General features: G+C 33.4%; 4 protein-coding genes and 2 pseudogenes across 5 annotated transcripts; 5 read left to right on the forward strand and 1 right to left on the reverse strand.

The window, feature by feature from the left end:
• Positions 1–2,355: 2,355 nt before the first annotated feature.
• Positions 2,356–6,739, forward strand: LOC140823640 (mannose-6-phosphate isomerase 2-like; annotated as a pseudogene).
• Positions 6,740–7,402: 663 nt separating this feature from the next.
• LOC140823641 (uncharacterized) lies at positions 7,403–13,344 on the forward strand. Of its 2 annotated transcripts, XM_073185086.1 has the most exons (10): positions 7,403–7,801; positions 9,088–9,132; positions 9,247–9,376; positions 9,756–9,825; positions 9,898–9,946; positions 10,175–10,272; positions 10,994–11,132; positions 11,328–11,430; positions 11,807–11,946; positions 13,260–13,344. In XM_073185086.1, the coding sequence occupies exons 1-9, from the start codon at positions 7,478–7,480 to the stop codon at positions 11,860–11,862; spliced, it is 1,014 nt and encodes a 337-aa protein (XP_073041187.1). In that variant the 5' UTR covers positions 7,403–7,477; the 3' UTR covers positions 11,863–11,946; positions 13,260–13,344. The 2 variants fall into 2 exon arrangements, with proteins under 2 accessions (XP_073041187.1, XP_073041188.1); XM_073185087.1 differs by lacking the exons at positions 11,807–11,946; positions 13,260–13,344 and having other exon boundaries at positions 11,328–11,704.
• Positions 12,389–14,657, forward strand: LOC140823642 (small ribosomal subunit protein eS7-like). Its single transcript, XM_073185088.1, has 6 exons — positions 12,389–12,597; positions 13,260–13,344; positions 13,435–13,508; positions 13,578–13,701; positions 14,000–14,182; positions 14,274–14,657. The coding sequence occupies exons 1-6, from the start codon at positions 12,404–12,406 to the stop codon at positions 14,391–14,393; spliced, it is 780 nt and encodes a 259-aa protein (XP_073041189.1). The 5' UTR covers positions 12,389–12,403; the 3' UTR covers positions 14,394–14,657.
• An 11,456-nt stretch (positions 14,658–26,113) lies between these two features.
• LOC140824801 (LOB domain-containing protein 41-like) lies at positions 26,114–26,913 on the forward strand. Its single transcript, XM_073186347.1, has 2 exons — positions 26,114–26,306; positions 26,389–26,913. Exons 1-2 carry the CDS (start codon positions 26,114–26,116, stop codon positions 26,841–26,843), a joined length of 648 nt encoding a protein of 215 aa, XP_073042448.1. The 3' UTR covers positions 26,844–26,913.
• Positions 26,914–27,856: 943 nt separating this feature from the next.
• On the forward strand, positions 27,857–36,049 carry LOC140823643 (KH domain-containing protein At4g18375-like; annotated as a pseudogene).
• A 2,819-nt stretch (positions 36,050–38,868) lies between these two features.
• Positions 38,869–40,681, reverse strand: LOC140823644 (3-ketoacyl-CoA synthase 6-like). The gene has a single exon (XM_073185089.1). It carries the CDS (start codon positions 40,634–40,636, stop codon positions 39,146–39,148), a length of 1,491 nt encoding a protein of 496 aa, XP_073041190.1. The 5' UTR covers positions 40,637–40,681; the 3' UTR covers positions 38,869–39,145.
• Positions 40,682–50,600: the final 9,919 nt, after the last annotated feature.

Here is a 50,600-nt window from a genome sequence, read left to right on the forward strand (position 1 = left end):
TTTTTAAAAAAATTTATTTTAAATAAATGATAAATTGTTTTAACTTTTATAAGCTTATAATTTGTAAGATATTTTTTTTTAAAAATAAAAACATATCAAAACATTTTGATTAATTTATTTAAAACACATTAAAGATATTAAGAACACGCCTATAAGGTTGTTTCATAGTTCAATTTGTGAGAAATCTCACTTACTCTACCGGAAACATGAATAAATTGGTATCATGTAAAAAATATTAAATTTTCACTCCAAATATACACGATTACTTTATCTTACAAATATAGATTCGTGAAATCGTTTTACATAAGACTTACTCGAAAGATATTAACATGTTTGGTATTTTAAGATATTTGTATCAATAATATAATAAAAAATACATAAGTGTGGTGATGAATATATAAATGATACATATTAGATGTTATATAATTTATGGTTATATTGGTTTTTTTTAAAGAAATTAAAATAAGATCTTATTTATCCAACTTATTTCGACATATTATAAGTTGTTTTTTTAAATGAGATGTCATATAATTTTTGGGGATTAGGGATATATTGGTTTTTTTTTTTAAAAAAAAATTAAAATAAAATCTTATTTATCCAACTTATTTCACACATCATAATTTGTTTTTTTTAATATATAAAAAAAGCTACCTAACAAAATTTCTTAGCTAATTAATCTTAAACAATTTATAAGCTAGATCAGCTGCTTGCCAAACATCTTCTAGGTTCTTTCACACGTGACTCGTGAGCATAGATGTCGTATAATACCAAAAGATTTAATATAGACTGGAATATCGAACTCATAATCGTTGATTTTAATAAGAATGATTAAATTTATATATTAGCTTGTAATGACAAAATTAACATTATCACAATAAATTTTATAATTTCAAATTTGTTGATTGAGTTCATATTTCTTATCTGTTCATGAGCCGACGATACTTGCATGATTTATTTTGTTTTACCTAATTTATATATTATATAATATGATAATTGAGCCATTAATTTTGTGAGTAAAGTCAAATATAAATTTTTAAGATTAATCGAGCGATATTAATAATTTTATTGTGATTTATACAAATAATTTATATAATTATCATATTATATAATATATAAAAATAAATAAAAATATTTATTTGATTTTGATTTCTACTTACAAGTAAAATAAGAGAATAACAGGGTTTATGATTTTTATATATTGAGTGTAATTAAGTCATTTGTATTGTTTTTATCATTATATTAAAATTATCACATATCATAAAAAGGATATTTTATCCCTATATAAAATTATTTATCACGGGCTCATGATATTATCATGGGCTTGCTAAAAAAGAACCAAACGTGAGATGAGAGAGTATTATTTATCAATCCCTCTCTTATCCTATATACCAAACTATAAAAAACTCCCATACCTTGAATAATATAATATAATAACATCGTACCGAAAATTAATCTATTTAAAATATTTATACCAAAATTTTCAATATGTCTAATTAGTATATTGATTATAACAAAATATTGCAATATACCGATATTTCATTACGGTATCGATATATATCATTTTATACTGAAAAATATACATTATATTTTTAAAAATTTTAAACTTTATTATTTAAAATATTATATATTTTTTAATTTATATATTATTTGGATATATACCAAAATTTTAAATTTCATAATATTATCGTACCAAATATTTTAATATCAATATCACATCATATCAAAAATTTCAATAAATTCGATATTTTTATTTTTATATATAAAAAATTTAATATTTTTCTCCAGCTGTATTTCGAATAAGTATTATTATATGGCGAGATGGTTTGAGAGGGTTTAAGGCAATCCATCCAAACCGTCGTCAATTTTGCCCGTCTCCGAGTCTCTTCTAGAGTGGGTACGGTACGGTATACCGTACCGAACTACGGTACCGTATACCGTACCGAAAATATCGGTATGAAATTTTTTCATACCGATATCGATACCGAAAATTCGGTATACCGCATGTGCGGTATACCGAATTTTCGGTATGAAAAAAACTCATACCGGTACCGTACCGACACCGAAAATTTTGTCGGTATACCGAAAAAATGTCGGTATACCGAAAATACCGACATTTTTTCGATATACCGACATTTTTTTGGTATATCGAACTTAAATTTAAAAAAAATAATAATAAAAAATTATTTTCGGTATTTCGGTATTTACCGAAATACCGAAAAAAAAATTATTTTATACCGATACCGATATCGGAAATTTCGGTACGGTATCATACCGTACCGAAATTTTCGGTATACCGATTTTTTCGATAAGTTCGATATTTTTTTCGGCACGATTTTTCGGTATTTCGATATTTTTTCCCACCCTAAGTCTCTTCGTCCCCTCTCTCGATCGTTGCGTTTAAAAAGCCAACCGAACCGTTGCAATGAATTCGCGTACCTTCCTCTTTCCTCCTCTTCTACGGTTACCTTTTGCTACGTTTCCATCGAGTTCCTCGTCCTTTCGATGACGAAAATCGAGTTAAACACCATGGGTGTTGAGAATTCAGGAATCGTCAAACTCAGGTGTTCTGTCAAAAATTATGATTGGGGTAAGCTTGGGAATGAATCGACTGTGGCGCGATTGTATGCCAGCAACAGTGGGGAGGAGCAGATTGAGGATGATCGTGCGTATGCTGAGTTTTGGATGGGAACCCACGAGTCCGGGCCTTCGTACGTCATGTTGGTAGAAGGGAATGGAGTGGTTACTAAGGCTGATTCGGAGGGAGAAGGTGGCAGAAAAAGGAATAGTTGCAGTTTAGTTAGTTTGAAGGATTGGATTGGCAAAAATCCTGCTGTGCTGGGGGATAAGGTCTTGCGGAAGTGGGGGCCTAATCTTCCTTTTCTTTTTAAGGTGATTCTTGAAATGTTTTGTTAGTTTGTTCCATTGTGTGCAACTGCTTTTTGGGTTCAATTTGGGGTTGATCAAGTGGTTTTTGTATATTTTTTCTACCCTTTTTTTAATATATTTTGTGGAAGTAAATTTATTGATGTTCAAGCTGGGGTAAACCAGAGGAGGAGGATCGACCCTTTAAAAATTTCAAATTTCTTCAAAATACATGACTTCAAAACTAAATTCCTATATTCTCTTGTATCACAGGCATATGCATTTTGCATGATGAAAAATAAAACTTAGTGTCTGTTTTTGTTCATTGATTGTGTGAAAGTGTTGACAAATTGTTGTGTTTTAGGTACTTTCAGTGGCAAAGGCACTGTCAATACAGGCTCATCCAGATAAGAACTTGGCCGAAGTCCTGCATAAACAACAGCCAAGAGTGTACAAGGATGATAATCATAAACCTGAGATGGTGTTGGCTTTGACCGAGTTCGAGGCTTTGTGCGGGTTTATCAGTCTTGAGGTATGTTATCATCATCAGTTTGGCTCTTTGTTTCACGTGGAAGATATATTTCTTTGAATATAGAATTTGAATTAATTGGAAATTTCTTCTTGATTAATTGTGGGTTATACAAAGATGGTGTTTGGTTACTCCGTCGTCGAAGGCTGTTTTAGCCTTCATGGGTATTTTCTCACGGAGATTCTTTGAATGTGTACATGTGGTTCCTGTTGTTTTATGAAGAAAAATCCTAAATATATAAATGGATATTACTTGCTTTGATCTACTGAAAGCTACTGCCTTGCCTATGCTAGCAATTGACATATTTCATGATTTTTTTATCCCTTTAGTTGCTTTTGTATGATACCTTTGAGGTTTGTTTTGGTTATTACCTCTTTAATCTCTGCAAGCCTTCTTGAGAAAGATATGGAAAAACAGCCCCCATTGATGTGATCAAATGCTTGACGAAAAGGCAGAAACATGCTCTTGTGAGCCTTGTGATCGTTTTTGTATCGTAGCTTCGGTTTCTACCAGACTACGTGGCCAAAATTTTCTTTTGTTGGATTCTTCTTATCAGGACAAGATCAATAACATCGATTGGTGAGTCAACGACGTCATTGGAGACTATCGCCTCTAAAGGGAATCTATATTAATGCATGTTAATCTTACTCACCTCACACGTTTTCATATGACAAGATATATTGCGTAAGATGTAACTGCAAATCGAGAAGGTTGACTTCGAACCTGTGTAAAGGAATATTTATTGGGAAATTTTCATCACCTAAGTAATTGTTGGTATTGAATGGGTTTTATAAGGGTTTTAGAAAGTAGGATTAAAAGTAATGATCAAGCGAGGTTAAGTGTGGAGCGTGGATAAAACGCAATGATTTGATGGGGTAAAAAATAAAATATTAATACTTTTTAGATTGTTTTTTAAACAATATGAAAATTGAAATTCTTTTCCTGACAGAGAATCTAAGCTTATCCATTTCTTCTCGATATAAAATTTATGCATTTAGTTTTAAACTTAGTACATTATATATTATTTGGTTTGACTTAATTAAAATTATTTTAAAAATTAAATATGCTTTTCCTGACAAAGAATTCTGAATGATCTTCATTAAGTCTTTGGTTCTATATTAATGTTTCATTCAAGCCTTTGTTTGACTTTAATGCTTCAACTAACCTTGGTTTTTATCTTGTTGCAATTAAAAATATCTATGCTTACAGATAAGCCTTCTAATTCCATATTAAGCTTACAAATCCTTGTGGACTGGATGTCCCTTCGAGGGCATCTGATAAAATAGAAAACAAATTATTTGTGGATTGGATTTTAGTTGCTTGAGGAGGGTAACCTGTCTAGCCATACTTACTGTAGCGTCATGATATGTGGATCTGAAAGTACTCAGTTATGTTTTTGCTCAAGATGATTGAAAATGTTTTGTACTTTCCCGATCACATTGACAAGTATAATTCATTTACCTGAGTGCTTTCTCGTTTTTAGGAACTTAGTATAATCCATTTACCTGAGTACTTTCTCATCTTTAGGAACTTAAGAGTGTTCTTCACAATGTACCAGAAATTATTGAACTGGTAGGCAGTGCATATGCAGAGGAAATATTACAAGCAAGTGAACAAGATGGAGAGAAGAGGTTAAAAGAAATCTTGCAATCCCTATTTACTGGACTTATGTCAGTCAGCAATATTGTGATATCTGAAGTACTATCCAAGTTGACAAGTCGACTGAATTTGAAACGGGAGGTGTGTGAAAAATTTTCTTGTGCTGTTTTTTCAATGTATTTCTATATACTTGGAAATGATATCTGGCAACATGATTATATTTTCATCTTTTGGCCTAAATTTGTGTTCATCCATAGAATTTAGTTTCTCGTAGGTGAGGGAGTTAACAGAGAAGGAGGAGGTAGTCTCACGGCTTGAGAAGCAATATCCTGGAGACATTGGTGTCATATCTGCCTTCTTGTTTAATTATGTGAAACTTAATGCCGGTGAAGCCCTATACTTGGGAGCTAATGAACCTCACTCATACATAGCTGGTGAATGTGTCGAGTGCATGGCAACATCAGACAATGTTGTCCGTGCTGGTCTTACGCCAAAGAACCGGGATGTCCAAACGCTATGTTCCATGCTCACATACAAACAGGTGATAATAATAATTGTCAAATGACAATTTATTGTACGATCTTATCACTACTCTATAATGGCCTGATTTTTATACTAGATGCAAATTTTTTGTTAGCATATGAGGACTCGGATGACTTAGCAACTTGATCATGATTCAATTTAGGCTTTTCGTGTCTGTATCTTTACAAGCGCTTAGTAAATTAAGTGTATATGTTAGTGAACAAGTACGACATTGGTGCCCTTCATGCCAAGTTGATTTGTGCTTCTGTCTTTATTATTGAGTGTACTATTCATATCTTCTCTTAGTTTCTCATTGAAGTTAAATTATTCCGGCGAGGAGCTCAATATAGAAAGTCCAGCTATCGAGCGTCCTGTCGCTACATTATTTACAGACTTTCCCAGTGGCGGAAGGAGGGGGGGGCCAGCAGGTGCTGTCAACCCCCTTCGTTTTAAGGTTTTGGCTAAACATATAGTAAAATGTTATTCCGTTCCTCTACCTTTGAAAATTCTGTAAGTTTCTTAGTTTTGCCCACATGTCGCCAATGGACATACCCCTCCTGAAGTAATATCACTGGTGTGTCTGAAGTGATTACTGTTAGCATTTAGCACTTAGTCAATCTCCAACTGTTCGTCTAAATCATTTTTCTTGCAGGATTTTCCAAAATTTCTATCTGGGCTCCCTTCAAATCCTTAAACCATGAAATATATTCCTCCTTTTGATGAATTTGAGGTCGATAGATGCATTCTTCCTCGAGAAACTTCAATCATCGTTCCTCCCTCCCCTGGTCCTTCTATTTTCATGGTAATTTCAGGTGACGGAAAAATGTCCACTGAATCATCTGAAGAACTAATTACTGAAGGTACTGTGCTGTTTACACCTGCAAACGCTGAGGTCAACATAGCAACTATTTCTGGTTTGCATTTATATCGAGCAGGAGTCAACAGTAGGTTTTTCGATGAACCGGTTATTTCTTCGTCCAACCAGCAACATGAGAAGTAAATGGGGATCTTTCTTTGTCCCATTTTGCTATATGAAACCGTTCTTCTGTATAATATGCTCGGTCGGGTCAGGTGTGTTCCGGCTTGTTGTATGAATTCTTATATAGGGGAATCTGTGTATATAAAATATGCTGTGTAATATATTTGCATATGCAGATGAACTTCGTGAGATTTCTGGTCTGTGCCGTGTTGCCGCGTTCTTGTAAGCTTTGAACTTTGTGGTCTTGTTTGTTATGTTCCTAATCGTGAAAGTTACTACTATATTTAAAATTAGGCTTAGTACATTCTATTTAAATGTCCTGCTAACCAAAAAAAAAAAACATGCTAAAATGGACATATCTCTGCATAATTAATCAAAGAAATCAAGGTTATCTTAGAATTTCCATTATATACTATAGCTTATACACTTTTCTAATTATACACACTTCACTTGGAAAATTTAACATTGTACGTAAAATCCAATCAACAGGCGCATTTTCATTCATTTCCTTCACAATTTTAAATTCACTCGTAGAATCAATCATTATTTTAATTTAAATTTTAAGGAATCATAAAAAAAAAGTTTATTATTATTAAATCATATATATATATATATACAAAAACTTGTGAGACGGATTTTTTATTTTGGTCATCCATGAAAATGGATTACTTTTTGTGTTAAGAGTATTATTTTTTATTGTGAATATTGGTAGCGTTTTCGTCTCATAGATAAAAATTCGTGAGATCGTATCACAAGAGACCTATCATATATATATATATATATATATATATATATATATATGTATATGTTGATCTATAAAAAAATGATAAAATATATTTAAATTTTACATCTAATAAATGGAACACAACGGAGCGCATACCAAATATATACATATATAAAATCTAAATGAGAAATTTTGCCACACAAACCAATCTACTTGAATAGGATTTCATTTCAGTATAATCCTAGCTCAAGGTTCCCCAACTATGGTTGCCCTCGGCGCTATCGTAATTGCCAACGGTCCAGGCATCGGGATTGCCACAATGCGCCGCGCAACCACAACGAACAGCAATAACAAAACACGGGTCCCTTATGAACTGAAGCAGGGACAGTCCCGCCATTTTCACAAGCTCCCCTCAGGTTTAAACATGGAGTTCATTTTTCAAAAGGGCTTCGATAAGAATCCACAGAGCCCACCTCTGCTATTCATCCACGGAAGCTTCCACGCGGCTTGGTGTTGGGCTGAACACTGGTTGCCCTACTTTTCTGGGAATGGTTTTGATTGCTATGCTCTCAGCTTGCTGGCTCAGGTATAACTCTCTCTCTCTCTCTCTCTCTCTCTCTCTCTCTACTTTATCTCTGTGGTTTTGATATGTTGACCTTCTCAGTGATCTAGTGCCGCAATGTGCGGTAGCAGCAACCTCCCGTTTGCTTGTTTAAGTTAAAGGGAAAAAAATGGTACTACGAGTGATTGTTTTAGGAAAAAAAGAGAAAAGAAAATCAGAATTTTTTGTGCTTTCTAAAATGAATTAAAAGTCACAAATTACATTAGGACATTTACCCGAATTTCTTTCAACTTTTTAGGGTATTGTCGACAGGATCTGGGTCATAGATTTTAAAGAAATTGATGGATCCCATATATGCATGGTTAAAATTGGGCCATTGATCTTCTCATGCAGTGTGAAATCTTCCACTTTTTAGGTAGGCGAGCTTAACTTGTATTCCATTGCAGAACATGTTAAATTAACCACCACTAGGAGCTGACACCTGCCGAAGCCCATTGTGGAACATGTTACATTAGCCATTAGCCACCCCTGCTGGTTCGGCGATTACTTGTACTCTATTGTGGAACATGTTACGCCAACCACCACTAGGAGCTGACACCCGCCTCAGCCCATTGTGGAACATGTTACATTAGCCACCCCTGCTGGTACTGCGATTACCTGTACTCCATTGTGGAAGAACATGTTACATTAGGAGCTGACACCTGCCACATCCTATTGTACGACTTTCATACGTCTATCTTTTGTGGACCTTGATTCTGTCTGTAAAATCAATATTGATCACCTTAGGGCTTAGAGACACTGAGCCATCCTAGTTTGCCTGTTGCCCTGATAATTTCTCGAAGACAACACCAATATTAGGTGCCACGCCCAAGAAGATAACTCAAATCCAAATGTCTAGTGCATTCAGTGTATATACCTTAATCCAATCCCTAACATGAATATAGACCACAGTAGTTACACTGAACAAATTCCTAGCTAGCCTTTTGGTTGTGAAGATTCTCAATGAGCATCATTAATACTTTGCGGCCCTAAGATTGGAGAAGCCAGGCCAAATCCAAATGCCTGGTGTGGGCAAGCCACTCAAACTAATTAAAAGTTGCACTATTATTTATGAACCATGACATATGTTACATTTTAGGCGAGTCTGCACGACATTTAATTGTGTGCTTTTATAAAAACTTCCATTAATCGTTAGTGCACATCACCAATTCTGAGCCCTGTTCTAATCCTAAAACAAATTGAGATTTTGACTTCCCCGATATAGCCGTGGTTTTGGATTTTGAGGCATTGTGTATTATCAAAATTTTCAGGGAGAAAGTGAGTCTCCGGCTGGTGCAGTCTCAGGTTCTCTCCAGGTATCCTTTCCTTTTCGGTGGATAGTGAACCTCTTGATTAGATGAATTTGATTGTGACATTGGACTTAATATGCTTGTTACTTTCTAAACCCAAACACTGCTTAATTGCAGTAGACACATGCAGCTGACATTGCTGATTTCATTGAAAAGGAGATTCAATTACCACCAGTGTTGGTGGGGCATTCTTTCGGTGGGCTTATTGTTCAATACTATATTGCTGGTGTAGAAAATGGTCTTGTACAAGGTAAGTAACATTTTTAGGATGGAAACTATGAAGTTTAGTTTCTTGTCATCTTTATGAAGATTGATCTAGAAACCACTACATGATTCATCTTACGGTTTGCTGACATTCCCATATCGTCTTGTTGTAGAATTCTTTATCGTCTTTCTGTGGAAGTAAAATATGTGTTGTTTTGTTTCAATAATCTTTGTTTATTCAAAACTAGCCAATAACATCAAAAAGAGTCCTATCTCAGATCATAAAACCAGCCCTTCGCGTGCTTTTATGCATGAGATGAGACACTAACATTTTTGAGCTGGTTAAGATATTTTTTATTTTAAATGGTCATTCTTTTAATGGTTTTGTTTTTGACTCTGCTTTTCCCAATCCTGCTCAATGTCAGAAAAGGGATCCTCATGGTTATCTCTGGCTGGAGCCGTTCTTGTTTGTTCAGTGCCTCCTTCAGGAAATAGGTGACTCCCTGCATTTACAGCTTTTGATTCTTTGCTTTGCCAAACTGACATATATTCTTTGCGTTTATTTAGTGGGTTGGTTTGGCGTTATTTGTTCTCCAAGCCCATTGCTGCATTTAAGGTAATTGTCTTTTTAGGAATTAAGTACTCATTTTTCACTTGTATAGTGCAAGGGCTCTGACACTGGCACCTGCAAGTTATTATACAGTTCTCCCTTCAAAACAATGTTTCAGTTATCAAGCAACTTTTGTCTGTCTTTAGTTCTTTTAAAGCTATTTGACTCGTGAGTTGTGCGTTCCTGTGAATTTTACATGATTAAACATTGTGATTAAACTTTTCCATGGAGCAGGTGACACGCAGTTTGGCAGCCAAAGCTTTTCAAACTTCTCTGCCTCTTTGTAAAGAAACTTTCTTCTCTTCGTCCATGGACGATTACCTTGTCCAACGGTTAGTACATGTAAACCTACTCACTTGTTTCTTAATATTCAATTTAACACACCTTGTATTTTAATAAAGTGTAAGCAACATGTTTTTTAATTCCCAAAATGGAAGAATATAGTTTTTTGAATATCTAAATCTTGACAGATGAATTGTGTTCTGGTTCTCGTTGAAGATGAAAAGATTTACTTTAATACTTTACGTGTGATGTTAGTAATTTTTAACTTTTAATTGGCAAAGAAACTGAACTTTAGTGATCTTGATCATGCTTTCCAAAAGCTTCAAAGATATTATATTATTGTAAATTGTACAATGCCTCGATTTGGATGCGCTAAACTGTACCAGTTAGCTTGAAGGTTTGAATTATCATGACGATCATCTGTTGCGTTTAAATTGGAATTTTTTCTAAATGGATAATAGAAATAAGGATCTCACTGTGATTCCGTTGCAATCCATGAAAGTTATTCCAGATTTAGCTGTTATCGTTGATTGGCAGAATGAGGGTTTCCTAATTGGAAACATATTTAGAAAATATAAAGATTCGATACTATCTATATACAACCACCCTCTCAAAATTATCCCTAGCTCAATGACCTCCTACTTTCTGCCTGCCCCAAACGGCCCACCTTAGATTAATTAAATAATTTAAAAGGAAAAGAAAAGGAAGCTTGCCGTTGTTTCATTTTTCTGGAAACAAAGTTTAAGATTCTTTTTAAATGACCATCTGCAGATACCAGATGCTGATGACAGAAAGTTCAAGATTGCCACTGTTTGACCTCCGGAAGCTCAATGCATCACTTCCTGTTCCTAAAGTGAAGGATTCGTCTATCAAAATTCTTGTATTGGGAGCAAAGGATGATTTCATAGTGGTAAAATAATTCATCTTCTGTATTTTTCCCGAAACTTCAAAGCAGAGTGTATGATTTAGTTGACATGATTGCATTTTCCTTGACATTATTGTACATTTTGTAACAACCCTCAACTTATATAAACCCAACTCTTCCGAAGCTTGGATATAAGGCGCTGCTATATTAATTACAATTTACAATCATATGATTTTGTAGGATGCCGAGGGACTTAGTGAAACAGGCAAGTTTTATGGTGTGTCACCGGTTTGCATTGAAGAAGTTGCCCACGACATGATGCTGGATTGTTCGTGGGTAAAAGGTGCAGAAGTTATCCTTGCATGGCTGGGTGTTTGAAATTTAGAGCATACAAAATTGCTATATAATCTTCTATACAGTCCATTCTCAACCGAAGTCAAGATGCGAATAGAATGTGAAATTTTATCTTGAACATTATTAGAATTGGAGTTCTGAGACGCTAGCGTCTCAAAAAAATTGAAAACAGAATTGACTTCTGATCTATTTAGACGATGATGCTGTAGACAATTTGGAGAAACCTTTTTTTTCAGTCCCAGAATGAGGAGCTAATTCCGGTACTCTACCGAATACATTTTCGTACCCCTGCTACTGAATCACTGGTGTGAATTGTGCCTTATATTTTGGCTTTTGCCATCTTTTGCTGATTGTTATGCTAAAAGTACTCGAATCCAGAACCTGTGTTACTGCATCAGGCAATACTCCATTTACCAACTGATGCAAGCTCAAGTCTATCTTCTGTCAGCAACAAAATCCCAAAACTGTGGACAACCACCTCAGTGGATACTTGCCCATCTAAATGGTATATTCTTGCCCACCTATTTTTTGTAGTTAAAACTGACAGATAATTATGGTTGCTTCACAAATTTACTAAAATATGTTGTTATGATAGTTTTAATCAAATAAAAATATATCAATTTTATAATTTGATATTTTAAAAATTAGATTATGACACCATAATTGGTTGGCTACTCAATCTTATTAGTGTAGTGTAGTATGTGTAATTTGCTTCTTTGGGCAAGAGATTAAGTCACATTTTATATTTAAAAGAACAAAGACAATCTTATTTTCAGACTACTTAAATATTATTATTTGTAGATTGTTCATTAAATTTTCTTAAAACTACCAAGATTATATTAATAGAAAAACATATAATGGAAACAGAATTGACCAAAATTTAACATTATACAATTTTATTAGCATTTGAGAAGAATAATAATAATTTTATAAATTGTAAAATAATAAAAAAAAAAAAGATAATGAAATATTTGCATGCATACGAATTTTATTTCAATACTGGCCCAATTTACAAGGCCCAAACATTTGGCCCTGTAAGAAAACCCTATCGCTACTCTATTTCTTCATTAGATCTCACTAAGCCGTCTTCCTCCAAAGCTACGCCCGCGCTCTTTCCTTCCCAATCGTCCGAAGGTGTTGGGAGATCGTTTGCGAGGTAGTAGCGTTATGTTTTTCGATAATTAGCGCCTTTAGTACTTGCTGAATTATTTTGTACGATGTTTTTGTATTGGAAGAATCTTAATTGTGTTAAAGTTACAGATTTTTGCTAGCGCGTAGATGAATGATGAGTGTTGTTGCATCGAATTTTATGCGCTGTTTGTTGATTATATTATTTTATTGATTTTGACGTACTAGAGATGATAATAGTAGTATTTTTTAAAAAAAAAAAATTGGTATGGCAGAAAAGTTTGAAGTGTTCTTATCGTGACTTATAAAGCAACATATTTTAGCTGGAAAAAATACATAGTTTTCAATCAAATATTCTTGTAGTTTCTTAATTAACAGTTCAGATCATCTAAAATTTACTTATTGCGCTTGTTGAACTGATTAGAGCTTGTTGTTAGTTCCATTTCAACATTATTTGTCAAGATTACACTGTTATTTCCGCCATGGTTGTTGAATACCATTAGACATTGGTGGCAGGAACAGAGGTGGTGATGTGGGGGGTGGGGGTGGGGGTATACGCATTTGTACAATTCTCTGTATGCAACAAAACACGGGGAAATAAGGAAGAAAATGCACCGTAAAAGTTGTGCTATTATACTTTCTGGCAGAGTCAGTTGTGGGGTATTTATTTCTTGTTTTGTTTGCTTGAAGTTCTTTCAAGATGTACACTGCATTGCAAAAGATTCACAAGGACAAGGATGCTGAGCCCACAGAGTTTGAGGAGACTGTTGCTCAGGTCATTACTGCTGCTATTGAACCCACTACATTTTGTTGAATTTCGGAAATGTACTCCTTGTTGAACTATGTCTTATTGATCTATCTGCAGGCTCTGTTTGATCTAGAGAACACAAATCAAGAAATTAAGAGTGACTTGAAAGACCTCTACATCAACTCTGCCTTGTAGGTGTTACAATCTTAGCTTTTTTTTTGCAGTGCATATTTATAAGCAATCCATCACACTCCCTGCAGGCAAGTTGATGTTTCTGGTGGGAAGAAGGCTGTTGTGATCCATGTTCCTTACCGATTGAGAAAAGCTTTCCGTAAGATCCAACCTAGGCTGGTGAGGGAGCTTGAGAAGAAGTTCAGTGGAAAGGTACTGCTAACATGATGCTTTGCTTATGGTCACTCAAATTAGAAAGATTGTCATGGATGGTGGTGGTTTTGTTTTCATTTGTGATAATATAAAAGACCAGGACAGAAAAGCTTGTTACAAGAAATGGAATTGCTTCCTTTTTTCATTTGCAGCTGTTGCATCTTTGTGTGACCTTGAACTTCATTTCCACTGCATGTGGTGTTCGTTCAAGTGTATTTTGTTCTCGGTGGTGAGCATTGACGCATTTTTAATTGCTCGACAACTGTTTATGTGTTGATAGTAATTTTTGGACATGCAGGAAGTGGTTCTAATTGCTACCAGGAGAATTTTGCGTCCTCCAAAGAAAGGCTCTGCCGTCCAGAGACCACGCACACGTACCCTTACGGCTGTGCATGAGGCCATGATGGAGGATGTTGTTTATCCCGCCGAGATTGTTGGAAAACGCATCAGATACAGGCTTGATGGATCAAAGATTATGAAGGTGATGATTTCTCGATATCATTTTTATCTCGGTTTTTTTTTTCTTGGCACCATTGTACATGGTTTTACAATCAATTTTCGGCTTGTTGCAGGTTTTTTTGGATCCCAAATCTAGGAATGATACTGAGAGTAAGTTGGAGACATTTGCTGGAGTATACCGGAAGCTTTCAGGGAAAGACGTTATCTTTGAGTTTCCAGTAACAGAGGCATAATCATCTATGTTTGTAGACGTTTTGTCGGGATTTCAAGTTTTGACCTGGAGACCCTTTTTTGCTGAAACTGGAGGGAATGTTTTGAACATCCGTGCTTTTGTTTTTTTTCCTCTTGTGAAAAATTGAATTGTTTACTGCAATTTCAGAAAATGTGGATCCCTAATATTTAGACGATTTTGATATTTGGTGTGTCAAGTGTTGTACCCTGCTTTTCTTGTTTGAACAAACTTTACTGTCTTGAAATATAGCAGCATTTGATGCTGATACTGCCTGTGCTCTTGTGTGTATTTTTGTTTTAACGTGGATTTGGACCCGCGGCTCTCCCAAAACTTTGGAACTTCTCCCCGATCCCCAGGGGTGTTGATATTAATAACTATTTGATGCACATTTATAAACGAATTTAAATAATAACAAAAAGCTTGCATCGAAGTTTCACAACCATGCTTCCAAATAATTTACCTCTTTATTTCCATTTACTATCTAATTATATTTTTTTATTAAGAAATATACTTCAATTATTTCTGCCTTTCTTGTGATTTAATTATATCCTATTTGTATATCAAAACAAAATCGTTCTTATGTGAGCGACGATTTTATAAAATTAGCCTATTTGGTGGGGGTTTGGTAACTACTATAATATCAACGACTTTTTAACCTTAGTTTTTTTAACATATTTTTGTCTTCTACTTGTGTCTTGAACACGAGCGTTGAGTACAAATTTATATTTTAAATGATATTTTATGGCAAAATTCTTTGGTTTTTTTTTCCTAACAAACCTATTCATACCATTAATTAAAGTTAAGCAGATAAAATAAATAATTTTTGGTATGTTGTTGAAGTCTTTTTTACAATTAAGAAATATCCCTCCTATCTTTTAAAAATAAAAAATAAAAAAACATTAAATCTATTCCTATTACTTTACTAGTAGGCAAAAACTTATGTGAGACGGTCTCGCGAATCGTATTTTGTGATACGGATATTTTATTTGGGTCATTAATGAAAAAGTATTACTTTTTATGCTAAGAGTATTAATTTTTATTGTGAATATCGGTATGGTTTACTCGTCTCACAGATAAAGATTCGTGAACGTCTCATAAGATACCTACTCCTAGTAGTATTAAGGTTGATGCATGGTTAGTAATCACTTTTATTTTCTCATGTCATATCAATATTTTTTTCTCCAAAGTATATTTACCTACCGTTATATTTTAAATAAACCAAGCATAATTAGTTATTTTTATTTAAAATAATAATGTTTCATATTAAAATTTATTATGTAAAAATATAAATCTATATTTTCGATAAAAATTTAAATTTACATGAACACATCGTGTACGTATGGTTATTAGTTTTCATTAATCTTTCCGACCTTTTTTATTAAATACTTCGTCCGAATTAAACAACATTTCTTTTCAATTTCACGATAGAATAGAAATAATCATATTATCAAATTTGTATACTTCGAATTTAGCATTAATTTTTGCACATGTGTGATTGTAAGATTGAGATAAACATATATCACCCAAAAAAATAAACATATATAACCCAAAAAAAACAATATATCAATCTTCACCAAAAAAATAAACATATATAACCCAAAAAAACTTTATCAATTTAAAAAATAATTAATACAATAGCAAGGGTCGTGATTGTAAGATTGAGATTTTTATTTTTGAAAATTTCGTATTGGGCTTTTTTTGACTAAAATTCAAGTTTAGTATCGAGGTTATATTTCTACGTTTTTCAAGAGTAGGTCTCATGTGAGACCGTCTCACGGATGCTAATATGTGAGACGACAACCCTAACTATATTCACAATTAAAAGTAATACTCTTAGCATAAAAAATATGACAAAAACTTGTGTGAGACGGTGACCTATGTCGTATTTCGTGAGATGGATATCTATTTGGATCATTCATGAAAAAGTATTACATTTTATGCTACAAGTATTACTTTTTATTGTGAATATGACTCGTCTCACCGATAAATTCCATGAGACCGTCTCACAAGAGACTTACTCAAAAAATATATTTTTTCATGGATAACCCAAATAAGAGATCCGTCCCACAAATTCGACCCGTGAGACCGTCTCATACAAGTTTTTGCCGTTTTTCAATGAATTAGCCGAGTTTGTGTGCTTGTATTCTCAGTTTTTAAATTTCTCTTCAGTGTAATTGAAATATTAAGTTAATCATTCCATTGCATTTTTGTTTTACCAAGTACAAACAAAAATATGTTGATTCATAGAACTATTACTCTCTCAAAACAGACCAGTTAATAAAAAATGAAATTTAATCACGAATTATTCAAATTTTGATTTTGGTAGTGTTTTACAAAAATATTGATAAGACATAAAAAATACTTAAGTGACATCAAAAATATCAATATATCTGATAATATGTAAGCTGTCAAACCAAAATAACAAAAAATATCGACGTGACACAAATACAAGTATTCCTCCATATCCAATATCAGAGGCGTCTATTTCAACTATTTTGAATGCTTCTGGATTAGCAATAGATAAACAAGGGAGTTCTTTAACTCTTTCTTTTATTTTTTGTATTGCTAAAGTATGACTATCAGTCCATGGTTGAGGATTTTTCTTCAACCTTTGAAATAATAATTTACAATCTTGAGCGAGATCTTTATAAAAATCTCCTATATAATTAAGACTTCCAAGAAATTATATTTGCCTTAAAGGGATCAAAAGAGGAATTAAAATATCCTTATCTAATTTCAGGATGTCTTCATTGTTGTCCTGTTGACAAAGATCTAATAGGTCTATCTCCAATTCATATAGCTCAAAGCTATTTAATTAAAGATTTACAACCCATATTGGGAAGAAAAACTCGTGATATTTTAATTCCTCTTTTGATCCCTTTAAGGCAAATATAGCATTATTATAATAATGAATCTCATATGTTGAGGATTTTTCTTCAACCTTTGAAATAATAATTTACAATCTTGAGCGAGATCTTTATAAAAATCTCCTATATAATTAAGACTTCCAAGAAATCTTTGTAATTGATTTACATCAGTGATTTTATCAGGAAATTTATCAGCAAAAACAATTGCCTTCTTGTGATTTCAATTTTCTCTTCTTCACAGGATCGATTGCTCTACGTATTTAACACGAATTAATTAATTACAACACACAGAAATTAGAGATTACCTTTGAAACGTGTTTTCGATCTTTCTCTGCACTGGATCTACGCTTCAAACCTCCAAGTCTTCTCCGGTGTTCTCTCAAACTCTTAATGTAGGATTGTGTGTGGTCACAAGTTACAATATCACATATATATATAATATATTTGTGATATCTTGTAACAAAAAGATAATGACAATATCTTTTTAATTATAATTTAAAATGGATATAATATATTATACCATATCTAGAAGATTTGATATCTCAATGTTCCATGAAATATAATAGTCCAGATAAATTTATCCCACATATACCATAAATTATAACTCATATAATTTATCCGAGTTTATATTAGAGCCACCAAAGGGACCTGGTCGGATTCAATTAATTTAAGCTCCAATAAATTAATTTGATCCAATCAACTCATGATTTATCAAAATAATTTATTAATCTTATTCTACTCCACTAAAAGGATAAGATTGCACTCTCAAATCAATTGATATTACTGAAGCACAAAATCAATAATTACATCCTCTGATTTATCGACCCAACATATCACCCCTGTCGATCAATCAGAACATCTAAACCAGGGTATCATGACCATGTAACCCATATTAGATATTCATAACTTCTCAACCCTCATCTTCTCTTTGACAGTCCCATGTGATCACATCACATAATTAATTCAACAAGAATATTGAATTACTGAGCTCAGATTTTACTGTCTTTTAGAAGAAGTTGTGAGTTTATGATCATACCTATTGACTAGGTGACAGATTCCATATTACGAATATATGTTCTTTGTTATTTCACTTTGATTCCCAAAACATCGAGATATTGACCAATGGTTTGATCTCACTCATTGATGTATCAAAGAACTTCAAGTTAGTAATCAAAGTTCATTATCCGCTCAGGATTAAGGTGTTATGTACGACAATCAAGTGATTTTGAATTAGTATGGTCAAATCAAATTCAAATCTCACGTGGTCCAGTCCAATACAACAAAATGTATCCTCAACTTTATTACCAAACCAAAGATAGGCTTCAATAAAATTGAGACGATCTTATCAAAATAATTTGTCCTTATTTATTTACCGATCGTGGACAATAAAACTTTGGATTGAATTACAAATTGAATCTTTCCGTGTTTAACGGCTTAAACACTCAATTTATAATAATACAACAATCCAATGGACATATGCATTGCTCAAAATAAATTTATTTAAACAAATAAATGAAGATTATTTTAATTTCAAAATGTCATCAACATATAAAAAGTACTCAATGGGCATCATACTATCGAACATTTTCTTCCCACTTGCCCTAGAGTAAATGAGTCATGTCTAGTACACCCATATTTTGAATATGTTCCTCAAAAGCTCTAGCAGGTAAGCTTTTGGTGAAAGGATCAGCAAGATTTTCAGCAGATGCTATCTTGCACACTGTCACGTCTCCTCGTTGAACAATATCCCTCACTAGGTGATATTTTCGTTCAATGTGTTTTCCACGCTGATGGTTTCTTGGTTCTTTTGCATTTGCCACTGCACCACTGTTATCACAATATAAAGTAATGGCATTTGATGCAGCAGGAATAACCTCAAGGCTTAGCAAAAACTTTTTCAGCCAAACGGCTTCTTTTGATGCTTCACAAGCCGCTACATACTCCGCTTCCATTGTGGAATCAGCAATACATGATTGCTTGATACTCCTCCAAACAACGGCACCACCACCCAATGTGAATACAGATCCCGATGTGGATTTACGAGAATCTCTATCAGCTTGAAAATCAGAATCAGTATAACCCACAGGTGCCAACTCTGAAGCCGAGTAAACCAACATATACCCTCTAGTTCTGCGAAGATACTTGAGAATATGCTTTACAGCAATCCAGTGCTCTGGTCCTGGGTTTGACTGATATCTACTAACAATCCCAACAGCATAACAAATATCTGGTCGAGTGCATAGCATAGCATACATAAGACTTCCTACAGCCGAAGCATAAGGAACTCTATTCATGTATTCCACTTCACTTGGATTCTTGGGATTGTGGTCCTTTGACAAGTGAATTCCATGTCTGAAAGGTGTTTGACCCTTCTTGGAATTTTGCATTGCATACCTCACCAATATTTTATCAATATATGAAGATTGAGATAAAGCAATCCGTTTGTTCTTCCTATCCCGAAGGATCTGGATTCCTAGAACATAACTTGCTTCTCCCAAGTCTTTCATGTCAAACTGTTGAGACAACCAATTTTTGGCAGATGTCATCACCCCTACATTATTCCCAATAAGTAGAATGTCATCCACATATAGCACAAGAAAAATCACCTTGTCATCTAAAATTTTCTTATAGACACAAGGCTCATCAATATTTTGATCGAAACCATAATCTTTCACAGATTGATCAAAAACGATGTTCCAAGACCTTGACGCCTGTTTAAGTCCATAAATAGACTTTTTCAGTTTGCATACTTTATGCTCTTGACCGTTGTGAATAAAACCGTCTGGTTGTACCATATAAATGGTTTCGTCAAGATTTCCATTAAGAAATGCTGTCTTGACATCCATTTGCCACACCTCATAATCAAAATGAGCTGCAATGGATAAGAGAATCCGAATAGACTTTATCATAGCCACAGGTGAGAAGGTTTCATCGTAATCGATTCCTTCTCGTTGGCTAAAACCTTTGGCTACCAATCTAGCCTTAAAGGTCTCTATTTTTCCGTCTATTCCTCTCTTTCTCTTGTAGACCCACTTACACCCTATAGGTCTCACACCTTCAGGAATGTCTACAAGAACCCAGACGGAGTTAGTGTACATGGATCTCATTTCTGATTCCATGGCACTCCTCCATTGGTCAGCGTCAACATCCTCCATAGCTTCTTTGTACGTGATGGGATCTTCCTCTTGTTCAATGGAAACCGCATCAAACGATTCTCCATAGAGCAAGTATCTAGAAGGTTGTCGAATGACCCTCCCACTACGTCTAAGCTGTGGAGGTTCTTGGTTGATTGGAATTGATTGTCGTTGTCTTAAGTTCTCTTCTTGATCATTTCCTTCATTCTCCGTTTGGACATGATAAGGTGACCGATCATTGGAACCAATGTTTTCTACCACTTCATTTGTTTGGAAACCAGTGGTTAATGGTGGTAGAAATGTGAATTCAAACTGAGTAGGTTCAGTGCGGATCTCTGGAGTAGATAATTCAATAATCTCTTCCAAAAGAACCTTACTCTTTGATTCACTCTCTTCTATGTGCTTGTCCTCTAAGAAGGTTGCATTTGTACTTACAAATACCTTCTTGTCTTGAGGACTATAGAAGTAATATCCTCTTGTTCCCTTAGGATATCCAACAAATATGCATAATTCTGATCTAGGTTCCATTTTATCCATCTTTCTCTTTAGCACATAAGCATGACATCCCCATATCCGAATATGTCTTAGATTAGGCACGCGCCCATTCCACAATTCAAGAGGTGTTTTAGAGACAGATTTAGAAGGAACCATGTTCAATAAGTATATTGCAGTTTGGATAACATATCCCCAAAAGGATGTACTGAGCTTAGAGAAACTTAGCATGGACCTAACCATTTCCAACAAAGTCCTATTTCTCCTTTCAGAGACACCATTCTGCTGAGGTGTAGCTGGTGCGCTCAATTGGGATATGATCCCATTATCTGATAAGTATGTTCTAAAGTCATTGGACAGATACTCGCCACCTCTGTCTGATCGAAGTGTTTTTATGCTCTTACCTAATTGTTTTTCCACTTCATTTCTGAATTCCTTGAACTTTTCAAAAGATTCAGATTTGTGGGACATTAGGTAAACATAACCGTATCTAGAGTAATCATCAGTGAAGGTGATGAAATACTCAAATCCTCCTCTAGCTTGTACACTAATTGGTCCACATACATCAGTGTGCACTAATTCCAAAACTTCATTGGCTCTATGTCCTTTAGATTTAAAAGACCTCTTAGTCATCTTGCCTTCCAAACAGGATTCACATACAGGCAAGGATTCCACCTTTAAATTACTTAAAGGACCATCCTTTACCAACCGTTGAATTCTATTAAGGTTGATATGACCAAGTCTCAAGTGCCACAAATAAGTTTCATTAGTGGGAGACAATTTAATTCGTTTGTTGGATTCAATGTGATGCAAAGAGCTGTCATCTTGTTTTAAGACATATAAATCGTTATTCAAATGTCCCTTGCAAATAAGGGCTTTATTCAAGGTAATATCAACCACCATTTGTGAAAAATGGACAAAATATCCTTGTCTAAACAATAAAGCAACAGAAATCAAATTTCTAGTAATCTCCGGAACATAATAACAATGTCTTAAAACCAAATGTTTATTATTCGAAAAATAAAGATAAACAATTCCAACAGCTTTTGCAGACACCACAGCCCATGTGCCAACTCTTAGAGTATGTTCCCCTTCATTGAGTTTTCTGGTTACTTGGAACCCCTGCAAAGTATTGCATATATGATTAGTGGCTCCAGAATCTACAATCCAAGTATCAGTAGAATCAACCACTAAACAAGACTCAATAAAAGATAACTCACCACTACCCTGCTTCTTGGAAGCTAGATATCCTTGGCAGTTTCTCTTCCAATGACCCTTCTCTCCACAATGGAAACATTTTCCCTTAGGCTTGCCATCTACCTTGACTTTCTTCTCATTTTGTTGTGGACCCTTCTTGTTGGGCTTCTTCCTTTTATTCCCATTTTTACCTTTCGGCTTGGAATAAGACGGCCCAACAGAAGCAACAACAAATGCATCACCAGTTTTAGTCTTAAGAACACTTTCAGCATTTTGGAGTTCCTTCATCAACTCAGTCAGGGACATGTTTAGCTTATTCATGTTATAGCTAACCTTAAACTGTGAGAACATCTCAGGGAGAGTCTCAAGTGCCATGTCAACCTGAGTCTCTGATTTGATTTCAGCCCCTAACACCTCAGCCACGTTAAACTGAGCGATCAATGCAAGCATATGATCTCTCACGGGCGTCCCAGGTTTCATGCGCATGTTCATAATGGTTCGAATGGCTGCTTGTCTTGCCTGACGTCCTTGATGCTCAAACATTTCTTGGAGGCTATCCATGATTTTTATAGCAGTGTCCATGTTCTGATGTTTCTGTTGCAGCACATTTGAGATGGATCCCAAAATGTAGCAACGGGCCATCTCATCAGAACTTATCCACTTATCATAAGCCTGCTTTTGAGCTACTGTGGACTCCGCCGTAGGCACCAATGGACAGGGTTCATTGAGCACAAACTTGTGTTTCTCCGCAGTTAAGACAATCAATAAATTACGTTTCCAATCAATGTAATTTTCTCCGACTAGTTGGTTGTTGGTTAAAATCATAGACAATGAATTTCCAGACATTTTTCTGAAATTAAAATAAATTTAAATGAGCAATGCAATAATTAAAATTTCGTGTTATGCATGAAATGCATTTGTAGATCCCAAAAACTACTACAACACAGCAATTTACCTAAAACTCCAAAATACATAATTTTTTCTTTAGGAAAAAACATGTTATTTATAGCTAGGCTGGGACCCTCCCACTAAATTCAATATGTCTGGCAACTCATGCAATATCAATTTAGAATCGCTTGATTTTGGCCATCAAAAGATATTGTAAAAATATTCTATAGGAAATTCTCACAATATTATTGATTTAAGTGTATACCCTTAAATTAATTATTTATCAAGTATCAAATTAATTATGTCACAATTAATTTTACTATAAAATAATTATAATAATTAGTCCAATCAAGTAACCGAAACAATGTAGCCCTCCTATAGGGAGACCAATAAAATTGGCACGAGGCATACATAATTCTTACTAATGGACTAATAAGGGAGACCGTGGGCTTATTAAAAAATATACCCTCTCACACTTAATATTTAACCTTTAATTTTGGGTTTTATCCAATTAATAAAATCATGACTATTTTAACTCTTAAAATAGTTCAATTATTAATCAAAATATTTATTCTCTAAAAATAGAATAAATAAAATTTTATGCATGACAATATGGTACCTAAAGCGGTGTTTATGCAATCTACATGGCATGATACATGAATGACAAATATAAGCAATAATTAAACAAGAACAAATTTATGGTCCATCCTAGACACAATAAAATTAAAGATCTAATTGAGCCCAAAAAATTGGCCCAACACTCCAATTCTTAAAAGTGTCCAGACCAAGTTGATCCAGTAACTTGTTTGGCCCAAGAAAAACTCCAGATCCGACCCGAAGCCCATGACCCGAAACCCACGACACAGAACCCGTTTCGACTTTTCTTCAACCCTGCAGCAAAAAACGCCGCCGCCGCCGCTGCCCCCACGCCGCCGCTGGAATCGCCGGAAACTTGCCAATGCGAAGATTTACACCGCGCTAGTCATCCGGAAACCACCGAGACACCAAACCCATTTCGAAAACGAAAATCGGTGCCCGATTTTTCCAAGATCCAGCGCGAAAAATTTTGTGATTTTCGAATCTCAATCGCGCCCACTCCAACGTGAAGAACGACGCATGAGATGGACCGTAAATCACTTCGCGCTCGTTCCTCATCCTCGCGGACGTGGCGTTCCAGATTTCGCGATCCAGATTTGCACTTTCATGGTGGTTTTCGGAAATTGCATTACAGGCCCCTGACGATTTGAAGAAGGTGCACTCCGGTCCCTGGAATTATTTGGCCGAAATTTCCTGTAGCCCTTGTAGTTTCAATTGAATTGCATCCGGCCCTCCAGTTCTTTAAACAGTAACCGAAAAGCCCAAATCCGAAAAATACAATAAAAATTGCACGAAAATAACAAGGGGAAACATGAAGTCGTAATCCACCCCCTTGGTTACAGACTCGAAAATACGAAATACAGTTTCACCAAAAAATTAAGGCCATAAACCGTTCAAAAATTAAATAAATCATTCATTCAAACCATAATCACATAAATCTAACACCGCTTTAAACTAAAACATGCATAAATAATTAATTAATTCGAAATACGCAAAACAATATCAAAACCCGTGGCTCTGATACCATATGTTAGCCAGGATCGAGAAGATCTGATCACAAAAATTGATTTCTTGTGATTTCAATTTTCTCTTCTTCACAGGATCGATTGCTCTACGTATTTAACACGAATTAATTAATTACAACACACAGAAATTAGAGATTACCTTTGAAGCGTGTTTTCGATCTTTCTCTGCACTGGATCTACGCTTCAAACCTCCAAGTCTTCTCCGGTGTTCTCTCAAACTCTTAACGTAGGATTGTGTGTGGTCACAAGTTACAATATCACATATATATATATAATATATTTGTGATATCTTGTAACAAAAAGATAATGACAATATCTTTTTAATTATAATTTAAAATGGATATAATATATTATACCATATCTAGAAGATTTGATATCTCAATCTTCCATGAAATATAATAGTCCAGATAAATTTATCCCACATATACCATAAATTATAACTCATATAATTTATCCGAGTTTATATTAGAGCCACCAAAGGGACCTGGTCGGATTCAATTAATTTAAGCTCCAATAAATTAATTTGATCCAATCAACTCATGATTTATCAAAATAATTTATTAATCTTATTCTACTCCACTAAAAGGATAAGATTGCACTCTCAAATCAATTGATATTACTGAAGCACAAAATCAATAATTACATCCTCTGATTTATCGACTTAACATAACATTGTATGTAGTTTTTTTATTAATTTCTAATTTCTTCATTTAAATATAAATTAAAATAATTATACAGACGAACGAGTTTATATGATACTCGACTCCTGTTCAGTGTAAGCCAATCCTATGTTTTCTGTAAAAAGCGATATTGGCTAATATCATCAGCTTACATGTGGGTCCCGCTTTTCCTCGACCTCCACGATACGTGGCGATTCGGCCGCGCTCTGACATGCTCGCGTCGTATCCACGCGCCCCACACATTGTCTCCCACATCCCTTCCAACGCCATTCACGTGGCTGCCACCAAATCCTAAATTCCCCCCTTCGACTCTTTTTTTTATTTAAGGAAATCATTTTGCATTATTATTTTATATCACATCATTAAAAAAATATATGGTTTTAAAAAGGACAAATTACGGTTGTTGGAGAGGAGACGTATAAAGACAACTCTACAGACAAGATTATGGTACTGCTTTGTCTCGTTTTCCTCTAGCATTTTTATAATTTTTTTTAATGACAAAATAATTTAGGATGTTCATTTTGAGTAACCTTTTGAATAATATAATAATTTACAAACCACATATCGAGTCTAAATTTTTTCCTGTCAGCTTTCAAATTATCGCGGGTGACATTTTATCATGTGCAACAAATTTAAATGAATGCGATTCATGTATGTGGCAACCAACTATTTTATTTACCGGTGATGACCATACCCTTCAAAGCCGAAACCATGCAATTGTTTGGAATTTTGTGACGCTCAAGTCTCAACGCGGCAACGCCTATATATATATATATATATATATATATATATATATATATATAAAAGTTAAATGATATTGTTGGATAGATTAGCGGTAGAAATGCGAATGATCAGTTGTAATGGATGCCGAGTGCTGCGGAAGGGCTGCAGTGAAGCCTGCAGCATAAAGCCCTGCCTGGAGTGGATCAAATGTCCCGACTCGCAAGCCAACGCCACCATCTTTCTGGCCAAGTTCTACGGCCGCGCCGCGCTCTTGAACCTCATTGATGCCGGCCCACAAAACCTCCGCCCTGGTATGATGCTTTCATGGCGGAGAGTATCGATTCTTTATATATTCTGAGGTCAGAGATATTCATATATAACCTTTTTTTATAGCCATTTTCAGGTCTTTGCTATACGACGCATGCGGCCGGATTGCGAACCCGATTGACGGGTCGGCGGGGCTTCTCTGGTCCGGTAGCTGGCAGCTCTGCGAGGACGCCGTTGGAGCGGTTCTCAGGGGAGCTCCGATTACCCGAATGACCGCTCACGCGGTGGAGACCAAATACCGGCCTGCTCTGAAGGCGGCGTGTGACATAAGGCATGTAAACAGAGAAGAAGACCAGTTTCCCGGGTCTAGTGATTTGCACAGGGTGAGGACCAGGCGGCGTTTCAAGAATTCCGGCAGGTGGACAAAGCAGAATGTGGAGGTGGAGAGTCGGGCCTCGGATGAGCCGGTTGAATGCGGTGAAATCGAGCTGGATCTGACTCTGGGTTTGGAACCGTCTAAAAGCGGCGCAAAGCCGACGGGAGTCGTTGATCTTGGGAGATTGATATGTTTCGACGGCTAGGATCATTTGTTTTATTTTAGAGCTTGTGCTGTTTATTTAATTTTTCTTTTCTTTTGTGTGTTTTACTTCACGATTTAGGGGGAAATGAGAATCATCATCATTATTCAGAAAATTTTAAAAGTGCAAGGGAAAAAAATAAGTTTTATGGATATAATATATATATATATATATATATATATATATATATATATAAATATAAATATAAATATATATATGTATGAAGGTCTCATGTGAGACCGTCTCACGGATCATAATTTGTGAGACGTGTTAACCCTACCCAAATATTTTTTATGGGTGATCCAAATAAGAGATCCGTCTCACAAATACGACCCGTGAGACCGTCTCACATAAGTTTTTGTCTATATATATAGATTTATAAGATTTTTTTTTACCGAGTTTAGATTGAAAAATTATATCAAAAAATTGATTCATAAGACGAGTTGATCCATATTTATAATGAAAATTATAGACTCAAAAATATATATCACAAAATTGACCTAATAGACGAAACTTATGAAATTCAAAAAATAGTAATTTATAAACTTGTCTATTACATTTGACAAAAGATAAAAATATGCTGATGAAACAAGAGTCATCAGTTAGATAATTTGATTATGTTGGTTTTGTCAGACGAAAAATTTTAATTTGAACTTTTTAATCTAATTTAATTTTTTGTTATAAATATACCAATTAAACCATTAAAATGTCCAGAAATATTATATATATATATATATATATATATATATATATATATATATATATATATAAAGACAAAAAATTGTGTGAAACGGTCTCACGGATTTTATTCGTTAGACGAATCTCTTATTTGGGTAATCTATGAAAAAGTATTATTTTTTATGCTAAAAGCATTACTTTCTATTGTGAATATAGGTAGGGTTGACTCGTATCACAGATTAAGATCCGTGAGACGGTGATCCACTCATATATATATATATATATAAATATCCAAAATGTGCGACGGATTGATCGATCGAAATGGAAGTGTTACTCGAAGCTAGATTAACAAAGATTTTGAGTGGGTCTTTGAAATTTACACAAAATAGGAAAAGAAACGAACCCAAAAGCCCTATTATTTCTCTCTTTCGAGCTCAAAACAAAACATCCACAAAACGCGAAGATGTCCCAAAAATCTCACTCTCATCTTCCAGTATGGTTCTACCTGGTATGTCTTTTCCTAAATTTCGACTTTTTTTTTCTCACTCGTCCTTGCTATTTTGGCGTCAAATTCTTCTAAATGCCGCCTATTAACTGTAGAGGAAAAATTGTGCGATTTTTTTTGTTTACTTCGATAGGATGGTTCTGGTGATTTGACTACGTTGATTTTCGTATTTACAGTTCAAACTGAACCTGAAAAGAACCTGGGATTTTTTATCATCGGTGATGGTTGCTTTATTTTGAGCTGGGTCGCTAGCATTTGTGTGGATTATCTTGTTGAGACCAGCACCCCATTTTTTTCGTGAATGGTTATTTGAAATAGACTTTTTGGAATTTTTTGTTTCAAGTTCTAGGCTTTGACGATGTTAGCTGAGCTTCTGAGTTGGTGATATTGTTTAGTTGATTTTTTTATCTAGTTATTGCAAATTGTTAATGAGTTAAAGAAATTTTGGAATACGATTTGTACAATGTTTCTTGGGTTGTGTGGCTCTTGATTGTGTCTTGAACTGAATATTGAATCGAAATCAGAGTGTTAATCCACTTAATGATGAGGAGCTCTTTGGATCAATAATGTTTTATTTCCCCAAGAATGTGTTTCTTAATGATAAAGATCCTTGTAATCTTTATTTTTAGTGTCCAACATTTTAGCAAATTATTTACCCATTTGCTAAATAGGTGGTTGACACTTTTATTATTATTTTTTATGTAAAAGATGAGTATTGTGTTTGGTAATGTTTCAAATCCCATTTCATGTCCTTGTGTCGCAAGCTAGAGAAAGATGATTTTTAAAACATATCTAACAAAAAATTGATAATTACTTCAGATGTGGTAGAATGATATTTTTTGATGGCATGCAACAATATTTGTCAATTCTTCTCAAGAGAATGTGATCAAATTTAAAGGACGGTTGATACTATATTAACAACTCTATCAAATCCAATTTTAATAATTGCTGCGTCATTAATTGAATTCATTATGTTTCATGACTGTATCGCTAAAAGTATGTTAGGACTTTGGAGTAAAAAAAATTTCCATTTCAAATATGTAGTTATATCTTGTCTCTTTCCTCTATGGCTTCCTTAAGCAAATGCTGGATATTGTTTATCCTCATTTTCTATTATTTTTATGGTATGTCGTAAATTTCTTGAATAATTTATTAATTTATTCTGCTTAATGACTTCTGATTTTTCTGACATATGTTACTCTGCCCTGTGCAGGTGCCTTCTCTCAAAATATAAGTTAAATAAATTAAAATAGCAATACGTACCGTGCTGAGCTAGTAGCTTCCATCAAGTCATGGAAGGAAATAGGAGAAAATTTCTGAACAAACATTCTAATCCACAGTTCAAAAGAAAGGGTGTTCCCAGTGGGGAGAGACGTCATGATTTTCCTCTTGAACGATTATCTGAAAATTCTGATTTATTGGACACTGTCTATCGAATTCTTTGTTATTCAAAAAGATTGGCAGTGTTATTGGTAAAGGTGGTAAAATAGTGAAAGCCCTCAGGGAAGAGACTCGAGCAACGATTACAGTTACTGATTCTATTCCAGGGTCTGACGAAAGGGTAATAACCATTTGCAGTCCTTCAGATAAACCCGCAAATATACAGAAAATAAAAAATGGCGACACTTCTGGGAAAGGAGATGATGTTATGGAACCATATTGTGCAGCCCAGGATGCCCTCCTAAGAGTTCATGACAGAATTGTCAAGGAAGACCTTGGTGGAGTAGAAAGCAGCAATAGAGATGACCTTGTGGTCACTGCTAGGCTTCTTGTGTCTAACAGTACTGTTGGATGCCTGTTAGGGAAAAAAGGAGATGTCATCCAAAGATTACGCAGTGAAACTGGTGCAGATATACGTGTTTCTCCTGCAGATCATCTCCCAGTATGTGCTAATAGCAATGAAGAATTGGTTCAGGTAAAATGTTTATTCTGATTTGCCTGTTATTACTTTCAGTGGATTGAAAACAAAAATATCCCCTTGCGCTACTTTAGGCACGCAATAGAATATTTATTCATTTTTTCTGATGCATTCTATGTGATAAATATTTCTCTTGTTCATGTCTGAAGAATTCGATGGCAATGGAAATAAATACTAGCTCGGAAGACGATTATGCTCTTGGTTTGAACTTAATTGAGATTATGACTTGGAAAGATAGTGAAACATGGGAAGAAAGATCCTAAATTTTTTCACTTTGTCGGCTTCTAGTTCATTATTTTCTAAGAAGCTTCTTGCTGAAAGCAAGAAAGCTGCTTAACTTATTTTTATGCTATCGACTGTTGGGCCTTCTGTTTCATACTTCAATTAAATAATTGGATTTGTCTGTTGTCTGGAAACCTGTTCAAGCCTCTTTCCATTTTGTCATAGAATTAAGTGAGTTGCGATATTGATACTTTTTTTGGTATGCTATAGATATCAGGTACACCTGACATAGCAAAGAAAGCTCTGTATGAAGTATCAACTCGTTTGCACCAGAATCCACGCAAGGATAAGCCTTCTTTGAGTTTTTCAAGTCCCTATGCTCGTCAAGGATTTCACCCTTCTGGTCTCGAAGAGATAAATATGCTTCGTTCGGGAGATTTCTCTTGGTCAGAACGTAATGCTGATGTTTATAATTTGTCACCTATGCCATGGAGGGGAGGACACGTGACCAGGCCATCTAAATTTGAACATGAAGATTTTGATGGTATTAGCACTGTGCGTGATCAAGAAACACTAAGTGAGTTCAGTATGAAAATTCTCTGCTCGGCTGAAAAGATTGGTGGTGTGATCGGAAAGGGAGGATTAAATGTTAAATTATTGGAACGGGAAACTGGAGCTAGTGTCTGTGTTGAAAATGTGTCTAAAGAGTCTGATGAAAGAGTTATTCGTGTTTTCTCGCTTGAGGTTGCTTTTCTCTGAAGTGTCAGATTAATTTCTTTTAGTGTTTTGTTGGCTTCTGCTGAGCTAAATATTGTTTTAGGCTCTTTCGGATCAAAGATCTCAGACTATTGACGCCATTATCCAGCTTCAAAATAAGACCTGCCAATTGTCTGAGAAGGGAACCGTCACCACAAGGCTTCTTGTTCCATCAAGTAAGGTTGGCTGCATTCTTGGACAAGGAGGTAGTATTATCAATGAGATGAGGAGGAGAACTCAAGCAGATATACGTGTTCTTTCCAAGGAAGATAAGCCTAAATGTGCATTTGATGATGAAGAGCTTGTGCAGGTGATGTCTTTTACTTTAACTTTTTGTCATGTAAATCAATGTCTAACAGTGCTGGAATCTTAATTGGGATGGCATGGTTCTATTTTAATGCTTTTTTATACTTCTGATAATTAGATATGTGGAAGTTTTGGGGTTGCTAGAGATGCCTTAACAGAGATATCATTAAGACTTAGAACCAGATGTCTTCGTGATGCAACTGCTTTAGTGGAACCTGCTCCTGTGAGACCGATCCCAAGATTCGATTCTTCCAGAAATCTACGTGGCGGCCTCCCTCGACCAACCCCCATCGGAGCTGGAAGTTCTGGAAGATACAAGCATATGACGGTATGTTTTTCTGTTCAACATGCCTTCCCATGAAACTCCTTTGGCTGAATGAGCAGTCAATAGTCCATGATCTTTTGTTTATGCATGCTTACAAGTATAAGTTTATTTTTTTTTAGTTTCTGTGATGCTGATGTAGGAATTAAAATTCACCTTCTCCGATATGAAGTGTGAATATAATGTATTATTTAACGCTTTGATCTGGAACCCGAAGTAAGACACCACTCATGTATGGATGGCAATTTGGGATTTGATATAAATGTTGAGGGAAACTGTATCATCAGGTGAAGAGCATGACTTTTGGAACAGCAAGGGAATAAGGTTCTTAATGTCAACAAAATTGAAAAACACGGTGAAGGAAAAACTGAAGGGACTTATTTTACATAAATACAAATGCTGTTTTTTTATAGAAAAAAATAATTAAATTGATGTTACTACTTCATGCAATTTTGAATATATCCTTGTTTTTTTCTGTGAGTGAGATAAAAATTTCAAGCTACTCTAATGGACCTACTTCTCATAGTAAAATATCTTAAAGTTTGAATATTTAAATTTCAACTTGTGAAGCACCACAATCTTCACATAGTTACGTTGTTTGTTTGTTTATCTCCCTGCAAGCTCATGTGAAGAGCACCATTTTATTTTGCTTTTCAGAATTAATATTACCTCAGTTTACACAATAAACTAAGTCCTTCCAACTCATGAAAAAAAATCGTGTTTGTCAAGATCTTGCAATTATGATCTATGTTTAAATAATGTAATAGTCGTGTTTGTGCTGATACCCAGGGTGGTTTTCGTGACCATGAATCTCCAAGTTATCCTGCTCCTCCACGGGCTTCTAGGTAATGGCTAAGGCCGTCTTATATTTACAATCTATACAAAGTTGTATACATGAACTGTCGGAGTCGATGACATCATGTTGAGTTGATCACATCATGTTTTATGATCTGACTTTGTTTGGATTCTGCATTTCAGTTACTCTGTTATCAACGAGGACAATATCATTTTTGGAGGGAGGCATGATGTTGAGGTGAGTCTAGTATATATTTTTGTAGTTACATTGATCGAAAGATTTTAAATTAGTTAATGCTCGTTCCAAACTCCTGCACTTGCCCTGAGTGAGTTTGCAATTTAGATTCTTCTCTCTTTTTTGGACATACTTATCTACTTATCAAACTGGTTGTCATCTATATACCTATAAAAGTGTGGATCATCTACAATGTTTTTCAATTGTGCATTGTCTATAATACCCTTCATGCAAACTTCAACAAATATATATATATATATGTAAAATTGTAACAAATGCTAATAAATTATCATTACAACATACAAAAATGCTAATAAATTATCATTACAACATACATTGATTGTAGTAATTTATACAATTTCAATAATAAAATGTAACTCCTATATTAATTTATCAAATAATAGATCTTTATGCTACATTTAAATGTTTTATTCTTTTAATTTTCTTTCTATATTTTTTAATGATTTTATTAAAATTTTGTAATTATATTTTAAGTGCAATCTATAATTAAGTAATAAATAAATTATAGTATTACAAGAAGATGTATAAAAAATATTAACTATATGTTCAATAGTAGAATAACATGATAAATATAAAATAATATGATAATATAAAGTTTAATAATAACATATTTGAAAAATTGAAATAAGATGTCACCACACTGTTCATTACTATCATCATTATTTTCCTTTCGTTGGTTTTCTTAAATAATTTATTTTATATAAATGTGTGTGTTAGTGTGTATGATGTTAAATTCTTAATATATTGTATGTTCATGACTTCTTTAAGAGACTTAAATATCAAATTAATTACATAGAAATGAAAGCGAAATTTGAAAAGACTTGTCAAATTATTCCAAAGATTTAAATACATTTGATATAATTAATAGGCAGGTTTAAAAGAATCTAATGAAAAATCAAGAAATTTGGGATTATTGGTTCTGTGATCACAGTGCTAGACATTATGACCAACATATCTAGCCGGGAACTAGATATTCATGCAGATGCAAATATGTGCAGAAAATAGAATGGAGATTTCAGGACTTGTTCAAGCGAGAAGAGGAAAATGACAAATCAAATAGGAATCAAATTTTCTGTTAATAGCTTCGAATCTTAGCAAATGTAATTTTAAAAAAAATGATAGGACAATGATTATGATGATACATGACACTAAAGATTAATTTAGAGAGGTGTCATTTTTTTCTCTTTTCTGAGATAGAATAGTGATATTTCAATTATTAATTTAAGGAAATGAATCTCCATTTAATAAAATTGTTGGAAATGAAGTTTTTTTAGTTTACTGCTTTAAGTAAATATATCTAGGACATAGAAGGGGTTAGAGATGACAACTTTTCCCACGGGTTTGGGACCCTGCGGGGAAAACCTGAAACGGGGATGAGATCCCCGATTTTTTCGGGTTGGGGTTCGGGATCGGGTATTTTTTAAAATCTCTAAAGTAGTTCGGTGAGGATATGAGCTTACTATCCCAAACTCCGAACTCGCCCCGCCCCGCCCCGCCCCATTGTCATCCTTAGAAGAGGTGAATAAAGTATTTATTTACTTTATTTTCAATTCTTGTGTTTAAATATATTATTATTTTTCTCAAAATACAATTTGTATCCATATGCTTTCTTTAGCTAATGAAATGTTTTATTATTTTTTATATAATTTATTGACTACCAAAATGTAGGTTTTTGAAATATTTCGAATTTACGATATTTATGTGGTTATAGTTTAGAATATAACTTAAAATGAAAAATTGTTGTCATATATTCTTAGTTATTCTAAAATTATAAGTAAGTACTATTTTAGATTTTCAAGATGAAATTTTTACATTTTAGGAACATATTTATCTATTAATTGATGTAATGAGTAGATAAATATCAACATCATATACTAAAATGTTTTCTTCCACTCTTATATTGCTTAATTAAATAAAATATATTCATATAATTATATTTACACTCTTATATTGCTTAATCAATTCAAATCCTTTCATATCATTGTATTTGTATTGTTATGTTAGTTCAATTTAGGACTTCGTCTGTAAATCATTATTTCAAATTCTTATAATTTGTTTTGATCTATTTTTTCCGAACGAAATATTGTTCGATGGATTTGATCACGTTATGTAAGATTAAAATATTTTATTATTAATTTATTTTTAGTTATTTAGAATTTGGGTTCACGTGCGGATGCACGTGCTTTATGCTAGTATCTTAAAATGGATGTATCCATGACTCTGCAGTTTAGAATTAAAAAATCTGTAGCTGGGAATTTGATGTAGTGGTGAACAAGGGCAGTCTAGTGGTCTATAATGCTCCATCACTTGAAAATCTTGGCATCAAACAGTTGTCATTTTATGTTAATCCAAGCACTTGGTTAATGCATCAACCACTTCTTTGCTAAAGAGGTTGGTATAATATATCTATGATCTCCATCAGCAGCGAAGGCAAAACTACCAATTGGGAGTGTTTTTGGTTATTAGATTTTATCAGGAATTAGGAAACTGCAGTTATTATGTCTTGCTTCTATCATATTCAAAGTCATTTGTTAGAACTTGTGTTAAATATCATAGGCTTAAAGCTTCGTGAAGGACTAAATTGAAGAGTTCTAACACTTGTTCTTTGAACTTTTAGTTTGCTGGGAGGACAAGAGCGAAGTTTCATGATCCATATTTTACCGGTCCTGATTTTGACAGTTCGGAACAATTTAATGCTTCACGACATATTCCTGATTTTGGCAGTTCGGAACAATTTAATGCTTCACGACATATGCATCAGATGCACACATATTCTGCTGGACCAAATACCTATCCTCAATCAGGAGCCTATCAGAGCTATAACTCTCCTCATGGTGTGTATTCAAATGTTAGTTCTCGCATGCCCTATCAGAACTCAAATCCTCCATCAGTTGCCTACCAAAACTTCCATACACAGCAAGGTTCATACCAGAACACGAGTGCAGAAGGTTCTTACTATTATTAATGTTTATTTTGAGTTGTCTTTGTACAATAATTAATTGGATTTCATATGATTATAATCACGGTTGGCTAATCAGCAGGTATCTTGAGCCTTTTTTTCTCTGTAGTTGACTAGAACATGTGCATCTCACTTCTAAACCTCGTTACTAAAATCCCAAATCAAAGCATTCTAATCCACTTTCAGTTCTTGTTGTACACCCGTGTGATAGTTGAAACCTTTCAGTCAAACCATAACAAGATATACATGGTCGAACACAAGCAATTTGAGTTTTGACAATTCCTTGAGAAAAAGAAAAGGATTTTAGTTATCTGTGCATCGTGTAGCATGGAATCTTTGGTTCTTTATGTCCATCTTTTCAACAGCATTCTCACGGTTAGATTAGTTGATGGCATATATCTATGATTATTCATTGCACTCTATATAACTAAGTTGAATCTCGTTGCACACCTTCATGTTTCTCCCAGTCTATTATAGGAAATCTCAGAACTGGCATAGTAAGTTTTTTCTGTGTGTATGTGTGTGTATAGTTGGTGGTAGGGTTTACAATGGCATAATGGCAGCAGATTTATCATTGGCTCTGGCCAGCTATTGTAGATATGTAGTGCTCCTGCAGTGATGCCACTTCTCATAAGGAAATTTGTTGGTGATCCGTTCTAGGGACATCCTGGATCTTGCGAAATATGTTGTCACCACAATTTCTATTGTATTTGTTCCATACCCACAAAAAATTCTCTCAATCTTTCTTTTTATCCGATGGTACTTTTTTTTTTTTCGAGGAACTTGCTTTCTTCGAATATATAATTATATATCTATACTTTATTATTAAGTTTGAGACACTTATAATAACTAATTTTTTGTGTCATGGTCTGTTTTAATAATTATGTATATTAATAGTGTTAAAATTTTAATGAAGTCACATGTATTTCAGCGGATAAAATCTTTGTTTTTTAGATATCAGGTTGTAGATTCAATTTTTATCATTCTTTTTTCTATTTATTTTTTTAATTTATATATCATAATTGCATGGTAATCTCATATTATTTCTTATAATTATATCCTGATCATCATATAAATATAAACTAAATTAATTATAAAAAATATTGTACAAGTACGCGTACGTCTTCTAATTCATTACCCGTGCCTTGGCAAGTGTTCTTGAAGAAACTCAAATTTACATAAACTTGTTAAGCATTGAACTCTAATTTTGCTTGTTCAACAGTGTCTTGTTTGGTTTCATCGATCATCCTTTTGGATAGTTGCGGTACTATTACATCTTCCATAGAACAGGAAAAACAAGAAAGAAAGATCATATATTTGATCCCATTAATCGCCAATTCAACGTGGAAAAAAGGTCGACTTTGCTCAAAAATGATAAAGGGTATGCGTATGCCTAGGGGCGTAAGTAAACAGTATCGAATCGAATATTAGTATAAAATTTAAGATTAGAATTTCGTTCCATTGATGATCTGAATTCAAATAAAAATATTTTGGGCTACGTTTTTATATAAAACATACATAGAATACCCATTATAACATAAGTGTGGTAGACCCCATGTAAAAAATATTAAAATTGCAAAACAAATGATAATATTTACCAAAAAAAACGAAAGACATGATATTGAAACTCAATTTCAATAACATGACTAACCAAAATCGCAAAATGTCAAATATAGAGAAATCTTTCGTGAGACTATATATTGTTACCCTTTGTGCGCACATCAACGTCCTAGCTAGCTGTAATATCGTTAATTTTTCTTCAACTTAGTTGGAGATCGTATTAAGTGTGGTAGACCCCATGAAAAAGCCAAATAGAACATGCAAAACCCTAATTTCCACAAAACGTGAAAGCCCGCAACAAATTAATTGGGAATTCAATCTTTACCCATTCAACAAAAAATCGTGATCTCTAAATATCATCGCCATAATCAATTCTCCGATCTACTTTCCAGCTACAATTGTTGATTTTGACACATATAACTTATTTACATCACAAACTTAAAGGTAAATCATGTGATGGGAGCTTGATAAAGCTACCATCCTCAACAATTCTTTCAAAAGCACCTCAATTCTATGTAAATTTTATGGGAGCGTTGTCGGAAAATAACATTGTCTCGTACGTACAATGAAAAGATCAAAATTTGGTGATTGAACTGTTATACGATTTAAAATATTTGAATTATATATTTTTTTTTGGCACAATGGAAACATCGTGGATTACTATATAACTTTGAAAAATAAACATGTACACACACTTCTCCAAGGATGTCAGCAGATAGAGTGAGGCTTTTGTCAATATTGGATGTGATTTTGTTTGACTAGAGAAGATTATAATTATACAAAGTCGTGACTATTAAGAGGCAAGAGAGTCGTCTGATTACTAAAGATATATATTCTTGGGGTCATAATTTGGAAAATAGAGAAAAAATTTGACTAGCAAAAAAATAAATTCTCAATCGTCTTTTTTTTATCACGGAGGATACACATAACAAAGAATGTCCACGTTATTTCTTCACGAATAATGACATTGATTATAGAGTTTCTCATCTCATTCGACGATTGTGAATTACTTGAAAAAAAATTGATGGATGTTTCCCAAATGCTCATACTTTTCTAAGTTAAAGTTTATCAAAGTTTTTTTCTTATCAACCATGTCATAAGGAATATTACATGAATTCATTATGTTATCAATTGAGAAATAAAGTAATGAAAAACTTGATTATACAGATTTGATTAGTATTTTTAGCTCTAAAACTATAATTGAGTTGATTTTTTAATGATCAATTTAGACATATTTGATCTTATTATTCAATTAGAATAGAAATATTTTGAATATTATGCATTGTTTATTGTCTTTAATTCCAAAAAGTTGTTATGTTACTAAATGACTATGAATGCACAATATGATTTGGCAAAAACTTGTTGAGATGGTCTCACGGGTCGTATTTTATGAGATGGATTTCTTATTTGAGTCATCCATAAAAAAATATTGTTTTTTATGCTAAGAATATTATTTTTTATTATGAATATCGGTAGGGTCGACTCGTCTCACTCTCATAAGAGACCTACTCACATGATTTTGGGATATTAGACCTACTCATATGATTTTGGGATATTTTTAAAAGTTAAGACACCCAATAATTATTAGTATCTATCTTTGCAATTGTACAATTGAATTCTATATAAAATTTACCAAAAGATCATTAAATTAAGGAGAATATTAAGTATACTCAATTATTATTTATATTTCATTTGATATACATATATAATTATGACGCTTTTATTCATAATAAAATAAAATATATTTAAGATAAAGTAGAGGGTGAATAGTATCGTTTTATTCATTAATATACACTAAATTTAAATTTGACTCAACTAATAACTAAGAACATGATGTAACCGGGTTTCTTTTAAATCGTTACATCATATTTAACCGAATGGCTTCTCAGTGTTTCCGAATAAAATAAATTACAGACCATTTACCTCGTACCAGTAAACTTTTCAAAATAAAATAAAATCCATGCAGAGTATTTTAGACAATTCAAGAAGTATATATATATATATAATTATGGAAACATTTTGGTTGATTCAGAGCTTCACGATTTCTGGAATATGCACGGGATACCTGTCGATGCAATTTTTCCAGGGCCCGTCTGTTGGGGTTTTGATGGTCCGGTTACATTTCCAGACGGCGCTGTTACACTTGAACCCACTCCCGAATGCAATCTGCCACACCCTGTCGCCCTTCTTCATCCTCCCTTTAGCTTCGATGTAACTCATTTCGTACCAAAGTGAAGAAGAAGAAGTGTTCCCGAATCTGTGTAGGGTCATTCTTGAAGCCTCCACGTGCTCGGCCGACAGCTGGAGGTTCTTCTGAAGCTCGTCGATGACCGCCCGCCCGCCAGCGTGTATGCAGAAATGATCGAAAGCTTGTTTGAAGTCTGGAATGTAGGGTTTCCATTTGGGGTTGAAGATTTTCCGGCCGATCAGGGTGAAGAGGAAGAGTAGTTGTTCGGAAGCGGGGAGGACTAGTGGACCGATGGTGGTTATGTTCGATTTCAGGGCTTCTCCGGCGATGACCATCAAATCTTTTGACAGTTTTATACCCACTTTTCCCTGTGGATCCTCCTGTTCGAACACGCATTGGTAGGCCTTGTCGTCGGACCCTTTGTGGGTCCGAACAACGTGCACGAGTTTGTACTTGGCACGCCGGCTGTCTCGGCTTTTGTTAGAGAGGAGGATGGCGGCGGACCCCATCCGGAAGAGGCAATTCGGGAGGAGCATGGCTCGTTCGGAACCTTGGTAGTAATTCGGGGTGATGATTTCCGTGCTGATCACTAAAGCGTAGGAATTCGGATGAACCTGGAGCAAGTCCCTGGCCAAATCAATGGAGATCAATCCAGCGCTGCACCCCATTCCAGAAAGATTGTAGCTTTTGATATTGCTTCTCAGCTTGTATTTATTCACAATCATGGCGGATAGGGACGGTGTAGGCGAAAACAGGCTGCAATTTACTATCAGAACATCGATATCCTTCGGCTTAATCCCTGTTTTCTGCATCAGATCATCTATGGCGGAGAAGATAACTATCTCGGCTTCTCCTCTCGCAGATTCCATCGTCGGCATCGGCGGGATGTAGTGTGTAGCAGGCGGTAGACAGGTTTCTTCACCAAGGCCCGATCTCTCAAGAATCCGCATCTGGAAATCTACACTTTTCGGATTATCTTTGAGAATCAACCTGGAATGCTCCATGAACGTGGAGAAGGGAACCCGGAAATTGATCGGAGGCTTGTAACAGGCGTAATCAACCAAGTAAATCGATCTGGGCTTCGACATGAAGTAAACAGTGGCGATAAAAATGATCAAGAATGAAGAACACAGGACTTGGATGAGATTAAAGTGGAGGGATTTCCAAATGTTCAGCAGCTCATGGGGGCCCAAACGGAGTATTTCAATGAGTACTCCAAGCATGATTGGGATAAGCAAAAAGGTGAGAATGTGATTGACTAGGTACTGGTAGCCCAGTTTCACGTACTTGAGCCTGACGGAACCGGAGAAATTTGGCCCAATTTGCGGCATTTTTTCCCAAAGGAGCTGCGGAGGAAGGATTTTGAGGTGGAGGAAGGTGGCTGAGAGGAGGAATTTAAAGAGTAAGTTGCGAGGAGCGAGCGAGCGAGCAATCAATGAAGGCAGGTAGGAAGAATTAATGATCAGCTTGACGTCACCACGCTCGATCGCTTAGCCGTGATATGTCGAACTTTTCCATATTATTATTTTAAAAAGTATGTTTCCCTTGTATGTATAAATGCAAAAGGTTAATCTTTAATTGGCATATATAAATCTAGTGATAATAATCCATTTAATGATGTCATATAATAAGAATAAATCATTTTCAATGTTTTATATTGGTACATCATATATATATCGGAAAAATATTTAGATTTTACTACGTTCCAAAATTTGATTGTTCTACTAACATTCATTTTTTTGGGACGACATCGAATTATACTTCATAAGTATTGTTGTTTCATATATACGTAATTAAATTAGTACATACATATGAGTAGACGTTGAAAATTATTATTGTTAATATATAAACGTACTAGCGTCTGATACACATGTGTTGTGCGCGTAACATCTGATTTTTGTCATGTATATATATTTAACTTATTTTATATTATCACTGAGAAGCGATATGATTTGTCATCCACCGTTGTTTAAAATGCAAATGTGTGAAAGAAGTTTTGAATTGAAATGGAATTGGTAAGGGGAATCGATCAAAATGGGAAAGTGGAAATTTAACAAGGGTAAGAAGAAATTGAGAAGTTGAGAGGAGTAAGTGTCACCGTAATTTTGAATTATTTCTCTCTTTATTTTACGTGTGAAGGAATAATTAAAAAGGCTTAAAAAACCAAACAGTTTTTATTAGGGATTATATATAATAATATGAGTAGGTCTCTTGTACGTGAAACGGTCTCACGGATCTTTATCTGTCATCCCTACTCATATTCACAATAAAAAGTAATACTTGTAGCATAAAATGTAATATTTTTTCATGAATGACCCAAATAGATATCCGTCTCACAAAATACGACCCGTGAGACTGTCTCACACAAATATTTGTCTAATAATAATAATAGATATACATATCAATATATAATATTGGAGCACGCATTGCTGGCCTGCATTTAGACTATATTTTTTCAAGAGTGAGTCTCATATGAGACCGTCTCACGGATTATAATCTGTAAGACGGGTCAACCCTACACATATTCACAATAAAAAGTAATACTCTTAACATAAAAAGTAATACTTTTTCATGGGTGACCCAAATAAAAGATCCGTCTCACACAAGTTTTTGCCTTTTTTCAATGTAGTAAATATTTGCACATAATAAATATGTTTCAAACATCTCACAATGAATAATATTATTAACACAAAAATACATGTGAGACGGTTTCACAATCAATTTTGTGAGATATTTATTTTATTTGGGTCATCAATGAAAAATATTATTTTTTTATATCAAAAGTATTACTTTTTATTGTAAATATGATCAGAGTTTATCCGTCTCACGAATAAAGATATGTGAAATTGTCTCTATTGTATTAAAATGTCTTGAAATACTTCTAATCAGCACAAAATATGGGAATTTCCTGTTATATGCTCGTTTCAAAATTTTATTTTTCCTCAAAACTCTACAAATATAACTTTTTTTCAAATTCAAAAATTATAAGTTTGTTCTTTATATTTGTTTTTTATATAGTTTTGATAATCTATTAACAGATTTAATGTATTTTCTTAATGTGAAACTGACTTAAATTATGAAGATAAGGACCAAAATTTTTAAAAATGAAAGATAAGATCAAGATTGATCAGAATCGTAGAGTTGTGAACCTAGAAGATTAAAATTATTCTCTGATATTTAATTTAGACGCAACAAAAATTTGATGGTGATTTTAATTTGGCAAAAATTTGTGTGAGACGGTCTCACGGGTTGAATTTGTGAGACAAATTTCTTATTTGGGTTATCTATGAAAAGTATACTTTTTATGCTAAGAGTATTACTTTCTTATTGTGAATATGGGTAGAGTTGACCCATCTCACAAAATAGTATTTGTGAGACGGGAGACCGTCTCTTTTAATTTTGAGACAAGTGTGTGTGTGTGTTTATATATATACAATACATGGTTCCCATATTCTTCTTTAAAATCTACTATACGTAGCCTCCAACCTCATCTGAATTATTGAGTTGAAGTAGCATACATATAACAGATTGAATTATCAAATTTATTAGGTAATTTCAAGTCATAAAATAAGATGTATTTTCGATTATTCCGAATAAATAATTCAAATTTTATATTTAATAATATTTTTCTTTTTTTTTAGTAATACATCCCTATTGAATAAATCTTGGAAATATGTGCAATCATTTTATAGATGAATTAAATAAATATAAAATATAATTTTTTATTTAACGATATTCTTAATTTTTATAATAAAAAAAACAAAAACAAACTAATCTGTTGAAAATAAGAGAAGAAATTATTGAATATTGAAAATAAGAATATTAAATATTGAAATTTAGTATGTGATGATTTATTTATTTTTGAATTATTTCCAAAGAAATTATATAAATAGGTAGACAGAATTTTATGAAATATGTAGTTTAATATATTTTATAAATTTAATTTTTTTTATTTTTATCGTAAATTTATATTTTTAACAAAAATATATATATTTCGAAGGAAACGATTGTTTTTTGGGAGCTTGGATTTTTTGACGGTTGGGGTAGTTGTCCGTTGAGTGGCCTAATAAATACTTTAGGCCCTCTTTTCCAAGAATATCACGGCCAACAAGTGACAGCTCTCTTTTCAATTATTTATTTGATTAAATTTGAAGGTCCTAAATTTGAATATGAATTCTTACACATTCCATTAATTTAAATATAATATCAGGTTAAGCATAAAATTTATTTATATATATATCAATAATAAAATTTGTAAGTTACACAGATATAATGAATATTGGGAATTTTTTATTTGTTTTTTTTTAAAAAAAAGTAAATATGAAAAATTATTTAATTAGTTCATTAATTAAAAGAGGCCACGCTAGCTAGGTTGTGCATGCACTAACCTATCCTTCCCACAACTAATTGAACGTTATTAACTCCTTTTTTGTTGGAAGCTAAGTAACTAACATTTACTTATATACAACTAAAACTTGTATTGAGAGGGATTGATAATTTAATTTAATTATTAGCTTTACATAATAATTGTTGAATTAATTATTACTTCAATTTGTTTAATTTTTATATTTATTTTTTAAAAAATTGTTGTTTAGGAAACTATACATGCACAAAAAGATATGTTAGTATGTCATCAATAAGGTGTTCGAGTTGGTGGAATATGTGAATATTTAGTCAGTAGTTAGGAGTTTGATTTACACTACCAACACTTTATCGGACGATCCTGTAGCACAAGGCTTCATTATTATGTTTACTTAAATGGCGTAATTTGTATGTTATTACATTAACTAAAGATTTACATAATGTGCACAAGAGGACAGATGCTACGAGTTCTCACGTCATGAAAAAACATATATATCATACCATTTTTCATCGGAATAGATCAGAGTCAACATTATCTTACGAATTAAATATAAATGCATTATTGATATAAGCAGATTAATTAGACTAACTACATACATTCAATATAGCAGTTTAGTTGAAACCAAAACGGAAGTACACTGACTTTGCCGTTTTATCAAAAATTATAGTTTGTGGCAATGATGCAACTAAAATCTTTTAAATTGTCTAACAGCTTATGCGTCACGTTTCGACTGTTCTAACAAGCAAATATAATTATTGCATCTCAATATTTTTTATCACAATAATTGCGTTTCATGCGATCAATGAAAATCGAATCCGTGACTTTGTCTATGTTTTAACAATTACAGACAATTATTAACCCAACAAAAATTTTATGCATTCATCGATAACTTATAGTCTAGTTGACACCAAGGTTCAAAATTTGAGACGAAATTTCGGGTTCGAGGCTCAATTGTAACAAATCTTGTCGGAGTAGAATAATTATTTCAACAACTCAAATTATCAATAATTTTTATACCTCAAAATCTTGATTAATTGGGACTATATAAAAAAAATACTTGAACCCTGAGATTTTTTAAAATAAAATTATATGATAAATTAACATTTAGACTTCTTAACTCACTGATTGAGAATGGAAACTTGTGTAGAACTAACAAATGCGAGTACTATTTTTAAACAAACATTAATACAACTTTCTTTTGTACATTACATTATTTTACACATTTGTGTGATTAGCTCACTTCCCTTACATCACTGTAATATTTCACATGAAAATTTGTAATATTTTTTAAAAATTTAAATTCAATTAACTCTTTTTTTAGCTTTTGTGTAATGTGTTGTCCCTATTGGTATAATATTATTAGAAATATAGTTGATTAACCAAGCAAAAGGACCAAAACTAATTACCTCAATTAGGGGATTAAATATAATATTTTATTTCCCTACATGAATAAATTTATACTCATTTTTAAAATTCACAAGAATAATAATTTACCTTTTATTCATATTTAAATTCTCATCAGAAGTAATCTTGATGAAAGTAATTGATAATCTCAATAATTTTATAAGAAAAATGTTTCTTTGGTCTTCTATGTTTTCTTCTTTACGATCTTATTCATCTATATTATCAAATTTAAGTCAGAGTCGTGTATTTTTCGATTTTTGGTAATTTTAATATTTTTTTATAGGAACCGATGGTATGACACCATAAACGTTAGCGTCGTATTATTAAAAAAAAAAGACTAAAAGTGTCGAGACAAAAACAAATTTAGCGGACTAAAACTAAAATTAGCAATATAAATGACTAAAATCGTACACAATTAAGCAAACATAGAATGCATTTTACATTTTATTGTGAGTTAAACATTGAAATTATTTTTTGTTATAAAAATAATTGTATTGAATTATATTATATTTGGCAAAAACTTGTGTGAGACGGTCTCACAAGTCATATTTTATGAGACAGATATTTTATTTAAGTCATCCATGAAAAAATATTATTTTTTATTGTAAATATCGATAGAGTTAACCGATCTTACAGATAAAAATTCGTGAGACCGTCTCACAATAGACTTATTCATTGTATTTAAAATAACATAAGTAGTGTGTACACCGAGGGGGATTAAAGACAAAGACATCAAATCCGGCGAATGACTTAATATATATGGATGTGATTACTTATCCGCTGTTCAACTCCCAACCACTTAGGCACTTAATGAGATTATCAACAGCTGTGTTAGGATAATATTTATTATGATTTACATTATTTGAGATATATATATATATAATATTAATTACATGTTTGATTTAATAATTTATATTTTCAATAGATTTTTTTTATGAAAGATGTCATGTGTATTAATTTTGTTAAATTATAGATTTTCATAATATAAAGTTAGTTAATTTAATGGTATGTAAGGTGTTTTAATGTTTTAAAATGCAACATATCGAGTACATGTCGGAAATATATCAAAATAATAATAAAGTTTATTTTTGAGATAATATTGAAGTTTATAATTTTTATTGAGTGGGTCTCACGTGAGACCGTCTCACGGATCTTAATCTGTAAGATAAGTCAACTCTACCGATATTCACAATAAAAAGTAATACTCCTAGCATAAAAAGTAATAATTTTTCATGGATAACACAAATAAGAGATCCGTCTCACAAATATGACCCGTGAGACCATCTCATACAAGTTTTTGCTATTTAATATTTATATTTATATTTATTTATTTTGCAAAAATAGAAATGTTTTTTTTTTAGGGGGAAAAAGAAGATACCTATGTAGCCATTATTTGTACGAAATCGACCACTATTTCACAAGTTGTCTATTCTAGAACAAATGACATTTGTGTTCAAAATCCTTCACACATTTATTTTATTGGTTACGGTTATAAGTCTCCACCATTTTTAAAATATTGGGTACATTTATTAGTTTTGATTTTAACGACATCTAATTATTTTCTGGCCCTTGGATCTGCCCGTGCAGACAGTGCCTGCACGGGCAGCATCGAATTTTCCGAATAAGTGATCACATGTCCGTCCACATGGCGCTATTGAGCTTTCGCTACGTATGCGCCATATGATGTCGTAAAAGAGTTTTTGTCACATGGACATGACTCACATGGATATTTCAAAGTGAGTTGTTCACGAAATCAAAACACACATACACACACATATATAGCTTATATATGATGCACAAATATCATATATACTCGTCGTAAACATATATGTGAAAATCGCCGAAATAACTTATTTATATCTAATAAATGGGACAAATATCATGTATATTCGTCATAAACATACATGTGAAAATCGGTGAAATAACTTATCTATATCTAATAAATGGACGACGTCTCCGTAAGTCCTAAAAATAGTTGCTCTCTATGAATGTGGGGTGGGGTAGTTCTAAATTAAGAAAGAAGGGACAACTACTAATGTATCTCCATATTGACTTGAAAACGACGAAACAAGTATCTAGTTGTGGGTAAAAATAATAAATAAATAAATAATAAGGAGAATGAATGTATTATTGTCGGTTTATTTGTGTTTTGATATTTTATGTTATTCAGTTTAAATTTTGATGATGTTTTTAATTTATGACAAATTTTCCATTAAAAATATTGATGTACCACTGCATATATCAGCACAATCTCGAAACTATGTAAGTGCAGCAGATTTGTCACCTCAATATCGCGTTTGAAAATTATTAAAACAGCAAAAAAAGAAAAGAAAAAGATAACATATTAAGACTTAAATTTGATAAATAAAGGATTAAAATAGCAGAGAAACACATATACATGGCTAATATTGTAGTACCCTGAATAAAATGAGAGTTGATATTCACACTCAATTTCTTGTTATTTGCATTCCGTTCAAGGGTGGAGCTAAAGGCTCCTGTATCCGGGCTTTAGCTCGGGTGGCCCAATTTTTTTAAAAAAAATTATATATAACTTTTATATAATTTTGGAATAATATAATATTAGCTCGAGTATATCAATTTAATATATTAAAAAATTATAGAGTTTAAAATTTTAGTCCGAGTGGAGCCATATTTCTGGCTCCGCCCTTAATCCTGTTTACGAATAAATTTGACACATATTTTACACGAAATGAAATGTATATAACACAAAATATTTGATATAAATATCAACTTCCGAATAAAATAATGCTAATAATTAAAATTTTGTACGACTTGTTTCACGTCCGATGCTCAAAGGATATAAATCAATAATTTTCATAAATTTATAAAATAATGTGTTTTCTTGAAAATCATATTGTAAAATTTAGTGGCACCATGAACATAATAACTTGATAAAAAATATAAAAATAAATTAAATAATATTGCATACTTCTTATTCCACTTGTTTTATTTTTGTCTGACACTCAACTGTAAAATTAATTAAAGTACAAAAGTGTAATTTCATATTCATTTGACTAACTCAATCAACTCATATATATGAATCTCCTTAAATATATTTCATTTGAATTTATTAGGATCGGCGCAATCGTACAAAAAAAAAAAATTGAATGATTTTGCTAAAAATTATAGATTTCGACTTGGTAGCAAATGCTTGATGTTAATATAATTTTAAATCCATCGCAATAAGTTATTACTTTGTCAATTCACGATTATTTTAAGTTGAATCGTCTTATAGAAGTTGATTTATATTTTGAATGAAAAATTGTAATTTCAATCTTATAAATTAAAATTTAGTTATATTTTAATCATGTACTTCGTCGAAATTTGGTTTAAAACATTGTACATTAAATAATAGCGAGGAGAAGACAAAAATTGTATGAGACGGACTTACGAGTCGTATTTTATGAGACGAATCTCTTATTTTCAAATATTACTTTTTATGTTAAGAATATTATTTTTTATTGTGAATATTGATAGAGTTAAGCCAGTTTAATATATAAAAACTCGTTAGATCATCTCATAAAAAAACTTATTTGAATGAGAATCATGAACTCAATTGAACTGCTAGTTGTGGGGCACGTGTGGCCCACTGCCAGCTTTATGGAGTAAATGTTGTTGAAACGACAAGGCAACTTAACATGGCAGTGTTTGTATGTCAATATTGTGAGTAGGTGAAATGATATTATCTTCTATTTAGTTTTTTCCATTCTAGAAAGTTTTAAATTTTGTCAATTCGAATATTTTTCTATTAATAAAATACTCTCTTTCGAAGATTACTTTTAAACTATAATATTTGTCTTGAGGACATAACTGTGAGGATCCGGGCTCTAACTCAGTTCTTTTCGGGATTAATCGGATCTTTATTCAAAAATACGAGTCAAAATTTTGTTTTTTAACATTTACTCAAATGTGTATCAACAAGCACAAGGTCTGTAATTATTTCATTACAACAAACATAATATACATGTCTCGTTTTATCCATATTCTACAAACCAGTCACTAAATACATTACATATCAAATGTACAAACTACTAGTGATCCTCTGCGCCCGAAGTCACCACGCTAACTCGATCTCATCTCTGTCGTGACCCAGATCCTGCCCCACCTATTGTTATGCACACATACAGACATAACAAAAGTCGGAAATTCCGGTGAGAACAAATCCCAGTATAAAACATGCATACATGCTAATACATAATCATAAATCATGCATGAAAACAATAACAATGGGCTCCATAGTCTATGAAACCAATCTATATAAGCATGCAATTCAAATCAAATCATGTCTTGACTCGACTCTACTCTAGGGATCCCGGTGTAAATAAGACGTCACTGTCTGTCACTTACCCTCCCAATCGGGGTAACTGTACGTCTTATTCCTAGACTTCGGCCCTGTCTGTATCGAATGTCTACAATCGGAGTGACTTTGATCCGGAGCGTCGATACCACCGAACGTCTAGTTTGGCAAGTCTGCCAATGACTCTCCTATCTCAAATGCTTGAATATAAATTTATAAACAAGACATCATCATATCAAGAGATTTGAATATAAGTCTATAAACAAATCAAAATCATATCAAAAGATAAACAACAATTCTAGTATGTGATTTTGTTGGGAAACTCAAATTGAATCTCATTTGAGTTGTGTCTTCCCCAAACAAAACATGAATTATACCTTCTTGTCGTTGGAATAAATCGAAGTCCCGAAGTCGGTATCAAATCTGTCAATCCAAATCTGAAATGACATAATCAATGTTCATTCTATCAATCTCTAATTCCAATCAACACATATACGAATCAGTAATCAATCTCGATACTATTCGACGGCATAACATTGTAGTTTCAATATATCCAGCAACACTAAACACATATATCAATTCCCCCAACTCATAATCAACAATGGTACAGATCTGATATCATGTCCCAGTCAATTCAACTCTGAAATTCATAACAATTCTATACGGTGTTCGTTTTTCAATCCGATTTCGATTATACGATGTCTAACATGTCAGAAACACCATATATGAATCATATCTGATTCCTTCAACAATCATAATTTCAAGACATATCAAAAAATTGTAAACTTACGTCCACATATATATATATATATATATATATATATATATATATATATATATATATATCCAATTGCATGTGAAGCTACGTGTCACACTTTTCTTCAATCCCGGTTGGCGCTCGGGCGGTATTAAATTTCCGCTCGAGCGCTCACTCGGCGCTCGGGCGGTCAAGATCTACCGCCCGGGCGCGGAAGGTTCTGCCCGCACTTGTTATGTACTGGCGCTCGGGCGGTCACTTTCTACCGCTCGGGCGCCAATAGTTCTGTCCAAAACTTGCAACATTTATATGTTTTTCCCAATCTGGTCTTGGAATGGCCCGGCTATAATCACATCAGTTCATAATCAATAAATCATAACAAATTACGATAATCAAATTCTCGGGCATTACAATAACCGTACCTGCGTGTGTTCGATAGGGTCTGAAGCAAAA

The sequence above is a fragment of the Primulina eburnea genome, chromosome 2, assembly GCF_022965805.1.
Source record: "Primulina eburnea isolate SZY01 chromosome 2, ASM2296580v1, whole genome shotgun sequence".
In the NCBI taxonomy this organism is placed as follows: domain Eukaryota; kingdom Viridiplantae; phylum Streptophyta; class Magnoliopsida; order Lamiales; family Gesneriaceae; genus Primulina; species Primulina eburnea.

Coding starts and splice junctions, on each gene's coding strand:
- LOC140823644 (XM_073185089.1), bottom strand. CDS start 40,636: ATGCCGCAAATTGGGCCAAATTTCTCCGGTTCCGTCAGGCTCAAGTAC.
- LOC140824801 (XM_073186347.1), top strand. CDS start 26,114: ATGCGAATGATCAGTTGTAATGGATGCCGAGTGCTGCGGAAGGGCTGC. Junction 26,307..26,388: donor CCCACAAAACCTCCGCCCTG/GTATGATGCTTT, acceptor CTTTTTTTATAG/CCATTTTCAGGTCTTTGCTA.
- LOC140823642 (XM_073185088.1), top strand. CDS start 12,404: ATGAAATATTTGCATGCATACGAATTTTATTTCAATACTGGCCCAATT. Junction 13,509..13,577: donor CTCTACATCAACTCTGCCTT/GTAGGTGTTACA, acceptor CACTCCCTGCAG/GCAAGTTGATGTTTCTGGTG. Junction 13,702..13,999: donor AGAAGAAGTTCAGTGGAAAG/GTACTGCTAACA, acceptor TTGGACATGCAG/GAAGTGGTTCTAATTGCTAC.
- LOC140823641 (XM_073185086.1), top strand. CDS start 7,478: ATGGTTGCCCTCGGCGCTATCGTAATTGCCAACGGTCCAGGCATCGGG. Junction 9,826..9,897: donor GTGCCTCCTTCAGGAAATAG/GTGACTCCCTGC, acceptor GCGTTTATTTAG/TGGGTTGGTTTGGCGTTATT. Junction 11,133..11,327: donor CAAAGGATGATTTCATAGTG/GTAAAATAATTC, acceptor ATGATTTTGTAG/GATGCCGAGGGACTTAGTGA.